This window comes from Macadamia integrifolia, chromosome 1, assembly GCF_013358625.1.
Source record: "Macadamia integrifolia cultivar HAES 741 chromosome 1, SCU_Mint_v3, whole genome shotgun sequence".
In the NCBI taxonomy this organism is placed as follows: Eukaryota; Viridiplantae; Streptophyta; class Magnoliopsida; order Proteales; family Proteaceae; genus Macadamia; species Macadamia integrifolia.
Genome location: NC_056557.1, coordinates 16198864 through 16250622, shown reverse-complemented (window position 1 = coordinate 16250622; position 51759 = coordinate 16198864). Strand labels below are relative to the sequence as shown.

General features: G+C 43.1%; 3 non-coding genes and 1 pseudogene across 3 annotated transcripts; all 4 read right to left on the bottom strand.

Moving 5' to 3' along the window:
• Nucleotides 1–4338: 4338 nt before the first annotated feature.
• On the bottom strand, nt 4339–4445 carry LOC122087192. The gene has a single exon (XR_006142698.1). It is a non-coding gene; the product is annotated as a small nucleolar RNA R71 (small nucleolar RNA).
• A 7252-nt stretch (nt 4446–11697) lies between these two features.
• On the bottom strand, nt 11698–11804 carry LOC122086593. The gene has a single exon (XR_006142486.1). It is a non-coding gene; the product is annotated as a small nucleolar RNA R71 (small nucleolar RNA).
• Nucleotides 11805–19887: 8083 nt separating this feature from the next.
• On the bottom strand, nt 19888–23067 carry LOC122087044 (annotated as a pseudogene).
• Nucleotides 23068–23300: 233 nt separating this feature from the next.
• On the bottom strand, nt 23301–23456 carry LOC122086740. Its single transcript, XR_006142527.1, has one exon. It is a non-coding gene; the product is annotated as a 5.8S ribosomal RNA (ribosomal RNA).
• Nucleotides 23457–51759: the final 28303 nt, after the last annotated feature.

Below are 51759 nucleotides of genomic sequence, written 5' to 3'. Positions count from 1 at the left end.
TTTTTAAAAAAAAAAAAAAAAAAAGTGACAAAAGCAAATACAGTAGATTGCTTTTCCTTTTTTGATTGTTTAAAAAAAAAAAAAGTGACAAAAGCAAATTCATATTAATTCTTGTGCTATTGGATTCAGTCACTATAGGGAATTATTATGCAATCCATGATGTTGTTCTGATCTGTCATAATAGGAACACTTATGATTTTATATATTAAAATTTATGTGCTTTTGTTTTTCATATTATTATTCAGTAATTCTTTGATGGAAAATTATTAAAAATATAATGGGCATACAGTTACAATCCAGATCTGTAGAGTTTTCGTAACTTTAGAGATTAGACTTCCACTTAGTGGGCTAATTCCTAAAAATGCAAAATCACTATAGATCATCCAGATGGATTGCAGTCAAGAAAGCCATATGGCGAACGATGTGCTCTTGCCAACACAGGTGAGTCTTCGTTTGGTCGGTTTTGCTTGATGGTGTGAGGGTGACGTTTTGAGCTTCACTATTTTAGAGGTTCTTGTCTTGCCACCACAGGTGACGGAATCTACAATATGGTGTTGTTTTTTGGTGTCTCGCCTTACATGTGAAAGATTTCACTGCATGTTGGGCGATCTTGCCACCACAGGTGTGACCCCAATGATGCTGGATCTTTTCCCAATTTATGTTTTTCATACAATTGTTAAAATTGGTATTGGGATAAATCTGATTAATAAGCCCTAATTAGTCAGTTTTCATTATATTATTGGGATGTTGATATGCTTTTGGTTATTGCATATTGTATGTTTTGGTAAAATTTTGGTACTTATTATTGCCAGCTATGACTTCCCAATTATCTTCCATCAAAGTCCTGAATGGTTCCAATTTTGAGGAGTGGATAGACTCTCTTACTGTGTCTCTTGCAATCATGAGACTCGATTATGCCTTGAGAACTGATAAACCCCTCGAGCCCACAACTGAGAGTGATGCTACTGCAAAAGCACTTTATGAAAAGTGGGAGGAGTCCAACATATTGTGCCTGATTGTTATGAAGCATACTATGGACAAGACCATTAAGAAAAGTGTGCCTTCGAAAGAAAATGCTAAGGATTTTCTTGCAGCCGTTAATACAAAGTTTACCAAATTTGATAAGGCTGAGAAGGGAACATATTTAGAGTGGTTCTCATCCACTCGATATGATGGCACAAGTGGAGTACGTGATCACATTATGAAAATGACCAATTATGCTGCCACATTGGGCGAGATGGAAGTGAAGATATCTGATTCTTTTCTTGTGTGGCAAATTATGCAATCACTTCCATCATCGTTTGATACTCTTAAGACCTCCTATAATGGACAAAAATTGGAGTGGAATCTTGAGGACATGACTTCCATATTGGTACAGGAAGAGGAAAGAAAGAAGAAGGAAAAATTTAACTCTGCTTATTTTGTTTCCAATAATGGGGGTAAGAAGAAATTCAAGAAAAATTGGAAAGGCAACAAGCAAGAAAAATCAGGAAAAATAGAACAGAAAACCGATCATAATCTGAAACCAAAGACTAAGGCTTTTAAGGGAAAGTGTTTCTTCTGCAAAAAAGATGGACATATGAAGACAGATTGCTATGTGATGAGCACATTTATGTGTGAAATCTAGGGTAGTAAAACATACATTTTACATATTTAGAATGGAGCTACCTTGGGTTTTACTCTCTTTTTGCAGGTTTTATATTTTCAAGGTCTTAAGGACTATCGGGAGCCATATCTTCAATTTTACACGTAAAGAGGTCCTATTTCTTTCCATGGTTGCGAAGAGGACGAAATTCTGAGCAAGATGGACGTGTTCAATTAAAAGTACACATTCGTTTGGTCACCCGTACAAATGATTATTCTTTTTCGGGTCAGAAAAAAAATAATGGATCAGAATTGAACCGAGATGCAGAACCAGCCCGTTTGCAATTGTCCCAGAGGTACAAGGAATACTCCAAATGCCAACAAGGATCGATGGACCACATTCTTAAGTGATTAAAGATTTTTTTGGTAACAACAACTACCTAGCTTAGTTGGTGAGCTATGGTGTACAAAATTCCCTTGCTCACCAAGAGGTCTCAAGTTCGAATCTCATGGTTGTTTTTTTTAGAGTTTTTTTTTTAGAATATTTTCTCTCTCCTACTCATCACTCACAGGAGGTCGGCCAAGATAGTTGTACGCAAGTTTGAAGAAGAGAGAGAAATCGTGGAAGCAAGAAGAGAAGAAAAAAAAAGGAAAGAGAAAAAAAGGGGAGAAATAAGATTGTCCAAATTTCTCTCTCCTCCACATCATCACCAAAGATTGTCCAAATCACACAAAGGAAGAAAAAAAAATCGTCCCTAGGAGAGAGAAAAAAAAGAAGAAAAAGAAATTAGAAAAAAAATAGGAAAGAAAATAAGCAAAAAATCGTAGGAGATTTCTCAAAATTTATTTCTCTCTTCTCTCTCCTCCATCTTAGCAATTTTGGACTCAAAAGATCTCACAATCAATTGTGGGTTTCTCTCTTTTAGGAAAGAGAAAATTGTTACCCTACCTCTCCATTTCCTATAAATACAACTCATGTAAGAGGAGGAGACACAATTCATTCTTCTTCTAGTTTTCTTTAGTTGCTCTCTCTCTTCCTCTTTCTCTCTTTAGTTCTAGTTCTTCTCTATTTTTGCTTTAATCACTTTTGTAATATTTTTTTTTTAATGTCAATTAATGCAAGCACTCTTTTATTTTTATTCAGTTCTTTTTATGTTTATGATTTATGCAATTGAGTTGTAATTTTTTAAGTTATAGTTCTAGGCTTAGATCTAAGTGACAAGATCACGAGCCGTGGAGCAATTTTTTTTTCAAGTTCAAGCATTGATTCAAGTAAGTAGGCTCCTTCAGTAGTCTTCTCTCCCCCCTCTCATTCCCTCTTCTGACTACCCTTTCTTTCTTAATTTAGGATTTTTATTTTCAGTCGTTACATTATTGCTATCCCTTTCCCCCAAGGTTCATGGCTAGTGTATGTGTTGGCTTTGCCCCTCCTAGCCATAGAACCATCAATTTATTGTTTTTATTTTAATTGTCTCCCTTTCCCTAAAGCCAAGTAGAGTAACCCTTGTAAGAGTGACTCTCTGGTCAAGTAGGGAAGCTCATATTATGATGCATCCCTCGGGCTAAGTAGAGAAACCTACTTGTGAGTCTCTCTCTAGCTTTATCCCCTTTCTTTTACTTTATTTTTATTTCAGAATTTTTTTTCTTTATTTATTTATTTATTTTTAATTGCGTGGGTTGTTTATTTTCAGTTATTTATTTATTTAATTTTAATTGCGTGGCTTGCGTCTTTAAATTCTTAGATGACGAATGGTTAGGACGTTATTTTTAGGACGGTAATTAGAATTAGATCACAACCATTAATCAGTTCACTTTCGCATTATTAAAAAAAATAAAAAATAAAGTGGCTGCTCTCCCTGTGTTCGACCCGTAGCTACACTGATCCGTACGCTTGCGGTTACATTTTAAATCTCAAACAAGTTTTTGGCGCCGTTGCCGGGGAGACAGTTCCATGTTATTTTTCACTTTCTTTTGGTAAATCGGAGTGCTTTGTTTGCTTTGTTTTATATTTTTCCTTTTCTTTTATTGAATTCCTGAGAAGAACAACTTGCAATAATAGTTGTATCAGTGGAGGTTGTCATGCCTCACAGTATGATAAAGACAGGTTTCGCCCTGTAGCAGTACCTCAGGAATTGACCTGAGCAACCCCGGATCCCTGCCGGTAAGCTCCCAAAAAGAAAAAAAAAAATACAAAAAAATCATCAAAAAGTTTTGCTATCCATTCTTTTGTGCTTGTCTTACTTTAGTTGTGGAAAGTTTTTCTGTTGCATGAGTGTTAAGTGGGTACGTAATACTAAGAATCGGTTAGAAAGAAGAGATCCAACAAGTAGTGACCCTATACGTTTGCTCTCTTTAAAACCCTTCAATATGGGAGACCAACAGCAAAACCCTTCACCTAAATTTCTGAAAGATAGGTTCTACCCTGCTAGAACAGCCCAACCTTCCTGCATAGTTCTACCACAAGCCCAGGGCAATAATTTTGAACTCAAATCTCAATACATCACTATGTTGCCCCACTTCCATGGGTTGACCTCTGAGGATGCATACCTATTTCTAAGGGAATTTGAAGAGGTATGTGTTCTAATCAAGATCCAACAACTTTCTGATGATGCTGTTAAGCTTAGGTTTATCACTTTTGCATTGAAAGACTAGGCTAAGGAGTGGTTGTATTGCTTACCTACAAATTCCATAACCTCATGAGAATAGTTCACAGTTGTCTTCCTTAAGAAGTTTTTCCCAACTCACAAGACCAATAAGCTTAGAAGTGATATCCTTCAGTTTAGGCAAAAGCCTAGTGAGTCATTTTCCAAACTTATGGAGAGATTCAAGGATCTACTCCAAGAATGCCCTCACCATGGCCTAGACCTATGGCATTCATGTCAAATAATTTATGAGGGTATTGATTACCCAACTAAACAAATGATAGAGTCTATGTGCCCTGAGGGATTCACATCCTTTACAGATGAAGGAAAGGCATGGGAATTCTTACTTGACTTAGCTGACAAAACTCGTGAGTGGGAACCAACTAAGAGAGTGAAAGAACCATAGGAGGAAAAGGATATTTTGTGGATGGAATAGTAGCCAAGGAAGCCCATTTGGATAGCCTAATCAAGAGAATTGAGGCTATTGTTCCTAGAGAGCCATCATCAATCAATTTGGTTAAGATTTGTGCTTGGTGCCAGTCCCCTGGACATCTCCTAGAAGAATGCCCCAACACCTCTGGGGGTACTTCTAATGATAGTCTTAATGCATTATACCAGAATAATCCATATAGTAATACCTACAATCCAGGATGGAGAAATCACCCGAATTTCTCTTGGAATCAAGGCAACCAAGCAGGGCCTTCCAATTTCCATAATCAAGGTCAACCTGGACTCCAAAGGCCTCCCTTTGCACAACAATCTTTTTCTCAAAATACTTTTCCTAGGTCAAATGTAGGACCTCAGGCTAGTTTTCCTAGGGCCCCTCTCCTATCATCTTATCAGCAACCCCCTAGGTTTACCGATACTGGAGAGGCAAGTAGAATAAGTGACTTGGAAAAAAATATGGCCCTCCTCATGACAAGCCATCAAAATCTTACGAGAGAACTCACTCAAGTTGTCTCAATTATGCGTGAGAGGGAGAAAGGAACCTTACCCAGTCAACCAGAGCCTAACCTTAGGCATCATCAACCTATTAGTTCACAAACATCAACTAATACACCACTGAATATAGTACAAGGTCAAACCCAACATAGGCCCTCTAACCAATGTAATGTTGTTTATGCCCTTAGGAGTGGTAAAGAGTACCAACAGAGCGTTCCTAAATCTTCCTCATCTATTACTCATGTTAACTCTCCTTCAGTTGATGACACAAGTGTGCCTCTTGTTTCAGGTTTGTCTGATGAACCTAAAGATTTTTTTGAAACTAAATATGATTTAGTTGAGGAAACCAAAAATGATACTTCTGAACAGGGGCGAATCCCTAACAGTCCTTATGTTTATCCAGTCCCATTTCCTAATCGCTTGGTAAACAAAAGGAAGACTACGTCCATGGATAAAATTTTAGAAGTCTTCAAAAAGGTAGAAGTGAACATCCCCCTTTTGGATGCCATATCCCAGATCCCTGCCTATGCAAAGGTACTGAAAGATTTGTGTACTCACAAACGTATCACTAGTGTGCCTAAAAAATCGTTCTTGGCAGGTGACATTAATTCCATAATTACTCAGCCTATAGCAACCAAATATAAAGATCCAGGGAGCCCTACCATATCTTAGAGGCAACACCTACATTGAGCATGCCTTACTTGACCTTGGCGCAAGTGTGAATCTTTTACCTTACCATGTGTACAAGCAACTTAGATTGGGAGAATTGAAAGCCACTGGAATTACTCTTCAGTTGGCAGATAGGTTTGTTAAAATTCCTAAAGGGATGGTTGAGGATGTTTTACTAAAGGTGGGGGAATTTATTTTCCCTATTGATTTCATTGTGTTAGATACCAAGCCCTTCTCAACCAAGGACGAGATCCCAATAATTCTAGGAAGACCATTTTTGGCTACCAGTAATGCATTAATCAACTGCCGGTATGGTTTCCTAAGATTATCTTTTGGTAACCAAACTGTAGAGTTTGACATGTTTAGGATAGGCAAGCAACCACATATGGATGAAGATATTAATATGATTGAGGATTTTCTGGATTTTTCTGATGATTTAATTACCAACTTTGATATTAATTTTGATTTAGAATTCCAAGAGTGTATGGATGAGTTGGATGATGATAGTGAAAATTTCTTTTTTGAAGTCTTGAGTCTTCACACACCTGTGGAGCCCTTAGGACCCCTTTCCAATTCCATTCCCAAACCTTCCATAGTTGAGCCCCCTAAGCTAGATCTTAAGGAGTTGCCATCTAATTTGAGTTATGCTTTCTTCAGGCCTGACCAGACTCTTCCTGTAATAATTTCTTCAATTTAACTTCTAACTAGGAAGAGGAGTTACATAAAGTGTTAAAAGATAATAAGGAAGCCCTAGGTTGGACCATGGCTGATATCAAGGGTATAAGCCCTTTTATTGCGCAACATCATATACATCTTATGGAGGATTCCAAACCATCCACGGAACCCCAAAGAAGAGCTAACCCAGTGATGATAGAAGTTATTAAGAAAGAGATCCTAAAGTGCTTGGATCATAGAATAATTTATCCTATTTCTGACAACCAATGGGTAAGCCCAGTTCACGTAGTGCCTAAGAAGTCTGGTGTGACTGTAGTTCCCAATGTCAATAATGAACTAATTCCTACCCGTGTCCAATCTGGGTGGAGAGTGTGCATAGACTATAAGAAACTTAATGTGGCAACCTAGAAGGACCACTTCCCATTGCCATTCATTGACCAGATGTTAGAGAGGTTAGTTGAACATGAATACTATTGTTTTCTTGTTGGATATTCCAGCTATAACCAAATCCCAATTGCTTTAGAGGACCAACATAAGACCACTTTTACATGCCCATATGGAACATTTGCTTACAGTCATATGCCTTTTGGGCTTTGTAATGCCCCTGCTACGTTCCAACGATGCATGATGAGCATATTTTCTGACATGGTCGAAAAATTCTTAGAAGTATTTATGGATGACTTTTCAATTCATGGGAATTCCTATTCTGAATGTCTTCATCATCTTTCCCTAGTTTTGAAAAGGTGCATATCTAAGAATTTGGTTTTGAATTGGGAGAAATGCGATTTTATGGTTAAATCTGGTATTGTTTTAGGCCATGTAATATCCAAGGAGGGAATTAAGGTAGATAGAGCCAAAGTGGATTTAATTGATAATTTACCACCTCCTCAATCTGTTAAGGATGTTCGGTCTTTTCTAGGGCATGCGGGCTTCTACAGAAGGTTTATTAAGAACTTTAGTCAGTTAGCCCGACCTCTCACCTCATTACTTGTCAAAGATCAGACTTTTGAGTTTTCCAAAGAGTGCCTAGAATCCTTCAAGCAACTTAAGAAGGAGTTGACCAATGCACCCATTGTTCAACCACCTGTTTGGACTGAACCTTTTGAACTGATGTGTGATGCTTCGGATTTTGCCATAGGAGCAGTTTTAGGTCAAAGGATTAATAAGTTACCCACTGTCATTTACTATGCTAGTAGGACCTTAAATGATGCACAACTCAATTATACAACCACTGAAAAAGAATTTTTAGCTGTTGTGTTTGCATTAGAAAAGTTTCGGTCTTATTTAGTTGGTTCACATGTGGTGGTGTATACTGATCATTCTGCCCTCAGATACCTAGTTCAGAAGAAGGATGCCAAAGCCCGTCTCATTAGGTGGGTTTTACTTTTGCAAGAGTTTGATTTAGAAATTAGGGATAAGAAAGGAGTTGAAAACCTAGTTGCAAACCATTTATCCCGGCTTCCCAATTCCTTGACTGTTGATTCTCCAGTCAACGAGAACTTTCTAGATGAACAATTATTTGCAATGTCCAGTGAACCATGGTTTGCTGACATTGTCAACTTCTTAGTTTCAGGTGTGACTCTGGATCAGTGGTCCACCCAATATAAGTATAGGTTTCATTCCCAAGTTAAGCACTTTTTCTGGGATGATCCTTATTTGTTTAAGATATGTCCGGATCAGATTATCCGACGATGTGTTCCTGATCATGAGCAACATTCCATTCTCTCCTTTTGTCATGATCATACATGTGGTGGACACTTTGGACCTAAGAAGACTGCCGCAAAGGTTCTCCAATGCGGATTTTATTGGCCACTCTTTTTAGAGATGCTTTTGATTTTTGCAAGGCTTGCCCCACCTGCCAGTCTTTTGGCTGTATCAATAAAAGGAACATGATGCTTCTCAACCCCATTTTAGTAGTTGAGATCTTTGATGTTTGGGGCATCGATTTTATGAGACCATTCCCTAATTCCTTTGGGAATTTGTACATACTTTTAGCCGTTGATTATGTTTCTAAATGGATAGAGGCCATACCTTGTAAATCTAATGACCACAAAGTGGTGGTCCAGTTTCTCAAAGAGAACATTTTTTCCCACTTTGGTGCACCACATGCAATAATTAGTGATAGGGGTACTCATTATTGTAATCGGCCTTTTGAGGCCTTAATGAAAAAGTATGGGGTCACTCATAAGTTATCTACCCCTTATCACCCCCAAACTAGTGGCCAAGTGGAGGTGTCTAATAGGCAGATTAAACAAATCTTAGAGAAAACTGTTAATTCCAACCGTAAGGATTGGTCCCTTAGGCTCATTGATGCCTTATAGGCCCATCGTATTGCATTCAAGACTGACCTTGGCCAGTCACCGTACCGTTTGGTGTATGGGAAAGCTTGTCACTTACCAGTTGAGTTGGAGCATAAGGCCTTTTGGGTTATTAAGAAGCTTAACTTTGATTTGTCTGATGCGGTAATTCATCGTAGGCTCCTACTATCTGAGTTGGAGGAACTTAGGAATGATGCCTATGAAAGTTCTAGGATTTACAAGGAAAAGACTAAAGCTTTCCATGATAAGCACATTCTGCGTAAATCTTTTGCAATTGGTGATAAGGTCTTATTGTACAACTCTCGATTGCATCTTTTCCCTGGTAAGCTTAGATCCCGATGGGATGGCCCGTTTATTGTCCATAATGTATATCTCCAAATGCCAACAAGGATAGATGGACCACATCCTTAAGTGATTAAAGATTTGTTTTTGGTAACAACAACTACCTAGCATAGTTGGTGAGCTATGGTATACAAAATTCCCTTGCTCACCAAGAGATCTCAAGTTCGAATCTTATGGTTGTTTTTTTTTTAGAGAATTTTGTTGAAGATTTTCTGTTTTTCACTCACTTAAAACACTAAGGGCATGAAGGGGATTTCCACATCAAATTAAAAGCAAGCAAAATCGTGGAAGGGTTCTTGCGTAAGAAGAGAAGAAAAAAAAAAAGGAAAGAAAAAAAAAGGGAGAAATAAAGATTGTCCATATCTTCTCTCTCCTCCACATCATCACCAAAAGATTGTCCAAATCACACAAAGCAAGAAGGGAAATCATCCTCTGGAGGGAGAAAAAGTAGAGAAATAAATTAGAAAAAAAAGGAAAGAAAATAAGCAAACAAATTGTAGGAAATTTTTCAAAGTTTATTTCTCTCTTCTCTCTCCTCCACCTTAGCACTTTTGTTCTCAAAAGATCTCACAACCAGTTGTGAGTTTCTCCCTTTCAGGAAAGAGAAATTTGTTACCCTACCTCTCTATTCCCTATAAATACAACTCATGTAAGAGGAGGGGAGACAATTCATTCTTCTTCTAGTTTTTGTTAGTTGCTCTCTCTTTAGTTTTAGTTATTCTTTATCTTTTCTTTAATCACTTTTGTAATAGATTTTTTTTTTATTTCAATTAATGCAACTCTTTTATTTTTATGTAGCCCTTTTATGTTTATGATTTATGCAATTGAGTTGTAATTTTTTAAGTTATAGTTCTAAGCTTAGATCTAGGTGACAAGATCACAAGCCATGGAGCAATTTTTTTTCAAGATTTGTTTTCTCTAGTACTAGAAATTTCAGATTTGGTTTATTCCAAATCTGGTTTTTAGTACTGGTAGTATCTCAAATCGATCAAGTTTTCAGTTCGAGGGTTGAAGTTCAAGTAAGTAAGCTCCTTCAGTAGTCTTCTCTCCCCCCTCTCATTCCCTCTTCTGACTACCCTTTCTTTCTTAATTTAGGATTTTAATTTCAGTCGTTACATTATTGCTATCCCTTTCCCCCAAGGTTCATGGCTGGTGTATGTGTTGGCTTTGCCCCTCCTAGCCATAGAACCATCAATTTATTACTTTTATTTTAGTTGTCTCCCTTTCCCTAAAGCCAAGTAGAGTAACCCTTGTAAGAGTGACTCTCTGGTCAAGTAGGGAAGCTCATATTATGATATATCCCTCGGGTAAGTAGAGAAACCTACTTGCGAGTCTCTCTCTAGCTTTCTCCCCTTTCTTTTACTTTATTTTTATTTCAACACTTTTTTTTCTTTATTTTTTTTTAATTGCGTGGGTTGTTTATTTTCACTTATTTATTTATTTAATTTTAATTGCGTGGCTTGTGTCTTTAAATTCTTAGATGACGAATGGTTAGGACGTTATTTTAGATATATATGTTTAGGACGGTAATTAGAATTAGATCACAACCATTAATTGGTTCACTTTCGCATTATTAAAAGAAATAAAAAAATAAATTGACTACTCTCCCTATGTTCGACCCATAGCTACACTGATCCATACGCTTGCGGTTACATTTTAAATCTCAAACAAGTTTTTGGCACTGTTACTGGGGAGACAATTCCATGTTATTTTTTGCTTTCGTTTGGTAAATTGGAGTGTTTTGTTTGGTTTGTTTTGTTTTTCCTTTTCTTTTATTGAATTCTTGAGAAGAACAACTTGCAATAATAGTTGTATCGGTGGAGGTCGCCATGCCTCACAGTATGATAAAGACAGGTTTCGTCCTGTAGCAGTACCTCAGGAATTAACCTGAGCAACCTCAGATCCCTGCCGGTAAGCTCCCAAAAAGCCAAAAAAAATCAAAAAAATAAAAAAAATGGTTAAAAAATCATTAAAAAAAAATATTTTGCGATCCATTCTTTTGTGCTTGTCTTACTTTAGTTGTGGGTAGTTTTCTATTGCATGAGTGTTAAGTGGGTATGTAATACTAAGAATCGTTAGAAAGAAGAGATCCAACAAGTAGTGACCCTATACGTTTGCTCTCTTTAAAACCCTTCAATATGGGAGACCAATAGCAAAACCCTTCACCTAAATCTTTGAAAGATAGGTTCTACTTTGCTAGAACAGCCCAACCTTCCTGCATAGTTCTACCACAGGCCCAGGGCAATAATTTTGAACTCAAATCTCAATACATCACTATGTTGCCCTACTTCTATGGGTTGACCTCTGAGGATGCATACCTATTTCTAAGGGAATTTGAAGAGGTATGTGTTCTAATTAAGATCCAACAGCTTTTTGATGATGCTGTTAAGATTAGGTTTATCACTTTTGTAGTGAAAGACCAAGCTAAGAAGTGGTTGTATGGGTTACCCACAAATTCCATAACCTCATGGGAACAGTTCACAGTTGTCTTCCTTAAGAAGTTTTTCCCAACTTACAAGACCAATAAGCTTAGAAGTGATATCCTTCAGTTTAGGCAAAAGCCTAGTGGGTCATTTTCCAAACTTATGGAGAGATTCAAGGATCTACTCCAAGAATGCCCTCACCATGGCCTAGACCTATAGTATTTATGTCAAATAATTTATGAGGGTATTGATTACCCAACTAAAAAAATGATAGAGTCTATGTGCCCTGAGGAATTCACATCCTTTACAGATGAAGGAAAGGCATGGGAATTCTTACTTGACTTAGCTGACAAAACCCATGAGTGGAAATCCACCCAAGAGAGTGAAAGAACCATAGGAGGGAAAGGATATTATGCGGATGGGATGGTAGCGAAGGAAGCCCATTTGGATAGCCTAATCAAGAGGATTGAGGCTATTGTTCCTAGAGAGCCATCATCAGTCAATTTGGTTAAGATTTGTGCTTGGTGCCAGTCCCCTGTACATGTCATAGAAGAATGCCCCAACACCTCTGGGGGCACTTCTAATGATAGTGTTAATGCCTTATACCAGAATAATCCATATAGTAACACCTACAATCCAGGATGGAGAAATCACCCAAATTTCTCTTGGAATCGGAGCAACCAAGCAGTGCCTTCCAATTTTCATAATTAAGGTCAACCTGGAGCCCAAAGGCCTCCCTTTGCACAACAATCATTTTTCCAAAATACTTTTCTTAGGTCAAATGCAGGACCTCAGGCTGGTTTTCCTAGGGCCCCTCTCCTATCATCTTATTAACAACACCCTGGGTTTACCAACACTAGAGAGGCAAGTAGAATAAGTGACTTGGAAAAAAATATGGCCCTCCTCATGACAAGCCATCAAAATCTTATGAGAAAACTTATCCAAGTTGTCTCAATTATGCGTGAGAGGAAGAAGGGAACTTTATCCAGTCAACCAGAGCCTAACCCTAGGCATCATCAGCCTGTTAGTTCACAAGGATCAACTAATGCACCACTGAATATAGTACAAGGTCAGATCCAACAAGGGCCCTCTAACCAATGTAATGTTGTTTATGCCCTTAGGAGTGGTAGAGAGTACCAACAGAGCGTTCCTAAATCTTCCCTATCTATTACTCCTGTTAACTCTCCTTCAGTTGAGGACACAAGTGTGCCTCTTATTCCAGGTTTGTCTGATGAACCTAATGTTTCTTCTGAACAGGGGCAAATCCCTAACAATCCTTATGTTCATCCTGTCCCATTTCCTAATCATTTGGTAAACAAAAGGAAGACTGCTTCCATGGACAAAATTTTAGAAGTCTTCAAAAAGATAGAAGTGAACATCCCTCTTTTGGATGTCACATCCCAGATCCCCGCCTATGTAAAGGTACTGAAAGATTTGTGTACTCACAAACGTATCGCTAGTGTGCCCAAAAAGGCGTTCTTAGCAGGTAACATTAGTTCCATAATTACTCAGTCTATAGCAGCCAAGTATAAGGATCTAGGGAGCCCTACCATAGCTTGTGTCATAGGCAACACCTACATTGAGCATGCCTTACTTGACCTTGGCGCAAGTGTGAATCTTTTTCCTTACCATGTGTACAAGCAACTTGGATTGGGAGAATTGAAAGCCACTGGAACTACTCTTCAGTTGGTAGATAGGTCTGTTGAAATTTCTAAAGGGATGGTTGAGGATGTCTTATTAAAGGTGGGGGAATTTATTTTCCCTGTTGATTTCATTGTATTAGATACTAAGCCCTTCTCAACCAAGGATGAGATCCCAATAATTCTAGGAAGACCATTCTTGGCTACCAGTAATGCATTAATCAATTGTCGAAATGGTTTCCTAAGATTATCTTTTGGTAACCAAACTGCTGAGTTTAACATGTTTAGGATTGGCAAGCAACCACATATGGAAGAAGAGATCAATATGCTTGAGGATTTTCTGTATTTTTCTGATGATTTAGTTATCAACTTTGATATTGATTTTGATTCAGAATTCCAAGAGTGTATGGATGAGTTGGATGATGACAGTGAAATTTTTTTTCTGAAGTCTTAAGTCTTTACACACTTATGGAGCCCTTAGGACCCCTTTCCAATTCCATTCCCAAACCTTCCATAGTTGAGCCCCCCTAAGCTAGATCTTAAGGAGTTGCCATCTAATTTGAGGTATGCTTTCCTAGGGCCTGACCAGACTCTTCCTGTAATAATTTCTTCAAATTTGACTTCTAACCAGGAAGAGGAGTTACTTAAAGTGTTAAAAAATAATAAGGAAGCCCTAGGTCGGACCATAGCTGATATCAAGGGTATAAGCCCTTCCATTGTGCAACATCATATACATCTTATGGAGGATTTCAAACCATCCACAGAATCCCAAAGAAGAGATAACCCAGTGATGATGGAAGCCATTAAGAAAGAGATCTAAAAGTGCTTGGATCATGGAATAATTTATCCTATTTCTGACAGCCAATGGGTAAGCCCAGTTCACGTAGTGCCTAAGAAGTCTGGTGTGACTGTAGTTCCTAATGCCAATAATGAGTTGATCCCTATCCGTGTCCAAACAGGATGGCGTGTGTGCATAGACTACAGGAAACTTAATGTGACAACCTGGAAGGACCACTTCCCATTGCCATTCATTGATCAGATGTTAGAGAGGTTAGCTGGACATGAATACTGTTGTTTTCTTGATGAATATTCTGGCTATAACCAAATCCCAATTGCTTTAGAGGACTAACATAAGACTACTTTTACATGCCCATATGGAACATTTGCTTACAGGCGTATGCCCTTTGGGCTTTGCAATGCCCCTGCTACGTTCCAACGATGCATGATGAGCATTTTTTCTGACATGGTCAAAAAATTCTTAGAAGTATTTATGGATGACTTTTCAATTCATGGGAATTTCTATTCTAAATGTCTTCATCATCTTTCCCTAGTTTTGGAAAGGTGCATATCTAAGAATTTGGTTTTGAATTAGGAGAAATGTCATTTTATGGTTAAATCTGGTATTGTTTTAGGCCATGTAATATCCAAGGAGGGAATTAAGGTAGATATAGCCAAAGTGGATTTAATTAATAATTTACCACCTCCTCAATCTGTTAAGGATGTCCGGTCTTTTCTAGGGTATGCAAGCTTCTATAGAAGGTTTATTAAGAACTTTAGGTAGTTAGCCCGACCTCTCACTTCATTACTTGCCAAAGATCAAACTTTTGAGTTTTCTAAAGAGTGCCTAGAATCCTTCAAACAACTTAAGAAGGAGTTGACCAATGCACCCATTGTTCAACCACCTGTTTGGACTGAACCTTTTGAACTGATGTGTGATGCTTTTAATTTTGCCATAGGAGCAATTTTGGGTCAAAGGATTAATAAGTTGCCCACTGTCATTTATTATGCTAGTAGGACCTTAAATGATGCACAACTCAATTATACAATTACTGAAAAAGAATTTTTAGCGGTTGTGTTTGCATTAGAAAAGTTTCGGTCTTACTTAGTTGGTTCACATGTGGTGGTGTATACTAATCATTCTGCTCTCAGATACTTAGTTCAGAAGAAGGATGCCAAAGCCTGTCTCATTAGGTGGGTTTTACTTTTGCAAGAGTTTGATTTAGAAATTAGGGATAAAAAGGGAGTTGAGAACCTAGTTGCAGACCATTTATCCGGACTTCCCAATTCCTTGACTATCGATTCTCCAATCAACAAGAACTTTCCAGATGAACAGTTATGTATAGTGTCCAGTGAACCATGGTTTGCTGACATTGTCAACTTCTTAGTTTCAGGTGTGACTCCGGATCACTGGTCCACCCAAGATAAGTATAGATTTCATTCCCAAGTTAAGCACTTTTTCTGGGATGATCCTTATTTGTTTAAGATATGTCCGGATCAGATTATCCGACGATGTGTTCCTGATCATGAGCAACATTGTATTCTCTCTTTTTGTTATGATTATGCATGTGGTGGACACTTTGGACCTAAGAAGACTACCGCAAAGGTTCTCCAATGCAAATTTTATTGGCCCACACTTTTTAGAGATGCTTTTGATATTTGCAAGGCTTGTCCTACCTGCCAGTCTTTTGGCCTTATCAATAAGAGGAACATGATGCCTCTCAACCCTATTTTAGTAGTTGAGATCTTTGATGTATGGGGCATCGATTCTATGGGACCATTCCCTAATTCCTTTGAGAATTTATACATACTTTTGGCCATTGATTATGTTTCTAAATGGATAGAGGCCATACCTTGTAAATCTAATGACCACAAAGTGGTGGTCCAGTTTCTCAAAGAGAACATTTTTTTCGCTTTGGTGCACCACGTGCAATAATTAGTGATAGGGGTACTTATTTTTGTAATCGGCCTTTTGAGGCCTTAATAAAAAAGTTTGGAATCACCCATAAGTTATCTACCCCTTATCACCCACAAACTAGTGGCCAAGTGGAGGTGTCTAATAGGCAGATCAAACAAATCTTGGAAAAAACTGTTAATCCCAACCATAAGGATTGGTCCCTTAGGCTCATTGATGGCTTGTGGGCCCATCGAACTGCATTCAAGACCGACCTTGGTCAGTCTCCCCACTGTTTGGTGTATGGGAAAGCTTGGACCTTATCAGTTGAGTTGGAGCATAAGGCCTTTTGGGCCATCAAGAAGCTCAACTTTGATTTGTCTGATGCGGGAATTCACCGTAGGCTCCAACTATCTGAGTTGGAGGAACTTAGGAATGATTCCTATGAAAGTTCTAGGATTTACAAGGAAAAGACCAAAGTTTCCATGATAAGCACATTCTGCGTAAATCTTTTACAATTGGTGATAAGGTCTTATTGTACAACTCTCGATTGCATCTTTTTTCTGGTAAACTTAGATCCCGATGGGATGGCCCGCTTATTGTCCATAATGTATATCCCCATGGGGCTATGGAGATTTTGAATCTAGGAACAGGGGTAATTTCGAAGGTTAATGATCAGCGTTTGAAACCGTTCTTCGAGTTTCCTACTACTAGTAGTGAAGAGGTCATGAATCTCCATGAACCTTTTTACACTGATGACTAACTTTTAATCAGGTATAACCCCCTTGCATTGTCTTTGCTTTTAATTCTTTCCATGCATTGAGGACATTGCATGACTTAAGTGTGGGAGAGGGAAACCAGTTTTTGTTTTTTTTTCACTTTGTTTTGTTTGTTTTTCTTTTTATTTTTGAGCTTGCTAAGGATGAATTCCTACTTTGGCTTTTGGCTAATGATCATACCATTCAGTTGCTTGATGTATGAAAATAAAAGTTTTGACTAAAGTACCCATTTTGAACGTATAAAACCCTGTTGAGAAGAAAGAAACAAGCATGTGTCTTGAGATGGGACTTTCTTTTGAAAAATAAGAGACCCCTGTTTTATGGTGATGGACCATATGTAAGTCTGTGGGTTCCTTGTACTTTTGATTTGGAGTTGAGACCTTCTTTTTAATTTGGCATGTGTTGACAAGTGCACAATTTTAAATGAAATGTGAAATGTGGTATAAAGAAGAATAAGAGTTGATTCCCTTGGAACTAAACAGGGCATTGCGCCTCAGGAAGCGTGGTGTCTTGATCGAAATTCCTTGGGAGGAAACTTCTGAAGTAACTCTAGCATCACTGCCTTTGTGGACATATGCAAAAAGTGAAGCTACATAGTAACTTGGGTGTCTGGTGTTTGCTCCACCATGTCATTCAGGCCAAAAGTAGTGGAGTAGAATAGAGTTTATTAAGCAGAAAAAAAGAGAAAAAAAATGTGCAAATGTCATTATTGCTTGGTAACATGTTTGGTCAAAAACACTCCAACGCCTTAGTCATTGGTTCCCTATTTCTTCACAAGTGGTTTTGCCTTAAGATAAGGATGTTTTGGAAGAGATGAGGTGAGTTCCAAATTAAGAAATATGCTAGTGCCTGGAATTGATAAAGGGTAATAAAAGTTCAAGTGTGGGGTCCCTTGTAAGAGAAATTATCTTTGCTCCGGATTGGTATGAGCCTTACCTTTAGCCAAAGTTGGGATTTATTTATTCTGAATTTTGGGTATATATTCACTGCAAACACCCATGAGACACAACTCGTCCACTAGGGTGACCTAGGGGTTTAAAGGCTTGTTGCACATGCTAAGTGCAACCGTGATTCCTACGAAAGTGAGTTAGGTTTTTTTTGTTTTTATTCTTTTCTTTTTGTTTTGCTCGAGGAGTAGCAAAGTCTAAGTGTGGGGGAATTCTGATGAGCACATTTATGTGTGAAATCTAGGGTAGTAAAACATGCATTTTACATATTTAGAATGGAGCTACCTTGGGTTTTACTCTCTTTTTGCAGGTTTTATATTTTCAAGGCCTTAAGGATTATCGGGTGTTATATCTTCAATTTTACACGTAAAGAGGTCCTATTTCTTTTCATGGTTGCGAAGAGGATGAAATTCTGAGTAAGATGGACATGTTCAATTAAAAGTACACATTCATTTGGTCACCCGTACAAATGATTATTCTTTTCGGGTCAGAAAAAGAATAATGGATCAGAACTGAACCGAGATGCAGAACCAGCCCGTTTGCAATTGTCCCAGAGGTACAAGGAATACTCCAAATGCCAACAAGGATCGATGGACCACATCCTTAAGTGATTAAAGATTTGTTTTTGGTAACAACAGCTACCTAGTTTAGTTGGTGAGCTATGGTGTGCAAAATTCCCTTGCTCACCAAGAGGTCTCAAGTTCGAATCTCATGGTTGTTTTTTTTAGAGGATTTGTTGAAGATTTCCTGCTTTTCATTCACTTAAAGCACTAAGGGCATGGAGGGGATTTCCACATCAAATTAGAAGCAAGGAAAATCGTGGAAGCAAGAAGAGAAGAAAAAAGAAAGGAAAGGGAAGCAAGGGAGAACCAAAGATTGTCCAAATCTTCTCTCTTGTCCACATCTTCTCTCTCCTCCACATCATCACCAAAGATTGTCCAAATCACACAAAGGAAGAAAAAAATCGTCCCTAGGAGAGAGAAAAAGAAGAAAAATAAATTAGAAAAAAAAAAGGAAAGAAAATAAGCAAAAAATAGGAAATTTCTCAAAATTTATTTCTCTCTTCTCTCTCCTCCATCTTAGCACTTTTGGACTCAAAAGATCTCACAATCAATTGTGGGTTTCTCTATTTTAGGAAAGAGAAAATTGTTACCCTACCTCTCCATTCCCTATAAATACAACTCATGTAAGAGGAGGAGACACAATTCATTCTTCTTCTAGTTTTCTTTAGTTGCTCTCTCTCTCTCTTTCTCTTGCTGTCTCTTTAGTTTTAGTTCTTCTTTATCTTTTCTTTAATCACTTTTGTAATAGATTTTTTTTTATTTCAATTAATGTAAGCACTCTTTTATTTTTATTTAGCCCTTTTATGTTTATGATTTATGCAATTAAGTTGTAATTTTTTAAGTTATAGTTCTAGGCTTAGATCTAGGTGACAAGATCACGTGCCATGGAGCAATTTTTTTTCAAGATTTGTTTACTCTAGTACTAGAAATTTCAGATTCTTCTCTCCCCCCTCTCATTCCCTCTTCTGACTACCCTTTCTTTCTTAATTTAGGATTTTTATTTTTAGTCGTTACATTATTGCTATCCCTTTCCCCCAAGGTTCATGGCTAGTGTATGTGTTGGCTTTGCCCCTCCTAGCCATAGAACCATCGATTTATTGCTTTTATTTTAATTGTCTCCCTTTCTCTAAAGTCAGGTAGAGTAACCCTTGTAAGAGTGACTCTCTGGTCAAGTAGGGAAGCTCATATTATGATGCATCCCTCGGGCTAAGTAGAGAAACCTACTTGTGAGTCTCTCTCTAGCTTTATCCCCTTTCTTTTACTTTATTTTTATTTCAGCATTTTTTTTCCTTTATTTATTTATTTTTTTTTTTATTGCGTGGGTTGTTTATTTTCAGTTATTTATTTATTTAATTTTAATTGCGTGGCTTACATCTTTATATTCTTAAATGACGAATGGTTAGGACGTTATTTTTAGGACGGTAATTAGAATTACATCACAACCATTAATCAGTTCACTTTCGCATTATTAAAAGAAATTAAAAATAAAGTGGCTGCTCTCCTTGTGTTTGACCCGTAGCTACACTGATCCGTACGCTTACGGTTACATTTTAAAATCTCAAACAACATTGTCTGCTGCCCCTCTATGTGGCCCCTCGAAAATCACTCGGGGAGTGGCACCCCCTCCATCAAGGTAGCTCTTATGCTCTTTGCCCCTTTCCAGAAGGAGACATGAACCCCCCAATAAAATATACCGGTCTATTTTTTGAGCTTCAAATATCCAAATCAAATGAAACATGGTATGAAATTAAGGAAAAATCTGGCACACGGAAGCTTCGTGCCACTGGCTTTTCAACCAAGTGCGATGACCAATTGTGTGAATCAACGGTTCCTCTCGTACTAGGTTGAATTACTATCGTGACACTATCATCACTAGGGTAAAACTAATATGTCTCACGACAGTCTAAACCCAGCTCACGTTCCCTATTGGTGGGTGAACAATCCAACACTTGGCGAATTCTACTTCGCAATGATAGGAAGAGCTGACATCGAAGGATCAAAAAGTAACGTCGCTATGAACACTTGGCTGCCACAAGCCTGTTATCCCTGTGTTAACTTTTCTGACACCTCTAGCTTCAAATTTTGAAGGTCTAAAGGATAGATAGGCCACTCTTTCATGGTTCATATTCATACTGGAAATCAGAATCAAACAAGCTTTTACCCTTTTGTTCCACACGAGATTTCAGTTCTCGTTGAGCTCATCTTAGGACACCTGCGTTATCTTTTAACAGATGTGCCACCCAGCCAAACTCCCCACCTGATAGTGTCCTCTACCTGGATCACCCCACCAAGGCTGGCCTTGGGTCCAAAGGAGGGACAGAGCCCTGCCTCCAACTCACGGAGTATGTAAAATAACGTTAAAAGTAGTGGTATTTCACTTGTGCCGTTTCGAGCTCCCACTTATCCTACTCCTCTCAAGTCATTTCATAAAGTTGGACTAAAGTCAATCTCAACAGTGTCTTCTTTCCCCACTGATTCTGCCAAGCCCGTTCCCTTGGCTGTGGTTTCACTGGATAGTAGACAGGGATAGTGGGAATCTCGTTAATCCATTCATGCGCGTCACTAATTAGATGATTAGGCATTTGGCTACCTTAAGAGAGTCATAGTTACTCCCGCCGTTTACCCACGCTTGGTTGAATTTCTTCACTTTAACATTTAGAGCACTCGGCAAAAATCACATTGCGTGAGCATCCACAAGGACCATCGAAATTCTTTGTTTTAATTAAACAGTCGGATTCCCCTTGTCCGTACCAGTTCTAAGTTGACTGTTCGATGCCCGGGGAAGGACCCCGAGGGGGCCATTCCCAGTCCATCACCCTGACCAGCACGCGGTGGCCTACTCTCACTGTGAAAGCAGCTCGAGTAGTCTGTCGATAGCTGATGGGTTTAAAACTGGGACCCTGTGCCTAGCCCTCAGAGCCAATCCTTTTCCTGAGGTTACGGATCCATTTTGCCGACTTCCCTTGCCTACATTGTTCCATCGACCAGAGGTTGTTCACCTTGGAGACTTGATGCAGTTATGAGTACGATCGTGCGTGGTCGGCACTCGGTCCTCTGGATTTTCAAGGGCTGCCAGGGGTGCACCGGACACCACACGACGTGCGGTGCTTTTCCAGCCGCTGGACCCTACCTCTGGCTAAGCCATTTCCAGGGTGGGAAGGTTGTTAAACAGAAAATATAACAATTCCCGAGGCCCCCGTCGATGTCTTCGGGCTTCCTAACGTTGCCATCAACCGCCACGTCCCGGTTCGAGAATTTTAACCCAATTCCCTTTCGGAGCACGTGAGCATACATGCTCTCTAACGGGCTTCCCCCGTCCCTTAGGATCGACTAACCTATGTCTAAGTGCTGTTCACATGGAACCTTTCCCCTCTTCAGCCTTCAAAGTTCTCATTTGAATATTTTCTACTACCACCAAGATCTGCACCGACGGTCGCTCCGCCCAGGCTCACGCCCCAGGTTTTATGGCGACTGTCGTGCCCTCTTACTCATCAGGGCCTATCAGTTGCCCCGACGGTTGAGTATAGGTTGCGCGCTTCAGCGCCATCCATTTTCGGGGCTAGTTGATTCGGCAAGTGAGTTGTTACACACTCCTTAGCGGATTTTGACTTCCATGACCACCGTCCTGCTATCTTAATCGACCAACACCCTTTGTGGGTTCTAGGTTAGCGTGCAATTCGGCACCGTAACCTGGCTTCTAGTTCATCCCACATCGCCAATTCTACTTACCAAAAATGGCCCACTTGGAGCTATCAATTCCATGGCGTGGCTCAACAAAGCAGCCACACCATCCTACCTATTTAAAGTTTGAGAATAGGTCGAGGGCGTTGTGCCTCCGATGCCTCTAATCATTGGCTTTACCCAATAGAACTCGCCTGTGGGCTCCAGCTATCCTGAGGGAAACTTCAGAGGGAACCAGCTACTAGATGGTTTGATTAGTCTTTCGACCATATACCCAAGTCAGACGAATGATTTGCATGTCAGTATCACAGCGGGCCTCCACCAGAGTTTTCTCTGGCTTCGCCCTGCTCAGGCATAGTTCACCATCTTTTGGGTCCCGACAAGTATACTCTCACTCGAACCCTTCACAAAAGATCAAGGTTGGTCAATGGTGCAACCCACAAGGGGATCCCACCAGTCAGCTTCCTTATTCCTTATGGGTTTTACTCGCCCATTGACTCGCACATAAGTCAGACTCCTTGGTTCGTGTTTCAAGACAGGTCAAATAGGGAGCCCGACAGGCCGATGCCCGAAGCATGCAGTTGCCAATAGGCATGCCATCGAGGCACATGTTGCCTACCATGATCATGGTGATGACATCTCCTCAAGCAAAACGCGATAACCCGGCTTGGGACGCCATCGCAATCCACATCGGTCTATACCCCGAGTCGAGGGCGGACTGATTATTAACCGTTTCGCATCCAATCAAGATGCATCGTTGGCCCCCATCTGCTTCCCTCCCGACAATTTTAAGCACTCTTTGACTCTCTTTTTAAAGTCCTTTTCATCTTTCTCTCACGGTACTTGTTTGTTATTGGTGTCTCGCCCATATTTAGCCTTGGATGAAATTTACCGCACAATTGGGGCTACATTCCTAAACAACCCGACTCGTCGACAGCGCCTCGTGGTACGATAGGGTTCGAACATGAAGAGGATCTCACCCTCTCCGGCACCCCCTTCCAGGGGACTTGGGCCAGGTCCACCACTGAGGATGCTTCTACAGACTACAATTCGAATGACAAAGCCGCACGATTCTCAAGCTAGGCTCTTCCCGGTTCGCTCGCCGTCATTAAGGGAATCCTCGTAAGTTTCTTATCCTCCGCTTATTGATATGATTAAACTCAGTGAGTAGCCCCGCGTGACCTGGGGTCACTGTCGAAATGCCATCGAATGGTAATCAGGGTCACCAGAGCCCAATGGGAGCAGAACACACACATGATGTCTGAACAATTGCAAAGTGGCTCGACCCACCACTCATCGTGAAGCTTGTCACACAAGGAGCCCTTGACTTTGGGCTGACTGCACCTCAAACAGAGACACAGGGGGCCAATCTTTGCTCCGCACCACCACCACAAGGGGTAAAGGAGGTGGGGCAACATGACACATGACACCCAGGCAGGCATGCCCTCAGCCCGATGGCTTAGGGCGCAACTTGCGTTCAAAGACTCGATGGTTCATGGGATTCTACAATTCACACCAAGTATCACATTTCTCTACGTTTTTCATAGATGCAAGAGCTGAGATATCCATTGCCGAGAGTCGTTAAGATAAAGATTCGAATCTAGGATGACCACACCACACCAAAGGCGCAATGATGTCATGTCCTTTTCGTTGCGAGTTCCTTGGCACCGACTGCGCCGGTGGTTGTGTTTGGGTCAAATGCTACGAAGGATCGTAGGCCAACCTTTTACAAGGGTCAGGAAGGAAGGAGCTCACGCTCCCACGCCCTACCTTGATCGCATAACACAACATGTTCACGAGTCATGCTAGGCAGGTATCGACAATAATCCTTTCGCAGGTTCACCTACAGAAACCTTGTCACGACTTCTACTTCCTCTAAATGATAAGGTTCAATGGACTTCTCGTGACGTTGATGGAGGTGAACCACCCACGTCGTCACGATCTGAACACTTCACTGGACCATTCAATAGGTAGGAGCGACGGGCGGTGTGTACAAAGGGAAGGGACGTAGTCAACGCGAGCTGATGACTCAAGCTTACTAGGAATTACTCATTGAAGACCAACAATTGCAATGATCTATCCCCATCACGATGAAATTTTCAAAGATTACTTGAGCTCGTCGGCCAAGGCTATAGACTCATTGAATACATCAGTGTAGCGCGTGTGCGGCCTAGAACATCTAAGGGCATCATAGACCTGTTATTGCCTCAAACTTCCATAGCTTGAGAACTCACTTACTTGGTGCCTTGGATAAATGAGGGCACCTCTATTTATAGTCACTCTTAGTTACAATGATTGGCTAAGATATGTACATGTGTCTTACATCCAAAGATTGGGGTGGAAACTAGAAGCTTCCCGTCTCCTTAGTGGAGAACTCTAGAAACCTCCCTATATAATATTTCCTTATAAAATATCTAGAGTTCCACACTTTGGTAGAAATCTCTAGAAATTGGGCCTTACTAAGCCCAATGGTCTAAGTCCATGGGCTTAATGGCTTGACCTGTGGGCCTTCAGTGGGCGGTCTGTGACACTCTCCCCCACCTAATTCGGTGACGTCCTCGTCGCATCTTCTTTGTGGAACCTTTGTATGTGGTCTTGGAACTGCCATAAAGAGTCGACGGGTTACCAACTTGCTTCGCTCTCTGGTAGCTCCTTCCACTTGACTAAGTATTCCCTACTAAGTGGTACTCCTCATCTTCGGATGACTCGATCAGTGATCATGTATTCAGCCTCCTTATCGTAGGAAGTAGTGATAGCCATTGGTGCTCTTATTGAGGCTCCACGACTTGGGTCTTCCTTATCTCTATGGTATGGCTTTATTAGGCTTGCATGGAAGACTGGATGGATCTTGAGTTTAGGAGGTAGGCTCACCTCATAGGATACTTTGCCCACCTTTTTGGTTATCTCGAATGGGCCTTCCTACCTACATACCAGCCCCTTATGTACCTGCCTTAGGGACTTAAATTGTTGGGGTAGAAGCTTCACAAGTACCAAGTCCCTGATCTTGAAGTTTTCTAGTCGCCTCCCTTTGTCAGCCCATTTCTTCATCTTTTTGGTGGCCTTGTCTAGGTATGACTTAGCCACATCTAGCTTTTCTTGCCACTCCTTGGCAACCTTAAATGCCGAAGGGCTCTTCCCTATGTAGCCGGTCATCACCGTATTTGGTGTTAAGGGTTGTCGTCCCGTGGCAATTTCAAATGGACTTTGGTTCGTAGCCTTACTTCGTTGGAGGTTGTAAGAGAACTGAGCCATATCAAGCAACTTGGCCCAGTCATGTTGGTTAGCACTCACGAGTGTCCTCCAACAAGCTATTAATGCACTCTGTTTGCCCATCGGTCTTGGGATGGAAGCTTGTTGACAAGTGTAGCGATGATCCCAACAACTTGAATAGCTCTGTCCAGAACCTCCCTGTGAAGCGAGGGTCTCGATCACTTATTATGGATTGTGGCACACCCCAATGTTTGATGACATGCTTTAGAAATAGCCTTGACGCTTCTTCTGCCGTACAATCCCTTGGTACTGCCACGAATGTGCCATATTTTGAAAATCTGTCAACCACCACCATTATTAACCCACATCTTTCTGACTTGGGTAGGGCATTGATGAAGTCCATAGAGACACTCTCCCATGGTCTTTTTGGTATGGGAAGTGACTCCAGTAGTCCCCTGGGTGGTTGCTGCTCCACCTTATCTTGTTGGCATATAAGACAAGTTCTCACATAGGCCTCTATGTCATCCCACATCTGAGGCCAATAGTAAGCCGCTTCCAACAATGCCCGCATGCACCTTTGTCCTGGGTGGCCAGCCCATTTAGTGTCGTGGCATTCACGAATGAGGTTCCTCCATAGGTTACTCCATTTAGGCACATAGAGTCTCCTCTTATTAGCATAGAGCAAGCCATTTTGCTCCCAAAATCTTCATGTCTTGCCTTCCCGTGTAAGGGTAAGTATGTTCTTAGCCACAGGATCATTTTGGAGGCCCACTTTGATCAACTCTAGAAGTTCCCCCTCCGGTTGGCTAAGAGAAGATAACTCCGCCTTTCTACAAAGCGCATCAGCCACCTCATTGGCCTTACCCGGCTTGTATTCAAAGACGAAGTCAAACTCTACGAAGAAGTCTTGCCATCTAACTTGCTTAGGACTCAACTTCTTTTGGGTTTGAAAGTAGCTAGTGGTAATGTTATCCGTCTTCACCACAAACTGTGACCCAAGTAGGTAGTGTCACCATGTCCTTAGGCAATGCACCACCGCGGTCATCTCCTTCTCATGGACTGTGTAGCGTCGCTCTGTCTCATTCAACTTACGACTCTCATAGGCAATGGGGTGCCTTTCTTGCATTAGCACCCCACCGATAGCAAAGTCAGATGCATCTGTGTGTACCTCAAATGTCTTGCCATAGTCGGGTAGGGTAAGCACTGGTTCCCCCATGACAGCCTTCTTTAAGTCCTCAAAGGCCTCTTTGCATGCATCCGACCATAACCATGGTCGGTTCTTCTTTAGTAAGTCTATAAGTGGAGTTGCCCTTCTTGAGTAACCTTGAATGAAGCACCGATAATAGTTAACTGAGCCAAGGAAAGACCTTAGCCCAGTCACTTTAGCTGGTGCCTCCCATTCTTGGATAGCCCGCACCTTGCTCTCATCCATTTGTAAGGTTCCACCTCTAATCTTGTGACCAAGGAACATCACCTCCTCTTGTGCAAATGCACATTTCTCCTTCTTGATATAGAGCTGATTGTCCCTTAGTTCCTTGAAGATGATCTTCAAGTGCTGCATGTGCTCCTCCAACATGTTGCTATAGACAACGATTTCGTCCAAGTACACCACCACAAACTTGTCAAGGTAGGGATGGAAGATTTTGTTCATAAGGGTGCAAAATGTAGCCAGGGCATTCATGAGTCCGAAGGGCATCACCAAGAACTCATATGAGCCATATCGAGTCATGCACGTTGTCTTGGGCTCATCACCTTCTGCGATGCGGACTTGGTAGTACCCCAATCATAAGTCTAACTTAGTGAAGTACCTTACCCCACCAAGTCTATCAAATAGATCTACTATCAAAGGAATGGGATACTTATTCTTGATTGTTACCTTGTTCAATGCCCTGTAGTCGATGCATAATCGAAGCGATCCATCATGCTTCTATTGAAAAAGAACTGGGGCACCGTAGGGAGCTTTAGAAGGGCGAATGAATCCCACATCCAATAATTCCTTGAGTTGCTTCCTTAGCTCCTCCAACTCTAGCGGTGACATTCTATATGGTGCCATTGCTAGTGGCTTGGTGCCTGGCTCCAACTCAATGGCATGATCGACCTCCCTCCTAGGTGGGAGCCTCTTGGGCAACTCGTTTGGCATCACATCCTTGAACTCTTCAAGGATCTTCTCGATTGGCTTGGGTAGCACCTTAGTTGGACCATCTTCCTTAGGCTCTAAGAGTGCTGCCAAGTATGTTGTCTCCCCCTTCTTAACTCCTTTCTCGAGCTGTATAGCCGAAAGAAGTTTTGGGCCGTCCTGGGTCCCTTGTATAGTTGGGACCATATATGGAGCTCCTTCCTCCATAATGCAAACTGTGCTGATAAATGGCATGGGTATGGCCTTAGCCCTATGTAAGAAATCCATGCCAAGCACCACTTGAAAATCATCCATGGGAACTATCGACAAGTCAACCGTTCCCTTCCATGTCCCAATGTTTAACTCGACCCCTTGAGCAACACCATGTATGGGATGGGCTTGGGAGTTGACGGCCTTAAGCCATCCTCCCTCCTTGATCCCTTTAAGTCCAAGTCTCTTCGGCTCTTCTGTTGAGACGAAGTTGCGTGTAGAACCTATGTCTATCATGGCACGAGTGGGCTTACCTTTGACATGCACCTCCATGTACATTAGCCCTTTTTGTGAGCTTGTGGCCTTGATCTCTGTCTTAGCCTTGATCGCACTTAGTCGTTGTAGGGACCCCATATGTGCCTCATTATCTTCTTTCTCCTCGAGTAGGGCATTGAGAGCCTTTCTCTTGGGGCAATCCCTAGCCCAATGGGGACCATCACACAAGAAACACTTATCCTTGGGCGTGAACTTGTCCCTTTTGTCTTGCTTGGGCCTACCCTCCTTGTTTGAAGATGGTTTACTAGTACCTTCCTTGGGAGGGTATGTCGTAGGCCCCTTCCCTCCCCCACCTTTCCCATTAGTGCCCTTCTTGGGCTTAGAACTATCGTCTCTCCTAAACTCCACTAATGACTCTACTGCTGTGATGGCTAAGGCAAGGTCCTGCACGGCTCAACATTATAGTTCTTGCGCAGCCCAGCCTTGGAGGCCATCCATGAAGTTGAATAGGAGCTCCTCCTCAGTCATACTCAGGACTTCGAGCATTAGGGTAGAGAATTCCTTCACATAGTCCAGAATAGAACCTATGTGTTTAAGCCTTTTTAGGCTCCTTCTAGCCAAGAAGGTGGCATTCTTGGGATAGAAGTCTTTCTTTAACTCAATTTTAAAATTATCCCAAGTGTCTATCGTGCACATACTTCTCTCTATATCGGCATGCTTTCTACACCACCATAGAGTTGCATCATCGGTGAGGTAGAGAGAAGCGGTCCGTACCTTTGACGCCTCATCATTTAGGGCCATTGCCTCGAAATACCTCTCCATATGCCATAAAAAGTTGTCGATTTCCCGTGCATCTCTCTTCCCAGGGAATGGCTGGGGATTTGGCACCTCCATCCTAGGCACTTCTCGTGAGGTAGTAGCTCCCCCGGCCACCGCCCTCTTACATAAAGCCCAATCCTCATGTACCTCAGCAACACAAGCTTTTATCTTGGCCAACGCCTCCCGCATTTGATCCTTGAAGGTGGAAATGTCCTTCCACACATGAGCCTTAAAGGATGCAAACTCCTCCTATTGGTCATATGCTATGGTGTTGAGAGTACTCAATAGGGACTCCTTGAGCTCTCCTTCGAGCTCCTCCCCACTTTGCTCTACAACATTAAGGTGTCCCTTCACCTCGGCTATTGCTAGCTCCACCCGAGCTAAGTGAGACTCCATAGCACAACCAACATCTACGGACTTGTCTTTGCTCCACTTTTCCTTCCCAGTGTTGGGGTTTCCCGCCCTTCCATAGTTCTGCTCACATGTTGCAATGTCGTGTACCTCTGAAATATCACACCCCATTCACATAGAACTGGACCGGTGACAGGGTTAACTCCGGTTAACCCAAACCTGCCAGGATCATCTGATACAGTACCCAACCACAGCATACACACAACTAAGATAATGTTCAACAGTTCAGCGGAAGACTTAATTTACCTGTAAATATCCCCAATATACTTGATACCCAAATTATAGTACAAAGATAAATACATTTGGGCCCGCAGACATGATATTTATACAAAAAGAATAACATTTCACGTATCAAGTACACAAAAGGGATCATCAAAAGAATAAAACAGTAACCCTGTATGGAGTCACTGCTATGGTCCCACAGCACAACCCTCGCACGTGCAATCCGTGTCGTGCTCATAGTCCTCGGGGACCCACTAATCCTCTTCAGGGAATTCAACTGTGGGGCCCGACTCTTAATCTTCAGGCTGGTGACCTACAAAATCATCTAAAAGAGGTGTACACGTGGGATGAGCTCACTAGCTCAGTAAGTGAAAAGAAGGACCACACAACAGTCCACACAACAATCACAACCATATGCACTATATGCTATGCAATTCATTTTAAATCACATCCACCTAAACAACATTACTAAGTCTTTTGTTTAGTGCTACTACAACCACAGTGCGCGTATACTCCGGGTACGAGCCACGAACTCCATCACGTGATACGCCCATAGGACTATCGGAGAAGGCCCACTGTGAGTACTCGGAAAAGTAAGGCATGCTGACTACCGGCTCTCAACATAAAAGTAAATGATAGAAAATAAAGGTGCTGACTCCAATAATTTAAAAGCAGTACAATTGGCCCTCTTGAATATACCACTGAGGTTGCCGACTGTCCTAATGACCCACCGGGCGTATGTCTAACCACCATAGTGACCCGACAACCGCAACCACTGCTTCTCCCCAAATGGTAACCCAACACCTCAACCCCTATTAGGAAGGGTCGTAGCACGGGAAGATGATAATCCTAAACCGCATGCTCCTATATGACATAGTACGATTACATAGTGTCACCACGTCCCATTCCACGGGCCACCAATGCACTCGTTTCTAAGCCGACCACGGAATCTAGTCTAATAATGCATCATGCACAATGATCCCATCATTCATCACATAAGCACATCATCATTTGACATTGAGAAAGTAAACACAACACACATGTGATAATAATATGAGGATGGCTAAACTACATATAATTTGCATGATGACATGGCTAGTCTAGATACATTTGAATGAATACCAAACAAGCCTTAAAATAAGGCCAAATGTCCTCTCCCCACTTACTTGTAGTGTACAAAGACTCACGCCCAGTACGGATGAGATCCGGCGTGAGAAACATAAATTTTGGTGAACCTATCACAAGTGAATGAGGTTAGTATTTTACCACTTTGGGGTCAAAACTAACAAGATTTGATGAAAAAATCATGTTTAGAATCCTAAAAGAAAGTCGCACGTCCGTTTTGGGTCCATTCGGACGAAAAAATCACATTAGGAGCCTCACGGGTGGGTCGGACAGCCCACCTGTCACAGCCCATCGGTCTTCACAGGTGGGTGGGTCGGCCCATCGGTCCTGACCCATCGGTCATGACCAGTGGGCAGGTCGGCCCACCGGTAGGGGCCAACCGGTGGAGGCCAAGGGTCGACTAGGACCGACGGGCAGGTCAGCCCACCAATCTGGGCCCATCGGTCTTGACCGACGGGTAGGTCGGCCCATCGATCGGCCCACCGATCAGCCCACCAGTAGGGGCCCGCTGGTTGGTCCCGAGGGCCTGCCCTCTCAGGCAGGTGCCCTCAGGCGGGCTGTTTGGCCCACCGGTCTCAACCCACTTGAGCAGGTGAAAAACTGCCATTTTCCCCGAAATTTTTCCCAACCATTGGGGAATTAAATGGGGCTTTTCCAATCTCATTTTCCACACATTCAATGTCTCATAAGATGATTCTAACCTAGATCTAGGTTAGATTTAAGGAATGGAAGTCATCTTACTTTCTTTGCTCAAGAACTCTTTCAAAAACCCCAAAATCACTTCAAATCACCAATGCTTCTCCAACCTTGTAAACACTTCTTCAAATCCTTCAAAATCAACACATAAACCATCTATTAAACCTTAGATTCATCATCTCAAGGTGGATTTACAAGACCTCAAGAAACTCTACCCAAATCAAGGGGTTTACTTGGGTATGGTGAAAGTTTAAGGAATATAGCCTTCGCTCACCTCTAAACATAGATCTCGTGTTGGAAATCACTCTTCCGGCATCGGAATGGGAAGATCAAACCTTGGCGCTGCTTAAATCCATTTCTTCTTCCTCTTCCTTCCCCTTTCTTCTTCTTTGTTCTCTTTTCTCCCTTCTCTTCTCTCTCCTCTTAAATCTTCTCACCAACCTTCTGTGTAATAAATGAGATATTGAAAAACACAAATAATGCTATTTATACATTCTTAAAATCATTAGTAGCACATGGGTGGGTCACTCAGGTGGGCGGATGCGCCCACCTGTGACTGCCCACCTGAGGGCCGAAAATTGGCCAACAAGTGGGATTTTGGTGGAATTCGACTCTCAGCACAAGGTATATTATACGTATGCGCTTTAGGATATGGCTACATACCAGCTTTATCCATACATGGCCTTATGATATGTGCATGTACACGGCTTGGGTACACCTGTCTCCTCTGGCACTGACTCAGACTTGTCTGGCCAACCGGTGTTCAAAGTCACCCTTGCCATCATGGTCCATAAGGAACCCGCCTTAACCCTCTCCGGTTCGGGTCCTGCATGGTTAAACCGGGTCAACCGTGTAATTAGACCGGGTTTAAAAAGTAGGGTATCACATTTACCCCCCCTTTTCAAAAATTTCGTCCTCGAAATTGGCGTACCTGGTTGTTCAAAAAGATGAGGGTACTTGGTTTGGTTTTCATCCTATTTCTCCCAATATGCTTCTTCAAGTGAATGATTAGCCCATCACACCTTTACGAAGGAAATGGAGCGGTTGCGAAGGGTTTTCACCTTTCGGTCCAAGATTTCAGCTGGCTACTTTGTATAGGTCATATCCGCTTCTAGATATTCTGGTTCCACGGGTAATACATGAGATGGATCATGAACGTATCGCTTCAGCATGGATACATGAAATATGTTTTGGACATTCCCGGGTGAAGGTGGTAGAGCAAGCATGTAGGCTACTGAGCCAACCCGAGCTAAGATCTCAAATGGGCCAATGTATCTCGGGCTCAACTTCCCCCTTTTATGAAATCTTTGCAACCCTTTAGTAGGGGAGATCTTGAGAAACACCTTTTCTCCTGGCTGAAATTCAATGTCTTTCTTGTGGTTGTCTACATAGCTCTTTTGACGAGACTGAGCTGCTTTAATCTGTTCCCGAATAACATCGACCTTGTCACAAGTCATCTGTATCATTTCAGGTCCTAACATTCGGCGTTCGCCTACCTCATTCCAATACAGAGGAGTTCTGCACTTCCTACCATATAATGCCTCATACAGAGCCATACCAATTGTAGCTTGGTAATTGTTGTTATAGGCAAACTCCATAAGGGGTATATATTCTTTCCAACTACCATACATTTCCATTACACACGCCCTGAGCATGTCTTCTAATATCTGTATGGTTCACTCTGACTGACCATCAGTCTGTGGGTGGAAAGCAGTACTCAAATTCAATTGTGATCCCAAGGTATGTTGGAAGCTTTTCTAAAATCTGGAAGTGAACCTTGGGTCCCTATCTGACACAATGCTCACTGGCACTCCATGCAAGCGCACTATGTTATCCATATAAAGTTGTGCTAACTTGACCATAGAGAACTTGGTCATGATGGGAATGAAAGGAGCAGTCTTAGTAAGCCGATCAACTATCACCCATATCGCATCCATCCCCTTAGGTGTGCATGGTAGTCTGGTGACGAAATCCATTGTAATCCTATCCCACTTCCAGTCTGGTACTAGGAGTGGTTGAAGAGTACCATAAGGTCGATGCCTCTCAGCTTTTACCTTTTGACATGTAAGATAAGTCGCCATATACAGGGCTATTGTGATTCTCATGCTAGGCCACCAGTAATTTTGTTTAAGGTCTTTATGCATCTTTGTACTTCCTGGGTGGAGTGAGTACTCGGAGCTGTGTGCTTCCTGCACTATCTTGTCTTGCATATCCAAATCATCGGGCACACACAATCTTCCTCAAAACAATAATGCCCCATCGCTGGCTAAAACAAAATCAGGGTCATTCATTGCCTGATCTTGAATCTTAACTCTGATCCGCTGCAATTCAGGATCCAAAGGTTGTTTCATTATCACCTCTTGCCTAATAGACGGATGCACCTATAGATCCGCCAGTGATACAGTCAACCATTTAAGGTTTTCTAGTTGATGTTCAAGCTCTAAGGTTGCTCCTTCATATAAAAGGGTTTCATCCATTAGCATCGCTTCTTATACGAGTGGTGGGCTGACTGCTAAGTATAAGAGTGACACAGTCTGTGCCTTCCAACTCAACACATCTGCCACTACATTAGCCTTACCGGGATGATACTGGATGTCGCAGTCATAATCCTTCATTAGCTCAAGCCATCTCCTCTGCCTCATGTTCCAATCTTTCTGGGTGAAAAAGTACTTAAGGCTTTTGTGATCACTGTATATCTCGCACTTCTCCCCATACAAATAATGTCGCCAAATCTTTAGGGAAAAAATGACTGTGGCTATTTCCAAGTCATGAGTGGGGTAGTTCTTCTCATATTCCTTTAGTTGTTGGCTATCACCTTACCGTGTTGCATGAGAAACAACCCCACCTTAGAAGTGTCAGTATAGACTGTCATTCCACTTGTGCCTTCGGGGATGGTCAACATAGGGGCCGACACCAATCTTTTCTTCAATTCCTGAAAACTCTTCTCACATTCCTCTACCCATTCAAATTTCACATCCTTTTTTGTTAACTTAGTCATTGGTGCTGAGATCCGAGCAAAATTCTCAATGAAGCGCCAGTAGTACCCCACCAAACCTAAGAAACTTCTAATTTCAGTGACATTCTTAGGGCTTTCCCATTCTACTACTGCTTTCACCTTATCAGGATCCACCTCGATTCCGGCCTCAGACACTACGTATCCCAGGAATCCAACTTGCTCAAGCCAAAATTCACATTTGCTGTATTTGGCAAACAATTGTTGTTCTCTCAACCTCTGTAACACCATTCTTAAACATTGAGTGTGCTCCTCTTCTGTCTTAGAGTAGATCAAGATTTCATCAATAAAAATAATTACCTATTTGTCGAGGACATCGTGAAATACTCGATTCATTAAATCCATGAATGCTGCCGGTGCATTGGTTAACCCAAAAGATAACACTAGGAACTCATAGTGACCATACCGAGTCCTGAATGCTGTCTTGGGTATGTCGCCGCTCTTTATCTTGAGCTGATAATAGCCTGATCTAAGGTCTATCTTTGAAAATACCCTTGCACCCTGCAGTTGGTCAAACAAATCATCAATGCGTGGCAATGGATACCAGTTCTTAATGGTTAGCTTATTCAATTCCCGATAATCAATGCACATACGCAGGCTGCCATCCTTCTTCTTGACAAACAATACTGGGGCACCTCAAGGTGAAACACTTGGGCGAATAAACCCCTTCTCCAACAGTTCTTGCAACTGCATCTGCAACTCCTTCAATTCGGCTGGTGCCATCCTGTATGGAGCTTTAGACAATGGAGCTGCTCCAGGAAACAAGTCTATGGCAAACTCCAACTCTCTATTAGGCGGTAAATGCATCAGATCATCTGAAAAGACGTCGAGAAATTCTTTAACCACCTTTACCTCTTCTAGAGGTGTAACCCTTGCATCAACATCAAGTACCGATGCTAAGTAACCCTGACATCCACTTTCCAACAATTTTACCGCTTGAAGGGCAGAGACGAGGACCTTTCTTGCCCGTTTCATTTTATCTGCTCAGTATACCAATTCTTTTCCTTCATCATCTGTCACCCTAATTAATTTTTCAGCACACATCACATTAGCTCGATGCGCCGATAACCAATCCATGCCCAGTATAACATCAAAATTCTGCATATTGAATTTAATGAGTTGTGCATCCAATTTCTTCCCATTGATTTCCACTGGGCACGGCCCATACACCTCCTTCAACTGTGTAACTTTACCAGTAGGCATACTAACAACCATCCCATGATCTAGTGTCCTGGGTGACATACCCAGTTTCTCAGCAAATCTCTTAGATATGAATGAATGTGTAGCTCCTGAATCAAATAAGACATAGGCTGGTATCCCCGATATAGGTAGGACACCTAGTGTAACAACACATATAAGTACAGCAAGTCATCAATATTTAACATAAGGAAATTATTAAATTTAAAATGTACCTGCTACCACTTCCGTGCTGGCCTCAGCTTCCTCAGCTGATAGGGCATACATCCTTCCCTGCGGTTGATTTCCCCGAGTTAAGGGAGGTCGGTATGCAAAGGGCTGACTGGAGGGTAAGGCTGGTCTGACCCGACAGTCTTTAGCATAGTGCCCATAGGAATGGCAATTAAAGCAACGGATCTATGATGCTGAAACTGGGGCGGGGCCCCTCTGCACTTGAACCACTGTAGGTGGAGGTAGGGGCGGCCTTGGGACTGTAGGCGCCATACTAGTGTTTGGGTGGAAAGATGTGGAGCCTGAACCACCAGCTGGTCGAGGAGGGTAGCCAGATGGCCTATAGGGCTGTCTATATGTAGGCCCAGAACTATACGACCCATGATATACCTTGGAGGAGTTGCCCATGTCCGAAAATGGGTTTGTTCTCTTCCACAAACCAGGTGTGAGGGATTGTTCTCCCTTCTGCTTATCTTCTATGGTCTTAGCTTTCTGCATAATCTGGCCATAGTTTGTCAAATCTAAGACCTCAAGTACTGACCCAATGGATGCCTTTAAGCCCTTCAGAAATCTTGCAGCCTTTTCTTCAGCTGTCCTCATATGCCTAGGGGAAAATGGAACAAGCTTTCAAACTGCTGCTGATACTCAAGGATAGTCTTACTCCCTTGAGTTAAGGCCATAAATTATGTCTCTTTACGGTCTCTGAAGCTACGTGGGTAATGATTGGCTAAGAACAACTCCTTGAACTGTTCCCAGGTGGGTTCCAGATGTGCGGCCAACAATATGGGCTTAGAGGCTTGCCACCAAGAGTTGGCCTCCTTCTTGAGTTACATCCCTGCACATATAAGTTTCTGTGCCTCAGTGCACTCAATCACCTCAAATATCTTCTCCAGCTCTTGGATTCACTGGTCCAGCTCTAGATGATCACTTCCCACCTTAGAGAATACAGGTGGCAAGTTCCTCTTGAATGACTCCACTACCCTTGACGTATTATTCATCGTCGGGTAATTGGGTGCATACGCCGGATAGTAAGGGTATGGAGGGGGCACCACATACGGAGGAACGCTAAAAGGCGGAATTGGAGGTGTACCTCCCACTTGTGGCCCCGTATCAGACCCTACAGGTGGGTCCTATGGAATAAGTATCCAGGGAGGTTGACCTATTTGAGAAAGGTCTAACTGTTGCTGTATAACAGCCATAAATGCTTGCTGCTGCTGAAGCATTTGTTGCCGGAAAGCCTGTTGTGACTGCTGAATTATGGTAGCAACATCACCCGGAGTGATGACCAGTGGGGGGTCCAAAAATGTAGTCACAGGTGGGTCCCCTTGTGCCAGACCCTGACCAAAGGTTTTTGGAGGTTGTGGGAGTGGGGTTTGCCCCACAGAGCGGGACCTTCTAGGATTCGGTGGTCGACCGACCGAATGAGGACCACGGAAGGTACCTCGTGCATTGCTACCGGATCTAGTACGTACCATCGTATCCTTGCACCTGGAACATACCATACACAACATTGGTTAAGCACCCTAGAATATATATCGGCACATAATCATATGCCAACACATAGGGTATTATAGTGTATGTGCAACTAGCCATAGCTTAATCCCGAAAATACAGTGCTAGTGCTTCAACAAGTAGTACGGTGGTCCCACTCGACAATATGGTGCTAGCCACACACCCTCCCCTTTTTTTTTTTTCATAGGTATATTATTATTATAATAATAATAATAATAGTACCCCCACCCCTTTTTTTTTCAAGTTTTCTCCCAACTGGCGGGCTGCCACCGGCGGGCAACTCGGGTCGGCCCGCTGGTCTGACCCGAGGCGGAACATGAACAGGGCTTTTAAGCCCTGTTTCATATGTTTTTCTCCCATTTCTTCCCCCCTCTCTCTCTTAGGTGATTTTTGAGAGTTCCTTGATGCTTCCACTCGCGATCTCACTCAATGATCCTGCTGATTTTGGGAAGATTCAACTCCTCTACTCTCAAGTAAGTCTCTTTCCCCTTTTTCTTCTTAGAACGTGTACTTTGGGGGTAGAATCCATGTGTAGTCCTCAATCTTGATTTTTTTTCCGTGTTTCTTTCCATAGAACAATGATTCCATGAGAATGTGATGTTTTCTTTGTGATTTATTTCTAGTTTTAGGCTGTACTTCTCAATTTATGAGAGAAAACCCAACCGTGCCCTAACCTTCTCTAATTTGGGGCTTTCTTCTATCTCTACCCTTTTCTCCCCAACTAACGACTCAAATGAGTTTCCTTATGCTTGGTTTGCACTTAAAATGTTGGAGAGATCATGGAAAGTCATGTATGCTTGAAATCCCATCTCTCTCCATGAAAATCCATCTCTTTTGTGTTGGGTTTCTTTGATTCTCTTTCCACCACTTCATACTTGTGGATTCCTTGCACCTCAATGTCATTATAGAAGATGTCTTGGCATATTCTAGATTGTATAACGATGGCATTTTATTCATAGACATGTAAGCTTCAAGCTTTACTCTATTGTGAGACTTTTCATGTTTCTTAGATTGAACTTGCACATTGAGAATTGGGGTTTTTCTATCATTCCTCACTTGCCATGCTTTATATGCCTTTTGTTACATTTCTATTTTGTAATGTGCTAGTGGATATCATGTTTTGGGGCTTCCTCCTATTCATTTCTCCATGATTTATCCACTTCTCTTTCTATCATAATCCACATTATGTATTGTACTTGCTCACCCATCTATTTGTTTCCTTTGTTATTCCTCATCCTTACTTATCATTCTTTCTCCTCTTTTCTTGCCAGGATGTCTTCTCACAAGGGCAAAGAACCCGCATCCTCTTCCACTCGGCATAAGACCACCACTTCCAAATGGAAGAGTGCAGGGACTAGTTCCCCAGCCCCTCACCCAAGGTGACCCGAACAGGCCCCTATCGATCCTTCAGATTATGATGAGGGACTCTTCCGAAGTTCAGAGGTAGCAACCAACTGGCAGACCTTCCTAAAGAGGTCTGTGATGATGGAGAAGACTGTGGTAGTCAGCGAATTCCACAAGGTTGAGCTTTATGAGAGGTTCACCACACTGGGTTGGCAGTCTATCCTCAACATAGACCGTTCGTGCTATGAGCAACTAGTTCATAGATTCTACTGCAACTTGGAGGTCTCTTACCAGTATGGAGAGTATGCGATAACTAGCATGGTGAAGGGGGTGGACATTCACCTGATTGTGGACACCCTGGCTAGCATTTTGGGTATCTCTTCGGTTGGGCAGCATTTCTACAGTCCTCCAAGGAGTAAGTCCGTGGGCCCATCCTTGAGTTTGGAGATGCAGGACCATATCTACGAGACCATCTGTGGCAGTAGGGAGCGTCTGGATTCCGAGATGTCATTTTACCCAGAGGTTCATGTGTTTGCCCATTTGGTCCAGTTCAATTTGCTCCCCAGAGGGGGTCACCAGAACTAGGTAGGCTTCATGGCAGCCTACTTAGCCTTCTGCATTTATAAGGCCTTAGAGGGAGGTGCCGAGCACTTATGCTTGCCTTACGTCATCCTCAAGACTATGGAGCACCATACCTCACACCCCGAGAACGGAGGGTTTCCATATGGTAGGATCCTCACTAGGATCTTTGAGTTCTTTAGGGTGGACCTGAGTAGTGAGGAGGGGAAGACTCCAGCAAATAACTTTGATAGGGGAAATCTATTGAGGATGGGTCTCCACACTCTCATGGATGTACCTCAGAGAGTAGGAGCTCAAAGAGGCAGGGATAGGAGGAATGCCCATAGGGAGGATGTTCCCATGGAGGAGGAGGCCAGTGAGGAGGATGAGGATTATATTCCTTAGTGCGAGGAGGAGCCTCTTGACTCGAGAGTTGCTAATCCTGGCTTCACGAGGGCTGCAGGCCCACAGCATAGAGCCCCACCACCTGAGAGTGGCGCATATGATTTTGAGGGCATGATGTCTGCTATGAGGGACTTGAAAGACGGGCAAGATCAGCTGCTAAGAAGACTGGATGAGAGTGCTTCTAGAGAGAAAAACATCCTAGAGAGGTAGGCTACCTTAGAGAGTTCCTTCCTCAGATTGGTCGAGGACTTGGATACAACGGCCAATGCCATTTCAGCAGATTTTTCCCGACTTCAGAGGGATGTACAGCTGGTGAACTCAAGATTTGACTACAACGACCGTTGACTCAATGTTAGCTCGAGACCTCGGAGGGATGGAGTAATAGTATTGGACGATGACGAGGATCTCTGAGGACTTAGCTCGCCTGTCTACACCAGCTTCTCACTTATTTCCATGTTGTTAATCTTATTATACATTTCTTTCTTTTCTCATTCTTTGTACTTTCTCTGTAATTGGACTTACTTGTGGGGTGGTATATTTTGTTGGTGGCCTGTGCTAGTTTTGTGTGTTTGATAACTTATCGTAGTTTAGTTGTGGTGTCATTGGTTATTTATGCTCAGTGATATATGTATATGTTGTCTATCAGGTGTCTGTGTGTGAAAATTTTTGAAAATCTTGTATTTATTTGTATATGTTGTCTATCACATGTATTTATCTCATGCACGCCATGAATACAATAACTAAATGCAACCATTTTTTTTTTTAACTCTTTAAAGTTTTTTCATTTGCCCAATCCCATTTCCTATTATAAATTTTGTGGGGTCTATATGGTATGCTGTGAGTGAATAGAGCATCACGCTCTGATACCACCGTTGTCACACCCCGTTCACACAGAACCGGACAGGTGACAGGGTTAACTCCGGTAAACCCAAACCTGCCAGGATCATCTGATACAGTACCCAACCACAACATACACACAACTAATATAATGTTCACCAGTTCAGCGGAAGACTTAATTTACCTGTAAATATCCCCAATATACTTGATACCCAAATTATAGTACATAGATAAATACATGTGGGCCCACAGGCATGATAGTTACACAAAAAGAATAACAATTCACGTATCAAGTACACAAAAGGGATCATCAAAAGAATAAAGCAGTAACCCTGTATGGAGTCACTGTTGTGGTCCCACAGCACAGCCCTCGCACGTGTAATCCGTGCCGTGCTCATAGTCCTCGGGGACCCACCAATCCTCTTCAGGGAATTCAACTGTGGGGCCAAACCCTTGATCTTCAGGCTGGTGACCTGCAAAATCATCTAAAAGAGGTGTACACGTGGGATGAGCTCACTAGCTCAGTAAGTGAAAAGAAGGACCACACAATAGTCCACACAACAATCACAACCATATGCACTATATGCTATGCAATTTATTTTAAATCACATCCACCTAAACAACATTACTAAGTCTTTGGTTTAGTGCTACTACAACCACACTGTGCGTATACTCCAGGTACGAGTAACAAACTCCATCCCGCGATACGCCCATAGGGCTGTCGGAGAAGGCTCACCGTGGGTACTAGGAAAATTAAGGCATGCCGACTACCGGCTCTCAATATAAAAGTAAATGACATAAAATAAAGGTGCTGACTCCAGCAATTTAAAAGCAGTATGATTGGCCCTCTTGAATATACCACCGAGGTTGCCGACTGTCCTAATGACCCACCGGGCATATGTCTAACTGCCACAGTGACCCGACAACCGTGACCACTGCTTCCCCCCAAATGGTAACCCAACACCTCAACCCCTGTTGGGAAGGGTCGTAGCATTGGAAGATGACAATCTTAAACCGCATGCTCCTATATGACATAGTACGATTACATAGTGCCACCGCGTCCCATTCCACAGGCCACCAATGAACTCATTTCCAAGCCGACTACGACATCTAGTCTAATAATGCATCATGCACAATGATCCCATCATTCATCACATAAGCACATCATCATTTGATATTGAGAAAGTAAACACAACACACATGTCATAATAATATGAGGATGGTTAAACTACATATAATTTGCATGATGACATGGCTAGTATAGATACATTTGAATGAATATCAACAAGCCTTAAAATAAGGCCAAACATCCTCTCCCCACTTACTTGTAGTGTACAAAGACTCACGCCCGGTACGGATGAGATCCGGCACGAGAAAGGTAAATTTTAGTGAACCTATCACAAGTGAATGGGGTTAGCATTTTACCACTTTGGGGTAAAAAATAACAAGATTTGATACACAAAATCATGTTTAGAATCCTAAAAGAAGGTCGCACGTCCATTTTGGCATTCGAACGAAAAAATCACGTTGGGAGCCTCTTGGGTGGGTCGGACAGCCCACCTGTCACAACCCACCAGTCTTCACAGGTGGGTGGGTTGGCCCACCGGTCCTGACCCACTGGTCATGACCGATGGAGGCCGAGGGTCGACTAGGACCGGTGGCCAGGTCAGCCCGTCGATCGGCCCACCGATCGGCCCATCGGTAGGGGCCCGCCGGTTGGCCCCGAGGGCCTGCCCTCTTAGGCGGTGCCCTCAGGCAAGCCGTTTGGCCCACCTGTCTCAGCCCACCTGAGCGAGCGAAAAACTGCCTTTTTCCCCAAAATTTTTCCCAACCTTTGGGGAATCAAATGGGGCTTTTCCAATCCTATTTTCCACACATTCAAGGTCTCATAAGATGATTCTAACCTAGATCTAGGTTAGATTTAAGGAATGGAAGTCATCTTACCTTATTTGCTCAATAACTCTTTCAAAAACCCCAAAATCACTTCGAATCACCAATGCTTCTCCAACCTTGTAAACACTTCTTCAAATCCTTCAAAATCAACTCATAGACCATCTATTAAACCTTAGATTCATCATCTCAAGGGGGATTTACAAGACCTCAAGAAACTCTACCTAAATCAAGGGTTTTACTTGGGTATGGTGAAAGTTTAAGGAATATAGCATTCGCTCACCTCTAAATGTAGATCTCGTGTTGGAGATCACTCTTCCGACGTCGGAATGGGAAGATCAAACCTTGGCGCCGCTTAAATCCATTTATTCTTCCTCTTCCTTCCCCTTTCTTCTTCTTTGTTCTCTTTTCTCCCTTCTCTTCTCTCTCCTCTTAAATCTTCTCACCAACCTTCCGTGTAATAAATGAGATATTGAAAAACACAAATAATGCTATTTATACATTCTTAAAATCATTAGTAGCACATGGGTGGGTCACTCAGGTGGGCGGATGCGCCCACCTGTGACCGCCCACCTGAGGGTAAAAAATTGGCCAACAAGTGGGATTTTGATGGAATTTGACTCTCGGCATGAGTCTCACTCATGGCATAAGGTATATTATACATATGCGCTTTAGGATACGGCTACATACCAGCTTTATCCATACATGGCCTTATGATATGTGCATGTACATGGCTTGGGTACAACCGTCTCCTCTGGCCTTGACTCGGACTTGTCTGGCCAATAGATGTTCAAAGTCACCTTTGCCATCATGGTTCATAAGGAACCTGCCTTAACCCTCTTTGGTTCGGGTCCTGCATGGTTAAATCAGGTCAACCGTGTAATTAGACCGGGTTTAAAAAGTAGGGTATCACATGAAAGGTTAGACGTAATGCATATCCCATAAGTTTGGTTTCCTTGCAACCGAAGCTCTGATACCACAACTGTCACGGCCTTAGACCTTTCTAAGCAACCGCACCTGCACTTAGTACTCCCACTATCACTAAGTCAGCCTAACCACACTCCTTAAGGGACTTGGGAAGAGAAGAAGTGAACACAAGAGTGAGTTTGGGAAGAATGAACTTGTATTGCACTAAAGAACTCTTAAGTACAAGGCTTGAGAACTCATTTACTTGGTGCCTTGGCTAAATGAGGGCACCTCTATTTACAGTCACTCTTAGTTACAATGAATGGCTAAGATATGTACATGTATCTTACATCCAACGATTGGGGTGGAAACTAGAAGCTTCCCACCTCTTTAGTGGAGAACTCTAGAAACCTCCCTACATAATATTTCCTTATAAAATATCTAAAGTTCCACACTTTGGTAGAAATCTCTAGAAACTGGGCCTTACTAATCCCAATGGCCTAAGTCCATGGGCTTAATGGGCTTGGCCTGTGGGCCTTCAGTGGGCTGTCTGTGGCAGTAGGCTTGCTTTGAGCACTCTAATTTCTTCAAAGTAATGGCGTCGGAGGCACGATCTGGCCAATTAAGGCCAGGAGCGCATCACCGACAAAAGGGACGAGACGACTGATACACACTGTGAGGTGGACCAATCGACCCATCCCAAAGTCCAACTATGAGCTTTTTAACTGCAACAACTTAAATATACGCTATTGGAGCTGGAATTACTGTGGCTGCTGGCACTAGACTTGCACGTCAATGGATCCTCGTTAAGGGTTTTAGATTGTACTCATTCCAATTACCAGACTCGAAGAGCCCGGTATTGTTATTTATTGTCACTACCTCCCCGTGTCAGGATTGGGTAATTTACGTGCCTGCTGCCTTCTTTGGATGTGGTAGCTGTTTCTCAGGCTCTCTCTCTGGAATCGAACCCTAATTATCTGTCACCCGTCACCACCATAGTAGGCCACTATCCTACCATCGAAAGTTGATAGGGCAAAAATTTGAATAATGCGTCATCGGCACAAAGGCAATGCATCCGTCGAGTTATCATGAATCATCAGAGCAACGGGCAGATCCCGTGTTGACCTTTTATTTAATAAATGCATCCCTTCCAAAATTTGGGGTTCGGTGCACATATTAGCTCTAGAATTACTACGATTATCTGAGTAGCAGATACCATCAAACAATCTATAACTGATTTAATGAGCCATTCGCAGTTTCACAGTCTGAATTAGTTCATTTTTACACATGCATGGCTTAATCTTTGGGACAAGCATATGACTACTGGCAGGATCAACCAGGTAACTTTCCTTCTCAACGCCAAAGCACTGTATGAGCCACATCCCCAATTGTGCATTGGGTGATGTTGCTCCATACATTTATGGCAGCTTATCGTTCTTGTGTAACGAGGCACAACCAAAGGATTCAAGAGGACACACACACACATCCACCTTGCCACACAAAATGTCCCGCATCCTAGAGCACAAATAGTGCACGTGCACCACTGACACAAAGAAAGTGGACATATGCATCGTATGCCAAGCCACCTCACACCAACCACAAGGGCAGGCAAGAGGGATGAAATGAGAGTGAAGGGGCAACATCTTTCCATCCAACTAGGTAAGCAACACAGGAATGTGCCACTCACGTGCATTTTGTCCACTACCGACACAATCCAGCACCAAACCTACTACAACGTAATAAGGATTTGGTAGAAGAAAAATCAATAGCCCTGCTAAACACGAAAATCTCAACAATCTACAGGGGTCGAGGGACTCGAGATCTATCACCACCTACAAGCTTGCAACCTACGTTCTCCAGAGACCCGTATTAATGTCGTATTATAACACTTGCGGTAGGAGCCATGCAAACACCTCTGCACCTAGGCACAACTTAGAAACGCGATTCACCAAATAGCAAAGGCCATAAGACCGAGTATGAGAAAGCTCTTGCAAGCAACAAACCCACGAGAATGCAAATTTCTTAAATGAACAAGTGGAGGGGGGAAGGGACATGTGATTTTTCTCCACTGGCAAGCTTGCAACCTATGTTCATCAGAGACCCACATTAATGCGGTATTATAACACTTCCGGCAGGTGGCATGCAAACACCTTTGCACCTAGGCATGACTTAAAAACGCATTTCTCCAAATACCATAAGGCCACAAAACCGAACATGAGAAAACTCTTGCAAGCAACAAACCCACAAGAATGCAATTTTCCTTTTAAAAACAAAAGTGTGGGGGGGGGGGAGGGGGAGGGACTCATGATCTGTCTCTACCTATAAGCTTGCAAACCTATGTTCTCCAGAGACCCACATTAATGTCGCATTATAACACTTGCGGCAGGAGGCATGCAAACACCTCCGCACCTCGGCGCGACTTATAAACGCATTTCTCCAAATACCAAAAATGCCACAAAACCGAGCATGAGAAAACTCTTGCAAGCAACAAACCCATGAGAATGCAATTTTCTTTTTAAAAACAAAAGTGGGGGGGGGGAGGGGGAGGGGGAGGGACTCGTGATCTGTCTCCACCTGCAAGCTTGCAAACCTATGTTCTCCAGAGACCCATGTTAATTTTGCATTATAACACTTGCGGCATGAGGCATGCAAACACCACCGCACCTAGGCACGACTTAGAAATGCATTCCTCCAAATACCAAAGGCCACAAAACCGAGCTTGAAAAAACTCTTGCAAGCAACATACCCACGAGAATGGAAATTTTTTTAAAAAGCAAGGAGGGGGGAGGGACTCATGATCTACCACCACCTGCAAGCTTGCAACCTATGTTCTCCAGAGACCCACGTTAATGTCGTATTATAACACTTGCCGCAAAAAGGCATGTAAGCACCTCCAAACCTAGGCACGACTTAGAAACGCACTTCTTCAAATAGCATAGGCCACAAAACCGACCATGAAAAAATCCTTGCAAGCAGCAAACCCACGATGGTGCAATTTAAAAAAACAAAAAACAATGGGATGGGGGGGAGGGACCAACCAAATATTTATTGTGCATATTGACTTGACCAATGATTCCGTCAAATGTAGACAACACCCCACCCCTTGCACCATGACCTACATATGATGACATGCCAAAGAGCAAAGAGGGGTGGAAATACGTGACTATGACCACGCTCACAAAAAGTGGCACTAGCACAACAACACATGGCAGGAACCAAAGCACGTCAAACTGCCACGGTGCCTAGATGGGATTAATCAATGGGGCCAACACGTCATTTTCATGTTTTTCACATGCCATGACTCCCTTGGGCATACTGTACAAAAACTAGAAAAAGTGGCAGTAAGCTGCGATGAGGGTGTAGGTGCAGTGTGCAGGCAGCCATGCAAACCCACCAGCATGCATTGGCTGGCCAAGGTGCAAAACAAGGGGCTAATCATCCGGACCATCATGCCATGTTGCTGTCCTTCACATGCCATGCAACTCTTGGGCATGCTATGTGGCTACCGACGTATGTGGTAGCAGCTATGTAGGGAGCCACGTAGGCCCAGCAGCACTCCATGGCAAGCCATAGCGCACATCAAAGGCAATCATCAGAACCAACGTGGCTTGATGGTGATTTTCACATGCCTAGCCTATCTTGGGCATGCCATGCAGCTACGGGGGCATCTGGCAGTAGCTGTGGGGGCTTGGTAGCATAAGGCAGGAACCCTTGCACACCCAACAGCCCAGGGTGGCAAGCAACGGTGTGCGGTAGAGGGGCTGAACATCGGGACGCATTGGCCATTTACTTGTTTTCAAATGCCATGCCTCTCTAGAAACTACTGTACAGCTATGGACACATGTGTCAGCAACTATGGGGGCATGGCAGCAGTAGGTAGGGAGCCATGGGCACCCAGCAGCACACGGTTGTAGGCAGTGGTGTGCGGCAGATGGGCTGACCATCTAAACAGATGAACCATGTACTTGTTTTCACATACATTCCAAGCCTTTGTTGGGCTTTATTTGTAGCTACAAGCATAGGAGGAAATAGCTGTCGAGGCATAGTGGTATATATTAGGCAACCACGAGGGCAAAGCAGCATGCCGTGGCAGGCGCAACGCACACTAAGGGCCAAATCTTCGAATTTGACATACTGTGAAGGTGTTTTGCATAGGGGATGCCACTCTTGGGCATGCTGTATAGCGACAGACGTATGTGGTGGAAGATGTAGAGGCACTGCAGTGCAAGGCAGGCAGCCATGTGCGCCCAGTAGCACACAATGGCAAGCAACTGTGTGCGGCAAAGGGGATGACTATCGGGACGGACGCGCCATGTACATGTTTTCACAAGCCACACCTTCCTTGGAAATGTGGTGCATCGATGGGCACATGTGGTAGTAGAAGTGGGTGCGTGGTAGCGCATGGTAGGCATCCATGTGCACCCAGCAGCCCACGATGGCAGGCAACTCTGTGCGGCAGAAGGGGGAGGCTTTGTATGATAGAAGGGCTGACTATTCATAAGCACGTGCACCTTCGTTGGGCATGCTGTTCCATGACTGGCACACATTACAGCAGCTATGGGCTCATGGCACGTAAGGTAGGCAGCCATACGCGTCCAACCGCATGTAGTGGCAGGCCTCGGCGCACACCAAGGGCCAACTCATCGAAACTCACATGCCATTTCACTTTTTTTCCCATGCCATGGGTCTTTTGGGTTTGCCTACCATGCCCGCTTATTGTCTGCTGACCCTCTATGCAGCCCATCAAAAACCACCCGGGGAGTGGCACCCCCCTCCCTCAAGGTACCTCTTATGCTCTTTGCCCCTTTCTAGAAGGAGACATGACCCCCCCCCAAATATACAGGTCTATATTTTGAGCTTCAAATATCCAAATCAAATGAAACTTGGTGTGAAATTAAGGAAAAATCCAAAGATTCTTTTCATATAAAAATCATAGTTTTCTGATAGATATTTATTTTTTTATTAATTTTTTAATACTAAAAAACATATTAAATTTAAAAAACTATGAAAAATCCATTTTAATGTATTTTTCTGAAAACTAAATTTTGGATGTCTTCCAAAGGTTGATAGAATGTTCTGAAAAAATATTAGACAATTCCAGTGTATTTTGATATTTTTTTAAATTTTTTGATTGAAACATTATGAAAAATACCCAAATAAATGGAAATGCGGGGTTTAAGTGAAAATGATTGTACTTTGGGTGCCAAATAGCCAATTACAAGGCTTTTCTAACCCAAAGGGATGTTTTGCGCAACATGATTTAATGACCCAAACTATGTTGTGCGGGCACGGCCTTGGCGTGTACAGCAGTCGGTGCCTCGTGTGCAGCCGAAGGCCGCAAAGGAGCCTCTATTGCATGGGCCATGGGGACCATGGCAGCACCCATGTGTGAGCCATGTGTGTGCAGCTATATGCACGGTGGAATGTAGACATGGGCACGAAGGTGCAGCAATGCGTGCAACCTTGTGCGGGCCATGTGCTAAAATGCCCGTGGTAACCAAGAGGAGATGGTTGCCACCTTCAAGGCTCAAGTACACGGCATCCATGTGCAAAGGGTAGAATCCTTTGCAGATGACTTAAATATGCGATGGGGTATTGTAAGTGGCAGAGTGGCCTTGCTGCCACGATCCACTGAGATTTGGCCCCGTGTCGCATCGATTCGTCCCCTCGTCTTTTTCCCCTTTTCTTTCCCCCCATACCCTCCTGAGGCTAGGATTGTCCATGCGTGGCCCCAGGTATGCCCCTAAGTGTTAACTGCCCTAACGGTTGCCGAGTATGGTTATGCGTGTTGCCCAAGTGAAGTGTGCCTATGTGTGCACATTGAGTGCCACTAAGTGTACACGTTGTCACGACCTGCCCAACAAAGGCCCATGGACTTAGTCCTTTGGGCTAAGTAAGGTTCTAGTTCTAGAGTTTTCTACAAAGGTGTAGCAACTCTAGATAATTTTATTGTAGATATTTCTAGAAGATATTTATAGGAGGTATTTTGGGAGGGATTTCTAGAGTTCTCCACTAAGGAGGTGGGAAGCTTCTAGTTTCCTCCCCGACTGTTGGATGGAGGATGTTTGTAACTATCTTAGCCATCCATTGTAACTTGGGGTGCCTACAAATAGGTGTTGCCTCATTTAGCAAAGACACTCACCAAGGACCAACCAAGAGTGTTCAACCGAGCAAGTGAGTTCTCAGGCCTTGTACTCAAGAGCTCTCTAGTGCAATACAAGTTCATTCTTCTCAAACTCACTCTTGTGTTCACATCTTCTCTTCCCAAGTCCCTTATGGAGGGTGGTTAGGCTGACTTAATGCTAGTGGGAGTGCTAAGAGCCGGTGCGGTCTCTTAGAAAGGTCTAAGGCCATGACAGTTGTGGGGTCAGAGCTTCAATTGTGAGGGAGCCAAGCTTGTGGGATAGGAGACAGGCGAGCTAAAACTGTGGAATAGAGATCAACACCTACACAAGTAAGCAATGAAGGAGCGAAGGCAAGTCCGTCGACTTTGGCATCGCTATGGGGCCTCTCTTAGCTCGAGGGGAGCAAGTATTGGCCGAGGTAAAGTGGTGCCTAAATGTCATGGAGCAAAGTGGGGAGGAGCTCAAAGGCCATGTGGAAAAGTGGGGAGGAGCTTGATGGCCAGATGGGGGAGCTCAAGGGGTCCTTACAAGGTGCTCTCAACACTATAGTAAGTAACCAAGAGGAGATGGTTGCCACCTTTAAAGGTCAAGTATGTAAAGGAGTTGGATAAGGTGGAAGCTCATATTGGAGAAGAAGTATAGGAAGGGTAGGAGGATAGTGGCGAGGGAAGCCACTCCCTTTCATGACATGTCTAAAGGAGAGGCACTAAGGCACAAGCGTGATAAGAGGAATCGGTTCAAGCCTAGAGACAAGTGATTCCGATGCAATGAGCTACATTGGTTTAGGGATTGCCCCAGGAGGAAAGATCTTAGTGCCCTATTGGAGGAAGAGGGCCAAGAGGAAGAGCCACCTTGCATGGGGTCCCCAATGTAGCATGGTGCCACCAGGGCCGATATAGGGGTCAAGGCCCTTAACTCTCAAAAGGGGTTGATGTGTGCAAAAGTGTGCATCAATGGGAAGCCGACATAGGCAAAGGTAAATATAGGAGCCACACACAACCTTGCCTTGATGAAGGAGGCAAAGGAACTCTGGCCAAGGGTGTCCTAAGGCTATCAACTCTAAAGAATGCCCCATACGTAATGTTGCTCAAGGGGTCGAGATGAAACTTGGGACTAAAGGAGTTCTCCAACACCATCCAGGGGCTAGGTGCTTACTTACCCCTGGACAGGAGGGCAAGACAAGGAGAATTTGGGAGCAAGCCATCCATGCCAAGAAAGAGGAAGATGCAAACGAGAGAATGGAGACAACCAGATGATGTTGTAGGAGGCTCAAGTTATGTGACTACAACAATAACCCCAATAGGCGTTACTCCTCGCGAGAGGGAGGCTAATTTGGATGTTGATCCAATCATCCAGAGACACAAACTATCTCCTTACGTGGAGTATTTAGTCAAGTGGAAGGGGCGACCAGAGAGCGAGACAAGATGGGAGACAACTGGCATGCTGAGACGACTCATGAATAAAAGTACCACAAGGAGGTCACGATGAGGGTGTCGTAGATTTAGGTGGGGGAGAGTGTCATGACCTGCTCAACATAGGCCCACGGGCCTAGCTCACCAAGCCCATGGACTTAAGCTGTTGGGCTAAGTAAGGTCCAAGTTCTAGAGTTTTCTATAAAGGTGTAGTAATAATAGATATTTTATTGTAGATATTTGTAGAAGATATTCACAGGATATATTCTGGGAGAGATTTCTAGAGCTCCGCTAAGGAGGTGGGAAGCTTCTAGTTTCCTCCCCAACAGTTGGATGGAGGACATTTGTAAATATCTTAGCCATCCATTTTAACTTGGGGTAGGTGTTGCCTCATTTGGCAAAGGCACTCACCAAGGAACAACCAAGAGTGTTCAACCAAGCAAGTGAGTTCTCAAGCCTTGTACTCAAGAGTTCTCTAGTGCTATACAAGTTCATTCTTCTCAAACTCACTCTTGTGTTCACTTCGTCTCTTCCCTAGTCCCTTAAGGAGGGTGGTTACGCTGACTTAGTGCTAACAGAAGTGCTAAGTGCCAGTACGGTTGCTTGGAAAGGTCTAAAGCAGTGACAACGTGCTCTTGAATGGCCCAAGTGTGTGCCTATGCTTGCCCCCAAGTGTTTACTATGCGTGCCCACGTGTACACAGTGAATGGCCGCACAACACCCCAAGTGTTGACTACATGTGCACAATGAATGGCCCAAGTGTTGCCTAACTGTGCCCATGCATGCCCACAATTGTTGCCTAAGTGTGCACCCAAGTGTGCCTATGCATGCTCTTGAATGCCCCAAGTGTCGCCTTAAATGTGCCTATACATGCCCGCAAGTGTTGAATAAGTGTCTACGCGTCAACCCAAGTGTAGCCCAAGTGTAGCCTAATTGTGCTCTTGAATGCCGCATGTGTGCACATATATGTGCCCATGACAATGCTTACGCGTGCCCCACTAAGGGTGCCTAAGTGCATATGAAGGTAGTGCACAAGGCGGCAGTACCGCACGCAGGGCCGCCCAATGTGCGTGTATGGTGGCAAGCATGGCTGCACTACCGCGTGAAAGGCAGCTGGCATGGACGCACAAGGTGTAGGCATCGCTTGCACTAGCACACGCAAGGCTGCTGGCATCGAGGCAGGCTACTGCGCACATGGATGCGGGCGTGGCTGCAATACCGCGCACATGGATACGGGCCTGGCTGCAATACCGCACACATAGTTGCACGCAACCTCACGTAAGGGTGCAGCTACTGCACGCACATGGCTGGGCGCAAGGGTGCACACCACGCGTAAGGTGGCAGGCAACAACGCACATTGCTGCGGGAAAGGGTGCTCAACCGCACGCA